Source organism: Gordionus sp. m RMFG-2023, chromosome 1, assembly GCF_954871325.1.
Source record: "Gordionus sp. m RMFG-2023 chromosome 1, tfGorSpeb1-WG-v2, whole genome shotgun sequence".
Lineage (NCBI taxonomy): Eukaryota > Metazoa > Nematomorpha > Gordioida > Chordodea > Parachordodidae > Gordionus > Gordionus sp. m RMFG-2023.
Window position 1 is genome coordinate 73,841,329 of NC_088775.1, and position 50,598 is coordinate 73,891,926.

At 26.8% G+C, this 50,598-nt stretch overlaps 3 protein-coding genes across 6 annotated transcripts; 1 reads left to right on the forward strand and 2 right to left on the reverse strand.

The window, feature by feature from the left end:
- Window positions 1–309: 309 nt before the first annotated feature.
- LOC135930978 (tumor necrosis factor alpha-induced protein 8-like protein) lies at window positions 310–2,715 on the forward strand. Of its 2 annotated transcripts, XM_065467802.1 has the most exons (3): window positions 310–567; window positions 1,200–1,229; window positions 1,655–2,715. In XM_065467802.1, exon 3 carries the CDS (start codon window positions 1,675–1,677, stop codon window positions 2,377–2,379), a length of 705 nt encoding a protein of 234 aa, XP_065323874.1. In that variant the 5' UTR covers window positions 310–567; window positions 1,200–1,229; window positions 1,655–1,674; the 3' UTR covers window positions 2,380–2,715. The 2 variants fall into 2 exon arrangements, with proteins under 2 accessions (XP_065323874.1, XP_065323873.1); XM_065467801.1 differs by lacking the exon at window positions 1,200–1,229.
- On the reverse strand, window positions 2,645–45,016 carry LOC135930977 (putative uncharacterized protein DDB_G0282133). 3 transcript variants are annotated; one of them, XM_065467799.1, is made up of 22 exons: window positions 44,890–45,016; window positions 44,108–44,643; window positions 43,873–44,008; window positions 36,907–37,011; window positions 36,147–36,398; window positions 35,497–35,820; window positions 31,274–31,499; window positions 30,270–30,531; window positions 27,021–27,225; window positions 26,488–26,569; window positions 26,258–26,343; window positions 23,979–24,028; window positions 23,346–23,643; window positions 22,513–22,564; window positions 9,469–9,552; window positions 6,411–6,488; window positions 5,649–5,753; window positions 4,605–5,036; window positions 4,159–4,509; window positions 3,640–3,756; window positions 3,136–3,281; window positions 2,645–2,961 (listed from the first exon to the last, which is right to left on the reverse strand). In XM_065467799.1, exons 1-22 carry the CDS (start codon window positions 44,995–44,997, stop codon window positions 2,791–2,793), a joined length of 4,206 nt encoding a protein of 1,401 aa, XP_065323871.1. In that variant the 5' UTR covers window positions 44,998–45,016; the 3' UTR covers window positions 2,645–2,790. The 3 variants fall into 3 exon arrangements, 2 of the variants coding, with proteins under 2 accessions (XP_065323871.1, XP_065323872.1); XM_065467800.1 differs by having other exon boundaries at window positions 2,646–2,961; window positions 44,108–44,679; window positions 44,890–45,002; XR_010572899.1 differs by having other exon boundaries at window positions 2,826–2,961; window positions 3,136–3,223.
- Window positions 45,017–46,257: 1,241 nt separating this feature from the next.
- Window positions 46,258–46,677, reverse strand: LOC135929894 (uncharacterized). The gene has a single exon (XM_065466634.1). It carries the CDS (start codon window positions 46,675–46,677, stop codon window positions 46,258–46,260), a length of 420 nt encoding a protein of 139 aa, XP_065322706.1.
- Window positions 46,678–50,598: the final 3,921 nt, after the last annotated feature.

Consider the following 50,598-nt stretch of genomic DNA (forward strand, 5'->3'; position numbering starts at 1 on the left):
AATGGTACTGACTTCTTACGAAGGCTGTTTCGCAAAATATTTATTGAGCGATCATATAATTGGTCAAATAATTTTTTCTTTATAATAATATTTTTTAAAAAAATTGATGTTTAATGTTAAAATATGAAATTAAAACAAATTTATTATAAATTTGCAATATAACCTTTTCTTCATGGTTAAATTTAATAAATTTATTCGTAAATATTTCATTTTTTTAACAAAAAAAAACACTTAAGGGTTTGTTTAGTTAGTTATTATTTGAATAAAAACGTATTTTGTAAAATAGCTCATCAAGGTATAAAATTGTAAATACTTTTTTAAATGAATGTACAACATAATATAATGATAATATTTTAAACAAACATAACTAAATAAATATAATAAATAAAATTATTTTCTTGATTATTGCGAATTTTTCACAATATAATTTCAACTTTTTTAGTTTATCTTTATCATGTCTATATTTACGAATAAATTGTTATTTAAAAAATATAATCTAATTTCTACATATCTAAAATTTTTGGAACTCTATTCTTTAATTACTATAATTATCAGGATTCAAAAAAGGTAAAATATTTAACATGTTGATTAGTAAGCTTCGGTGAGTACCAGTGACGTCAATAGGGGAGGGGTATTTGAGGGCTCGAGCTCCATTAGAATTTTGGAGCTCCCTCAAAGTTTTTTTTAAAAATACATACCTTAAAGCAAAAAATTTAAAAATTTGGTTTTAAATTTTTAGTATTTTGAGCACCCAAGCCATTAAGCCCTGGCAAACTGAAAAGTCTATGACTCCACTGGTTAGTAGTGACGTTAAATCGCCTAACTTTGGTTTTTCATCTAAGTCCTCAATTGCTTTATGGAATTAAATAACCTTTATTATTAAATTTAGTTTAAAGGAAAAATAATTAACATTTATTTGGTCGCAATGGCAATATATAAGCGTATCCAGGTCTTTCTTATGCGGGGGTGGGGTAGAGCTTTAGGTTACTTTTCTCCTAAATTTTATTTTTATCCAGACCTTTGCTATTACATGTTCTAAAAAAAATTGGTTTTTACCTTTAAAAAAATATATCAGACTAAAAAATTTTTTAAATGGCCGGGTTGGGCCGTATATTTTAAAACCGATTATTTTAAATCGCCATTATTAGCTATAAAAATTTTAAAAAAATGTAGTATATTAATTTTTAAAAAAAAATCAGGGCTGGACTGTGCAAATGGTACATCTGCAGGTCTATGATTTTTATTAACCTAATGATATTTATGAAAACTTAACATTTATAAAAGATAGACTTAGATAATTTATTAATTATTTAGATGAAAATGCAATTTTAAATATAAAATTTAACATGATTAATAAATCATCAGTTAGTTGGTAAATTAAGAATAAAATTTGCGTTTTTTATCATTTTACGGAACATAAATAGTTTATCAAAAGCTCCCTTCAAGTAATTTATTAAACGGCCTAGAAAAAAGACGTGAGAATTTTATTGTAAGTCGATTTTTAAAAACGACCCGATTAAGATTTTAGCCAAAACAATATTATGTAAGCCTAAAGATTTGGCAAATAGGCCCTTAATTTAAATATACAAAATTATTGCTATAAAATTATCTTAACACATAAACATCGTTATAAATTTTATTTTTCATGAAATAGTTCACACTAACCTTCATTAAATGACCTCGGCTGAGTTGATGGACGATAATATCAAATTTGATTCCAAAACATTGGCATTATCATTACAAAAAAGAATATTAACAAAAATGATGTCATCCAACAAACGCGTAATTAAAATGTTCATAGATGATAAAGGAGCCCACCTGTTAGACGCTTTTTATTCTATTTGTAAATCAGCCCTAAATAGCAAGAAAGAGGCTGAAACTTTGATCAAGCGAATAATCAAAACTTCAATTAAAGTGGGAATTCTGGCCAAAAATGACGTATTCGATGAAAAAGAGTTAGAAACGGGCTATAAATTTCAATCAATCTTCAAAACATTTGTATTAACTTTAGTTAGCTTCTCGGAAGTGGAGTACAGTTATGATAGAGATTATTTAATCACCTTGCTAATTGAAACAAAAAGTTTATTAAAATCCCTAGTTAAATGTCATTTAACGCCGAAATCGTTAGAAAGAATAGATTCCATTTATAAACTTTTTATGGACCCAGTGTTTTTGGACAACATTTTTGTCGATAAAAGTAAATGTGAAGTTGACAACACTTTAGTTATCACGGGTGATAGATATATTAATAATGATGACATTTTACACGATGATATCACGATTCGACAAAATATAGATTCGAGGTTGATCACTTTTAACAACTCGCCAAAGACTAAAAAATTTATACAGGCACTGAAATGTGTCGTGGATGACTTTTAAAAAGTCAAAATTTGTATTATTTCTTTTTTTTAAAACCAATTGATCTCAATTAAATTTAATTGATCGCATATTGTATAATGTCTAAACTGTTTCCGTTAAAACTCAATATTAGGACAATCAAATTTTTACTTAAAGATAAATATATTTTGCCCATTTAATTCTATCATATTATAAATACAAATACTTATTGTATATAGACATTGACATAATGGTAAAAAGTTTTTATTCATTTTTTTCTATGTTTTATATTGATAAATAAATAATTTTTCAATAAAATCACCCAATATCATGTACATTTATGAATTAATAAATTTAAAAAAAAATTCTAATATAATATAACGGCGTATTTTATTTTTTTTAATAAAACAATACATATAGTTATATATATAATTGATTTATAAAATATTATTTTTAATCAAATTCTGACATTTTAAGATTCATAAGATGTCTAAATTGTGCATCCTCGCGTTGTGAAAAAGCCGTTTGATTGTTTTGTAAATAAGTTAAAGGATCTAGATCTTTCTCTAAGGGTTTAGTAAATTTGTTTGAATAATAGTAGGAATGTAGAAGGGCGTACGGATGCTATAAAAAAAATCGTTTATTTGAATAAATAAAATTAGGTAATAATTTAAAAAAATAATATTACTTTAATCAAGTAACGCCGTTACTAATAATGACATCATTATCATTAAAAAATATAAATTCACAATTAAAACGTAAAAATATTTAAAAATTAAATTTTTTTAAAAAGATTACTTTAAAAAATGTTGGCTCAACATCACTGTTTTTGATTTCGTTACCGTTATTTGTGATCAATCTTTGAATTTTATTGTATGTTTCGGGCCTAGTCATATATTTGGACACGCCACATTGTTTTAATAAAGAAATAATTGGTGGAGTATCTTTGAATTCAATTTTAATTTTCAAATAAAAATCATAAGTTTAGGTGATTTCATTTTTAGATATCATTGGTGTGCCATAAATTAAAGTCCATGCTTTTGCATAATTCACTTCATTTTAATTTCGCTCAGAGTCGGGCCTTAGATTGCTAAAAATTAAATGCACATAATGCCGAAATGCCTTTGCATATTCCTAGAGAGGCCATTGGTTATTCGTTTTATTTCAATTTCCTAATGTATCTCTTTCTTTCAAATGAGCAGAGCTTAACTACAAAACTTGAAACTATTTGCAAAATCCATCAAAGTTGTGAACGCACTTCTCACTCCTCCCAATCAATTTAAAAAAAGATTATCTCGATACTTGGTTCATCGTCATCCATGTCACTATCGTTGCTAGAACCAGAGCTTATGTTCTCAAAATCGTTTGTCCTAGATTCACTATTAATCGTTGTATCCTTTTTCATTATATCGTCAACACCTTTAAAATGATTTTAAAAGATTTCAAGAGCAATTAAAAATAGATTATTTGGCCACGAAGATTATTTTCAATTGATTGGGAAGGAAAAATAAAAATTTCAATTAAAAAAAATCTTTTTTAACAATTCAAGTGATGTACCGACATAAATCTGTATAGGCCGATTACGATAATGTAACTACCTGTGCATCTTTAATATTCCCTTTTTTCAATAGTTACTAGAATATCAAACCAAATAGTAAATAAATTTCAAAACAGCATTTTTGAATAATTTAAACCAAAAATTAACAATCTCGAAAGTAAAAAATCGATTGCAATTTTTGCTATACCTAGTCTTACTTACTATTAAAAAAATATTAAGTCAAAGACTATGATTTTCCAAATCTTAAAAAATAAATTATTTACCCATCATTTCTCGATTTTCGAGCAAAGGTAAAGTATTAAAAATATTTTTTTCAATGGTTCCATTTGTTGTGTCAATTTTATCGAAGATAATTTTAATATCTGATTCGCTGGGGCCCGCATTTTCAGTTTCGTTAGGACTAGCATTTTTTAGCTCAGTATCGTTATTCGAATTTTTCCCGATTCGAATATTTTTCGTCTCGGGACTCGACTTCTTATTTTTTTCAGCAGTGTTTTCGGATTTACTTTTTAAGCGCGAGTCATCCGAATATTTTTGTGTTTTTATTTTGATAGGCGACTCCAAATTATCGGAAGTTTTGAGGAGGGATATCGAGGTGCTCTTGGTGGCAGAACCTTAAAATTTGTAATTGAAAAAAAGAAGAAAGTTAGGTTATTGGTTGGATTTGAGTTATCTCATCATTTCACATATTATGTAATAAGGATCTAACTTTTAGAATCAGAATCGGAGCCTTCGTTCGAGTGGGCCTTACTTTTATTTGATATATCAATGCCCATAGGCGACAAGCCTTCGCTTATGTTAACCGAGCGGGTAGGTGAACTTGATTTCGAACTTCCTTTTTTAGCGCCATTTTTATTCATTTTTGAGACATTTTTGGCGATTTTTAATGTATCTTTTTTTAAAGATTCAGGATTTTTGGTTGATTTAATCGTTAAAGATTTTGTGGATTTGGTTGAGTCGTCACTGGTATGATCGTGGTCCGAACCATCATCAGAAGATTTCGATGTTGAGCTAGAGTCATCTGAGCTACTAGACTCGTCGCTTGTGGTCGAACCAGATTTGGAATCATTGGAAGCCGATTCGTGAGTTGGTAAAGGGGAGTGTGGGGACGTGCTACTTAGACATTCGCCTTCTTCCATTTCTTCTCCATACGTAAAAAGGTAATTTATTATATAGTATAAGAGATACATAGTGAATTCAGTGATTTTTATTCCGTGTATTAATTTTTTTTTATAAAAGATTAAATTAATCCGTTTTTATTTACATTTACCATGGGAAAAGCGTATATTTATATCTCTCAAAATTTAATTTTAAAATATTTAGCAGAAATTTTGCTAACAGAAACTTAATCGGAACCGATTTTTTGAGAGAAATCCAAGCGTACCCCTTGTACAGGTTAGGCTGGAAAAGGGAAATTGTATGTATTAAAAGCGATTCTCGAATTTATTAAATGGAGAGAATTTTAAAAAAATTAAAATAGTTAAACGATGAATAACAAAGGATAAAACATTTTTAACTAGGTACCTTGAGGTGAAATTGTGATAGAAGTGTATATTTTGTAAATCTTAATGTTCCTATGAAAAAAAATGATTAATTCAGTAGTTCAACTTATTGATACTCTAAACAACTTCCACTTATAGAAGTTCTCATTCAAACATATATACAAATGTAGGGCAATTAATCATTATTGAAGATTTTAATGTAGTATACCAATTAGATAAGGTAATTAGAAGTTATTAAATATTAAAAAAACCAGAATCTGGATGAGAGCGAGAGTGAGAACTCTCAATTTTTTCTTCCACTAAATTTTGTATAATCTCCGTTTTGATTTTACGTATGTGACGTTTCCTGGTTTTGGCTTTAAAAAAAATAAACGTTGTAAAAATATATTTAAAAAAAAATTTTCCAGAAATATATTTATTTTTCAAATTCAAATATATAGAATATTTCCTGTATAATTAATGAGATTATGGGAGAAAGTATAACTGATTAAAGAGTCAACTAAATGAATCGTGCACTTCTAGTTCTAGTTACGCATTTTCGAGTAAATTTATGGGTTTGATTTTCATAAAATGAGAAGAAAAAAATAAATGGGTAAAAGGTAGATCAATTTTATGAGCTTCTACCTTCAGGGTATAATACAGTAGTTAGAATTTTTTTATTTAATTTGACAACTTATAGATGATCGACGATGATATGTTGTTAGATTATAAGTTCAGCAAGACTTATCGAAATAAGATATAATTTAAAAAAAACATAAAATGAAGAACACTTGAGAGCTATTTTAATAGGTAGGCTTTCCTTAAAAAGATACTGATAGTTAATCATTCTCAATGAGAAAGCGTAAACTTTACCTAGTATCATTGTCATAATTACATGAATCGCAGAAGACCTCTATATAACCCCTCCAAAAAAGATGCCCATATTTTCCAAAATCATTTCAAATGTAGAAAATATGCGATTAATTTCCCAATAATTTTAAAGGAGTATAATAGTAATTTAATTTAAAATAAACTAGTTTGAGCGTCTTCGCGTGGTATTTCCTTGACACTGCTCTCCTCCTCGCTAGTTTGATCGTTGTTAAAAAATGTTTCTTTCATTTAAAAAAAAATGATACGTATACTTAAATATTTTTTAAAATTTCTCTAAATAAGATTATAATCATTTTAAACAATTTTAAAGATTTATCCACATAAGATTATAATCATTTTAAAATTAATATTATAATAATTTTTTCAAACAATTTAAAAAAAAAATAGTTCAAAGTTATTGAAATAAATTTTTTTGTAACAGGGACCCCTAATGATTATAATAAATCCAAATTCAAGCCTTTTTAAAATATTCAGGGATTTTATTTTTCTTGAATAATTTAATATAAAAAACGGATTCCATATTAATTATATCAAAATAAAATTGTAAAATGTTTCCATTTTTTTCTATGGTTTTGACAAAATTGAGAGCCTCCTTTCCAAACATCGTTAAGGTGAGTGACTATTGGTATAAAGACTGTGTTTGTGAGGCCAGCGTATATATTTATTAAGGGCTTCTGCCTTTCGGTGACAGAAAATCAGTCTTACCTAAGAAAATGTAATCCTAAGTGGAAGACCTTTCGTCCAGGGGATGAGGAATATACTATCCGGGCGTAGGCCTTTTAATTTGAAAGACTCACTGATTCAAGAGTGGATGACTTTTTTAAGGGCAGCTAGGAGAATGTCAATAGATTTATTGCTGGGCTGATGTCCGCGGGAGAACTTGCAGTGCAAGAAATGTTATGCATTTGATTCGATGGACTAGACTTAATCTACACAAGTGGAGGGTAAAACTGTATTACAGCTAAACGAAGAGCTATGGATTTGCTTAGGTGTTCACTAGTTATGAGTAGTGTTGTTAAATGGCTAGATTTGAGCCGATTTTTAAAAACGGCTAACTCAATATTGTAGTCAGAAAATATTGACTATACACCTTGAAATTTCGCTAATGGATGTCCAAAACTTTGGGCAATCTATGACTAAAATCTTTTGGATAAAATATTTAGTTAGCCGTTTTTAAAAATCGGCTCAATCGAGCCGTTTAACAACAATAATCATGAGGAGGCCGAGATTGGAATTAAGGATGGCTTCCAACCATTCACAGTCAGAGTTTGCATTTAATATTATGTTATTTGGATTTTCCACAAAGGGTCAGTTCGAAATGAAATATTCAACGGAAAAGGCGATCAAAGGAGCATCCCAATCTTTTTGTATGCTAGAGATTGGTCGTCAGGAGAGATTCAATTTCTGTCCCAAAAGACAAGGGCCGGAGATAGGACATATAGGAGTGGATACAATACTAAGGATAACTTGAGCTGCTAGATGGGTAAAAGCTGAAGAGAAAGCGGAGATCGGATACCGATGCCACCTGACTTTCTATAGAATATGGCGTATAGTCAAGATGAATGAAAATTTTATGTTCAATAAATTTTCGAGGAGACCGTTGATTTGAGTTCCAAGAGAAACTAACAAATCGCTGCATTTGTAGATCGGTGTAGATCTCAGGGGGTAAAGCATTTTGGGAATATTAAAATAGTCTAATAATTTCGCAAAATGCATATGTAATGAATTTTGCGAAAAAAAGGATTGCTTTTACTATATTTTTGCTAATAAAAATTTTTAGAATTCACGGAATTAATTGCTAGCAAAGACATAGGTTAATAATTTTTTTTATCTCCATTGTTAAAAATTTTATATCACTTAAAATATGTATGTATGTAATATAATATAATATAATATATTTCTAAGACTATTTGTTTTCATTTTTCAAACATATTATTTAGATGATTAAACCAATATGACCGAAGGAATAAATAAGTAAAGATAGGCATCTAATCAACAAGGTGAAATATGTGGGATATGCAATGTCACACCAGTTGTTAGATTGCATATCTAAAATCCAGACACACCAATAACACTCTACATAGCGTCAATATTTAATTTTTTTATTTATAAATTATTAGGACATGGTTCCTGGCCAAAAGATCTTAAATATAAAAATAAACCAGCCTAACATAAAATATTTTCAATTTGTTATATAATCATTTATTTAAATGATTTTGTCAAGTAAAAATAATAAAAATTCTAAAGTAAACTTATATGAAGGAATAATCTAATTATCAAGAAAACTTATTGAACTATCAAGGTTCCCGGTTTCACTGAATTATTCTTCTAATATCATTGTGGTAGCTAAGGTAACCTTGATTAATATACCAATAGAGTTGGGAATCCAATTCTATAAACTCGCTATAAAATCATAGGGCGAAATGAAGAGACAATTTATGCGCCAACATAAAACAATAAAAGAAGTTTTTATGCGTATCTCATCGTAGAAAAGGGGAGACGCAAAATAAATCACTAAAAAAACGCGATATTGACTACTTGGAATAGGTATATCCCTTGTAAAACTTAAATTATTAAAGGAAGTTTAACAAAATTAGTTAGCATATTCCTTTATTCTTCGCTTCGAACCCAAAAAATTGACTTAAACATAAGGAGATAAGCCTAGACTAAATATGGTGAATTTTTAGACTATTGTCAACATAGTGAGTAATCACGCTATCTATGACTTAATATATCACCACTATAGTTAGGTAATGGCTAAATGTCGCTAATTCAGCTCAATCTTCAGGCTCTTGCTGGAATAAATCCGTTAACATTAAAGCATTTTAATTTATATTAGTTTCTTCCAAATTTAAGCGGCTATCTTTTTATGTAAAACCTAGTAATAGTTTTCTGCCAAAAACTTAGCTTAAACGGCTATAGATATAGTAATTACCCAACTACAATCACCTCAAGCCATTTCCATATAAGAAGGTTTGTATTTTTTAAAGAATCGAACTTGAATAGTATAATTTGAAATATGGATATCCATAATTATTTTTTAAATATTCATATTTCAAAAACTTGTTTCATAGTGAACATCATAACTTTTAACAATTTTAAAAGTATTGTTATAGATGATATATTATAAATCCCGTAATTTCATATTCCCACAACACAAAAAACAGCCTAATTAAAAAAAAGATATTTTAAAATAAAAACCTGCGATAGATCTTGTATTTGTTTGCACGTTATTATTGCTCCTTTTTTTGATTCGATCTTTAGTCTGTTTAATCGTATTCTCTTCTAAAATGTGTGATTAAAAAAATATTATGAAGACTATCTGTAAATATACATAGTTAATGAAATAAAGATTATGGATATATCATCTAGAGGTCTGCAAAGTGATTTTTTCGCGGTCCGAACCTGACCCGAGAATATATTTTTAAAACCAACCTGACTGAGCCCGACTTAAAATTTTTTTATAATTTGAGTTTAAATATTATAACATTTAAAAAACAATTAAAAAATATGTGTATTTATTCACATATTGTCACCATAAATAAAAGTATATTTAACCCCCATAATCTAATTAATATTCATATAAAGTTGCATTTTATTTAATTTGTATACATATAAAAAGTAAAGCTAAAATACAATCGAATAAAAATTATTGTGATAATATGAAAATAATTTGGATGATTAATGTTGAAAAAAGATGATATAATTGTATATATAGATAAAAATTTTTTAAAAAATATAATAATTAAGATATTAAAGAGACATATCAATATCATTTATTTTGATTGACATTTTTATGAAACTGTTAATGTGGTCGATATTCTGTTTATCATATTCTTAAGACATTTTGATTTAACGCGATTTTTTATTATTTAAAATTAACTTTTACCTTAAAGAATCTTTCTTTATCGATTAATGTATATAAATATATTTTAGTTTTATGCCTCACAATGCTTTAAATTATTTTAGTTTTGTTTATATTTTATCGCGTTACAATATAAAACACGTTTTTGCGTAACTTAAAATGACTAATCATTTACTTATTCATTAATTAAAACATATTTAAATTGTTGATGGAAAAAAGATATAAAGAGACAATGATATATGACTTTAAGTAGTGTTAAATATTTCATAGGTTCTGCCTCAACCCATTTTGTGAAATAATCAGAGGTAACTGCAATACAAGTGTGCAAAGATCGATGTCTATTTGAGCCCATGGAAGAGGTGGTACATATATTGGATTTAAAGTAGAAAATATTTTAGAAAATCTTGTATTGGCCTTCTGACATCTATCACATGATTTTATAAAATCAATAGTGTCTATATATATATTGTAGTTTTATATTTTTGCTATATGACATGTCTTAATATTTTTTTTTTGTGGTTCATATTATTTTCTTAATGGATATAACGAAAATCTATGTATGTAATTTTAATAGTGATAATTATAAATTATTTTTTTTATCCCTATTCGTATTCTTTTATTTTGTTTGTGGTCAATTATTTTTTTTATAATTGAACATTAAGAAAAAGAAAATAATTGTAAAGGATTGTTGAATCCAAATTTATATGTATTATAAAACAAATAAAATATATTAATTATTATAATCCGCATGTCGAAAGAAGACAATTCAAGAGTTAAAAGTCGATAATGTTCAAAGATAAGATTCGATAAATGACGAGGAAATAATCAATGTCCTTAAAGAACGATAATTATATGGTATCTAGGCTTTTGAAGGGTGGGCGTGTTGCAAATGTTGAATTAAAGAGAAAAATAAAAATGTTTATTTATTTTCAAGATATGTCAATCAGATTATTATTCTTTTAAAATAATATGTTTATGTTTTTATTGTAAAAGTAATATTTTATTCAGTGTGTGATTTTTTATATGAAATGAGTCGGAGATTTTATTAAATGAAATATTTATGAATTGGAATTTGAATTATTAGATATCGATTTTTATGATTATACTATTGGAATTTATTAGATGAAAAATAAAGTGTATGTAATATATTGATATATGTAGAAGAAATTTTGAAATAAAGAAATTGAAATTTAATAAATTCAATAATATGAGAAATATTTTAATGGTGACGACCGACCAAGATTCGTGAACACTTATTAGGGAAAAAATAAGTAGAGAAAAATATAAAAATTGAGATATTTAGAGAAAAAATAAAACAAGAGTGTTTTATAAAAATAAATTTCAGACGTTAATCAAGAAAAAAATTTTCTAGGACCGGGTTCCTCAAAATAATAGTAATTCCGGATATATATATAAAGGTAAGAAATTTTTTTTTTGTATTATAAATTACACAACGCAATAGTAAGATTTTTGGATTAAAATTAGAAATATATGAGATAAAATTTTGGTAATTAATGAAAAAATGGCTTTTTATTTTAATGATAATTATAATAAAATTTTTAATTCAAACTTTAATAAAGTGGATGTGACCAATAATGTAATTACTGCAGTAATTTTTTTTGTGTTTTATGTAATCTTAATTATAATGAAACAAGTAATAAGGAAAATAAAAAGAAGATCTCTTAAAAATAGAGAAAATGATATAAAAAATACAAATACTGAAAATTTAATTCCTAAAATTTTGGTGAAATCTCCAGATATTTCTGAAGATATCAAAAATAGTTTACATATAATTTTGTTAGAATTAAAAAATTTAAATGGTAAAAAAAATGTTATAATGGAAGAAAAATCCGAGAAAATATTAGATACGGGTGAAGTATTTAATTTTCCTCAAAATATTGACATATCGGAGGATATAAATAAAAAATTAAATTCAATTGTGATAGAATTTAAAAAGCAAATTTCTGAGGTTTTAATCGAGAAACCAGTAGAAATTTTGAAAAATAATAACAATAATACTTTGAGACAAAGTACAGAGGAATCTCTAATTTTACGTGAAATTAGAGAAATGAGAAAAAATATGAAAAATTTGTCCAGAGATGTTTCCAACTTAAAAATTAAAAATAATAATAATGTGATTGAAAGTTGTGAACTTTGTGGAAGAAAAGGACATATCGGTAAATATTGTTATTCAAGAGACCGAAATTCTAATGAGAATGTGACTGCAAAACCAAGTGAAAAAAATGACATAGTGTGTCATAGATGTGATTTTGTAGGACATATAAAAAGAAATTGCATGGTGAAAGAAGCCAATTTCAAAAGTGGATTTCCGCAACGAACATCGGTAGTGATAAATCCAGTGGTTCGAAGTATACAAAATCCTCAGATTATAAATGTGGATGAAATTAAAACTTATAATAGAGACCATGATAGAATGTGTTTCAAATGTGAAGAAATGGGACACATTGGCATACATTGTATCCAAAGTGTGAGTGGGTCACAGTGACTATATGATTTGAAAGAGAATCATATAAAAATAGAAAAATCATATTTAGAGAATAATAAATATTTTGATATATATAGTTTTATTAAAAATTTTGTGGATATATATAATATAATAGATAATCATCATGGGAATGATGATTATACATTGAAATTTAACTCGAATAAAAAGAGTTGTAATGTAGGAAATTTTTATTGTCATTTTGATGAAATAAAAAAATTTAAATTAACCAATAATCTGAATAAAAAGGATTATTGTAATCAAACAAGTGGGAAATATCATTGGGAGATTTTTAATAAAAATATAAATGAGATTCAGAGACATTTAAATTCTGAGATGAATTTAGGTATGAATATTAATTGTATTGAAAAAGAGATTAAAATAAATACCATTCAACCGATTAAATTGCCTAAAAATTTAATAACTGAGGGATCAAAGGAACAAAGTTCATGTCCTCATATTAATTTAAAATTTGGTGGACAATAGTTGAAATGTTATTTCATACCGGGGCAAGTATTTCAATCATGTCTTGTGAAAATTTTTATAAATATTGGCCTAATGATATTATTTAAAAAAATAAATATGTGTATAAAACAATTTGATGGATCTGAAATCAAATTTTGGGTAGAACTCAGTGGGATGTTCTTTTCCATGATATTCGTATAATTTTGGATTTATGGATAGTGGAAAAAAATGTTGAAACAATTATGGGTTGGGATTGGATTAGCAAACTTGGACCTAGAAATAATTATTGGGATTTATTTATCATTGATAAAGAATTGGCTAGAGATAATGCCGAAAGAAAAATAATGGCTAATGAAGTCAGGGAAAAGCTTAAAGAAAGGGAAATGAATAAATTAACGAGTGAAGCGAAAGAATCTATCGTTAATAAGAATATTTGTGAATATCCTGCAAAATCCATGATATATTCAAATCAATATAAGATCAATAATGAAATTGATAATGATAAAAAAATTAATAATGAAATTAATGAATTAAATAGAGTTAAAAATGCTATACCTATTTTAGTGGAAAAATATGGTATAATTTTTGAAGACACTTTGGGATGGTTAAATGATTATCAAGTGGATTTGAAATTAAAAGAAGGATTTTCACCTATTTTCTTAGCGTGTCGTAGAGTTCCTTTTAAATGGAAAAAGGAAATCAACGAAGAATTAGATAAATGGGTTAATGATGGTATTATTATTCCTGTGGAATATAGTGAATGGGCTACACCATTAGTACCTGTTAAAAAATCTAATGGAAAACTTAGATTATGTGCAGATTTTCGAGTAACACTTAACAAATGGGTTGTGGAAGTGAAATATCCATTACCTCGAATTGAAGAAATTTTGGCAAATTTAAAGGGAGCTAAATAATTTTCAAAAGTTGATTTTTCATCAGCATATTTACAATTGCATTTGAAAGAAGAAATTCGTAAATTGTTGACAATAACAACGCCTAAAGGATTATTTTCATTTTGTAGATTACCTTTTGGATTAAGTGTATCTGCACCGATTTTTCAGAAAACAATGGCATCAGTTTTCCAGGGTTTGGAAGGCGTATTTTATTATATGGATGATGTGTTGATAACTGGAGTGACGGCAGAACAACATAATCAACGTCTTGAAGAGGTTTTCAAGAGAATTCAAGATAAAGGTTTAAAAGCCAGTAAAGAGAAAAGTATTCTTGGTGTCATCGAAATAGTGTATTTAGGTCATCAAATTAATGGAATTGAAGTGAAGCCGCTTGATAAAAATTTAAAAAATATTTTAAACATAATCAGTCTAGTAATAAAGCTGAAGTGCATCATAGATTTGTGGATAATTTTGCAAAAATAGCAGCTCCATTATATGACTTATTAAAAAAAGGCGTTAATTTTGAATGGAAAATTGAACAAAGAAATGCTTTTAAAAATTTAAAGAGAAAAATTGGTGAGGAACCAATTTTAGTGTGTTTTAACAATGATTTGGAGATAATTCTTGCGGTTGATGCATCCAATAAAGGTGTAGGAGGCGCGTTATTACATGTCATTGATGGTTTAGAGAGACCAATTATTTTTTTTTCAAGAATATTTCATGAAGTTGAAACGATGTACTCTGTTATAGAACAGGAGGCCTTAGCGATTATTTTTGGATTGACCAAATGTCGCGAATATTTAATCGGGAAAAGATTTGTGATTTATACAGATCACAAGCCATTAATTCATTTGTTCAAGAAAGATAACAAAGAATTAATGATGTCCCCGAGGTTACAACGGTGGTTGTTACTTGTGGGAAGTTTTAACGTAGATATAAAGTATCGGCGAGGTAGAGAAAATCATTTGCCAGATATATTATCGAGATTAGGGGCAGGTTGTGCTACTCCTGAAATTATTGATAACATGATTATTGATAGAGAAGATGAATTATTGCGTACTCTATCATATATGTTAAAGGGAGGTCCTACAACTTGGGAAGATCTCAAATCATATACTTTAAAATATAAAGTATTGAGACAAATAAAATTATTTTTAACGGAAAAAAAACCATGGAAAAATAATTATAAAATTTATCAAAAATTCGAAAAAGAATTATCCGTGGTGGATGATTGTTTAATGAGAGGAAATAAAGCAGTAATTCCTTTGAAATTACGTGCTAAAATAATTAATTTGTTACATGCAGGACACCAGGGTCAAGTTAAAATGAAATCTTGGGCTCGTGAATATGTGTGATGGCCTGGGATGGGTAATGATATAGAAAAAATTACAAAAGAATGTGTTCCATGTAATACTTGTGCCGTTATGCCCCGTAAAGAGATGGGACAAGTGTGGCCCAAATCAAAGAAACCATGGGAACGTCTCCACATTGATTTTTTTGAATTGGATAAAAAATCATATTTTTTGGTTGTGGATTCATATCCCAAATGGATTGAATTTGAAGAAATTCATGGTTTAACAACTAAAGTTGTTATTAAATTATTACAAAAATTGTGGGCTAAATTCGGGATTCCTAAAATAATTGTATTGGATGGAGGTCCGGCATTTATAAGTGAAAATTTTAAGCAATTTTATAATTCAATTAAAATTAAACATATTTTGACTCCACCTTATCATCCTAGCTCTAATGGCCAGGCTGAAAGAATGGTAGCTATTGTAAAAAATTGGATAAAAAAGGCTAAACAAGAAAAAAATGACGTCTGCTTAGCCCAATTATATTATAATAATTCAAGGAATAAGGAGGGAGTTACTCCTGTTGAATTATTTTTGGGTAGAAGAACCAGATTACCCTTAGATTTTCTTAAATCAAAAGAAATTGACAATATATTATTTTATGAAAAACCCAATGTAAAATTTCCTGTAGGGAAAATTATTTGGGGTAGACTTTTTGACCATAAAAAAAATGGGAGAAAGGTTGCGTTATAGATAATATTGGGAATAAATTGTGTACAATACGATTTGATGATGGTACTGTGGGAGTACGTCATAACGATTTTATTAGGGTAACTGATAAAGAGGGAATTAGTCTATAAAAAACGGAATTGTGGTTCCTATAATTTTTTAGGACATAATTCTTAGGACAGAAATCTTATATGATATTTGTATCAGTTTTTAAATATTAATATAAGGCTATGGGAGCCAAAAGTAAGTTATTTAAAATCAATCTGATATCAGTAGTATTTCAAAAGAAATTGTATTTAATATCATGTTATTGTGATATAGAGAAGATTATCACTAATTCGATTTAATTTTATTTAATATCATGTTATTGTGATACAGAGAAGATTATCATTAATTCGATAAAACAGCATTTCAAAATCTTGGAATGTACACTTGTGGGGACATTATAAATAATTTTTTTTATGAAAAGAAGATAAAATTAAATAACATGTTTTATGAGTTTCTTTTAGGAAAGAAAATTGAAGAGTAAAATATTTTTTTTGTTAAAAGAAAATAAACGAATGGTGTTTTTGTGAAAATGTTATGTGTTAATATAGAGAGAGATTATTAAAAATGATAATTAATAATTAGAGATTTTCTTCATTTAAGAAAAGTGAAAAGTAACATATTTTTGTAAAAGAAAATAACATGAGTGTTGTTTTTAGTGAAAATTGTTTTTATTTTAATTTGAATTACATAGGGGTAATTTACAAATTATTATATATTTAAAAAGAGAAAAATTATTAAAAAAATAATTAATAAGTAGTAATTTTATTTTAAAAGAGAAAATTCATAAATTATTTTTGATAATTTCAAAATTAAAATTTTTTTAAAAAAAATAAATTAGAATATTTATTTAAAAGTAAAAAAAAATATATATAGAAATATATATATCATGATGAATTATAAAATAGACACACCAGAACAGATCATTTATGTGAAAATAATTAAAAAAAAAATTAGGAGTAAAAAGACCTAAATCCGATATCTTCAAACGCTGTTTCAGATGTCAGAGTTTTGGACATCAGATCAAGGATTGTCAAATTCCGACTCATGTGTTGATGAATCAAGAATGCAAAGATTATCCAAGTGATATAGAGGAAGTTCCAACCTCAAGCTATTTTTGTGAAAAAAATAATAAGGTACCTATTACGTTGTGCCGTATAAGTCCGAATAGAAAGCAAAACTCCGAGTATAATAATTTTATTGAATTTCCCACACAAAAATGAATAATTTTATTTCAAAATTTACTATTACAACCAAGAAAAAAAAATATATTAAAAACAAAAATGAAATAGTTAATAATCATTTTATAATATTTCGCTTCCCTTTTATAGGGAAGCGCATAAAATACAATCTCATTATGATTTAACAAAACTTAATTTCGATATCTAAAAATAAAATAAAACAAAATATTAAAATACGGTCTAATAATGAAGCTGCACAATTTATTTATTAATGTTCACGCAATAAATATCATCAAATATGTCACTCATTTATGACAGTACCGTCGGCCAAAACTATAACAAAATAAATGAGATGGAATCTAGAGAGAAGTTCCGTAATCAAAGAGTTTGGCCGCCCGTACATTATACAAGTGCAGTACAAACTAAAACCGTTGACAAAATTAAATCCTAACGCATTGAATAGTGTAAAAAATTCGTATTATGGAGGACTACAAGCTTACAACTCTAAAGCTATGAGGGTGAAATCGCAAGTGGTCAAGACTACGAAATTTAATGAAAAGATAGAAATGAATAATGGTATGCAGATTACCAAAGGAGTAAAAGATATGGAGTTAGAAGAAAATATACACCTTCCAAACCCTGAAAAACTGATGCCATCGTTCTCTGAAAAATCGGTACAGATACACTTAACCCAAAAGGTAATCTACAAAACGCAAATAATCCTTTAGGCGTTGTTATTGTCAACAATTTACGAATTTCTTCTTTCAAAGGCAATTGTAAATATGCTGATGAAAAGTCAACTTTTGAAAAATATTTGGCTCCCTTTAAATTTGCCAAAATTTCTTCAATTCGAGGTAATGGATATTTCACTTCTACAACCCATTTGTTAAGTGTTACTCGAAAATCTGCACATAATCTAAGTTTTCCATTAGATTTTTTAACAGGTACTAATGGTGTAGCCCATTCACTATATTCCACAGGAATAATAATACCATCATTAACCCATTTATCTAATTCTTCGTTGATTTCCTTTTTCCACTCAAAAGGAACTCTACGACACGCTAAGAAAATCCCTCTTTTAATTTCAAATCCACTTGATAATCATTTAACCATCCCAAAGTGTCTTCAAAAATTATACCATATTTTTCCACTAAAATAGGTATAGCATTTTTAACTCTATTTAATTCATTAATTTCATTATTAATTTTTTTATCATTATCAATTTCATTATTGATCTTATATTGATTTGAATATATCATGGATTTTGCAGGATATTCACAAATATTCTTATTAACGATAGATTCTTTCGCTTCACTCGTTAATTTATTCATTTCCCTTTCTTTAAGCTTTTCCCTGACTTCATTAGCCATTATTTTTCTTTCGGCATTATCTCTAGCCAATTCTTTATCAATGATAAATAAATCCCAATAATTATTTCTAGGCCCAAGTTTGCTAATCCAATCCCAACCCATAATTGTTTCAACATTTTTTTCCACTATCCATAAATCCAAAATTATACGAATATCATGGAAAAGAACATCCCACTGAGTTCTACCCAAAATTTGATTTCAGATCCATCAAATTGTTTTATACACATATTTATTTTTTTTAATAATATCATTAGGCCAATATTTATAAAAATTTTCACAAGACATGATTGAAATACTTGCCCCGGTATGAAATAACATTTCAACCATTTGTCCACCAAATTTTAAATTAATATGAGGACATGAACTTTGTTCCTTTGATCCCTCAGTTATTAATTTTTAGGCAATTTAATCGGTTGAATGGTATTTATTTTAATCTCTTTTTCAATACAATTAATATTCATACCTAAATTCATCTCAGAATTTAAATGTCTCTGAATCTCATTTATATTTTTATTAAAAATCTCCCAATGATATTTCCCACTTGTTTGATTACAATAATCCTTTTTATTCAGATTATTGGTTAATTTAAATTTTTTTATTTCATCAAAATGACAATAAAAATTTCCTACATTACAACTCTTTTTATTCGAGTTAAATTTCAATGTATAATCATCATTCCCATGATGATTATCTATTTTATTATATATATCCACAAAATTTTTAATAAAACTATATATATCAAAATATTTATTATTCTCTAAATATGATTTTTCTATTTTTATATGATTCTCTTTCATATCATATAGTCACTGTGACCCACTCACACTTTGGATACAATGTATGCCAATGTGTCCCATTTCTTCACATTTGAAACACATTCTATCATGGTCTCTATTATAAGTTTTAATTTTATCCACATTTATAATCTGAGGATTTTGTATACTTCGAACCACTGGATTTATCACTACCGATGTTCGTTGCGGAAATCCACTTTTGAAATTGGCTTCTTTCACCATGCAATTTCTTTTTATATGTCCTACAAAATCACATCTATGACACACTATGTCATTTTTTTCACTTGGTTTTGCAGTCACATTCTCATTAGAATTTCGGTCTCTTGAATAACAATATTTACCGATATGTCCTTTTCTTCCACAAAGTTCACAACTTTCAATCACATTATTATTATTTTTAATTTTTAAGTTGGAAACATCTCTGGACAAATTTTTCATATTTTTTCTCATTTCTCTAATTTCACGTAAAATTAGAGATTCCTCTGTACTTTGTCTCAAAGTATTATTGTTATTATTTTTCAAAATTTCTACTGGTTTCTCGATTAAAACCTCAGAAATTTGCTTTTTAAATTCTATCACAATTGAATTTAATTTTTTATTTATATCCTCCGATATGTCAATATTTTGAGGAAAATTAAATACTTCACCCGTATCTAATATTTTCTCGGATTTTTCTTCCATTATAACATTTTTTTTACCATTTAAATTTTTTAATTCTAACAAAATTATATGTAAACTATTTTTGATATCTTCAGAAATATCTGGAGATTTCACCAAAATTTTAGGAATTAAATTTTCAGTATTTGTATTTTTTATATCATTTTCTCTATTTTTAAGAGATCTTCTTTTTATTTTCCTTATTACTTGTTTCATTATAATTAAGATTACATAAAACACAAAAAAAATTACTGCTGTAATGACATTATTGGTCACATCCACTTTATTAAAGTTTGAATTAAAAATTTTATTATAATTATCATTAAAATAAAAAGCCATTTTTTCATTAATTACCCAAAATTTAAAATTTTATCTCATATATTTCTAATTTTAATCCAAAAATCTTACTATTGCGTTGTGTAATTTATAATACAAAAAAAATTTCTTACCTTTATATATATCCGGAATTACTATTATTTTGAGAAACCCGGTCGTAGAAAATCTTTTTCTTGATAATAACGTATGAAATCTATTTTTATAAAACACTCTTTTGTTTTATTTTTTTTTCTTCTAAATATCTTAGTTTTTATATTTTTCTCTAACTTATTTTTTCCCTAATAAGTATGTTCAAAGATAAGATTCGATAGATGATGAGGAAATAATCAATGTCCTTAAAGAACGATAATTATATGGTATCTGGGCTTTTGAAGGGTGAGCGTGTTGCAAATGTTGAATTAAAGAGAAAAATAAAAATGTTTATTTATTTTCAAGAGATGTCTCAGATTATTATTCTTTTAATAATATGTTTTTATTGTAAAAGTATGAATTGGAATTTGAATTATTTGATATCGATTTTTATGATTATACTATTGGAATTTATTAGATGAAAAATATAGTGAAAAATTGAAATTTAATAAATTCAATAAAATGAGAAATATTTTAGTTATCAATACTTATTTTAGCCCATTTACGTCAAAAAAATTCAAAAAACTTTAAAAACTACGATTATGACAATTGTCACTTTTCTTCGGTACATCTTCACTAAATTTAATTCAAACATATTATCATTACTTATTTAAACATATTTTCGTAAAAAAATTCAAAAAACTTTAAAAATAAAGATTATGACAATTGTCACTTTTTTATGGTACATCTTCACTAAATTTTATTTAAACATGTTATCAATATATATTTTAATCTATTTTCATCAAAAAACTTTAAAAATAACGATTATGACAATTCTCACATTAAAAAATATTATCCTTAAAAAGATCATATAAAATAACATCAAAAAGTTTAATATAAATATTTTTAGAAAATTATTTTTAAAAAAACACCTCATTTAATAAAAAAATTGATAATTTTACAAAATTGATAAAAAGATTTCACCTAAAAGATTGTTTTTTTATCTTTTAAAATTTACAATATAATTCCTCAATAAAAGATGTATTTACAAAGAAGATTGTGAAAATCACTAATAAATTATATTAAAAAGAATATTACATTTTTACAATAGCATCATATTATTTTTTTATTAAAATTTTTTTATTAAAAAAACATCAAATAAATAAATTTATTTTCATTTCAAAATAAAACAATATAAAAAAAAAATATTAAAATCATATCATGTTTATTTGTTGATAATAGTAAAATATTTACATTAAATATAAATAAAATAAATTGTTTTACTAAAATAAATAAATAATAATTAATGCTAGGCATCGATGCAGATTTTTTGATTGACTAATTTATTATAGCCAATTTTTAGGCTTAGCCTAATTAGGTTTAACCGATTTTTAGGCTTAGCTTTATTAGACTTAGGCGTAGTTTTTAGCCGATTACGCAACACTACTTATGGGTCAACGTTGCATAAATGTTATGATTATAAATCCGAGAATAGAAAGAATAATGGGCCAAAATTAATTAGAAAATTAGAATAGGTTAAGGCATCTGTAGGAAATAAATTTATGTCAATTACATTTAAAAAATAAATATTCTTTCATCAAGAGAGCCTAAAACATTTGGCATTTTAATAGTCCAAAATTATCGAACTTTATAGGTCACTCGAAAATAAATATTTTATAAAAAATGTTTCTTTTATGTTATAGTATAATCTTCGAGCTATAAGAATCATATGTGAAATTATTTCAATTCAAAAAATTTATATGTGAAAAATCAATAAATAACAACTGTTGAAGATATGGCACGTTGACCATTAATGGGTTAAGTAAGAGAATTGCATAAACCGAATTTATAAAATTTTAACAAATTGTAAGGGGGAAGGGTTAACGTGTTAACAAATGTCATCCCATAATTGTGGTAGCAGCTCTTTTATATAAGTATTTCAAAGGTAGTTATTTTTATTTAATTTATTAGGGAACATATAAAAATGGTTTGATTTTGTTAATTTCTAGCATTTATCAGCAAAATAATTTTATTATATATATAAACCTTTAACATCGGCTTCTTGCGTAGGGGTGACATTTTTCTTGTTATCTTCATTCTGAAAAAAATATCATAATTTTAAATAGAGCCGCATAAGAAAAAATTAATAAAATGATCCATTAAAGCTATTACACCGTGTATATATACAAATTAAAAATAATTAAATAAAAAGAGTGTTAAGAAAAACATAACTATAATAAGAGAAATTAAGATATAGAAAGTGTAGGAAGATGGCATCCATGGGCCCCTTGGGGAAGAGAGCATAGTGAAAATGCCATATTGCACCTAATTATTAATATGTTTTTATAACAAGCCATTATCATATTAATCGTGATTTGAAATTGACTATTTGGTTTTAAATAAAAAAAAGTAACTCGAAATAATTTAGATTCTAAATTAAGTGTTTTGCCATTAGCTGCGATACACTTATATATATTTTTTTAATTAAATTTTGTAACAAGATATCATAAAATCAAAAATTATATATTTTCTTAATTAAATTTGAAAATCATTCATGTTTTTAAATCATATAAACATTTTCGGAAAAAAACATTATAAAAACGTAATAGTGCTCACAAATTAAACACAAATTTTATATTTCAATATCGTGCACGATAAAAACCAATTTGAAAAACGCAGGTTTGTCTTTTTTTTTATAATTTAAGACTAGTATTTTTTTTTGGTCTAAACTAACACTACATTTTTTTTCTGTAAAACTAAAAATTACCCCTCAATTTAAACATATTTTTTTTAAAAAGTAAGGCAACATGAAAACGATCAATTTGTGCTCATTATAGGAACGATTCAATTTTTTCACCTAAATTATACTGACTGTGAACCTTTTTATCTGCCTTTTCTGTGTCGATTTCGAATGAGGAGTCCTCGGAGAGGGAAGAAAAATCTTCGAAAAAGCGTATACCTTTGCCACTGTCAGTCTCTAAAATGACTGGGATTTTTAAATTAGTTGTATCATTGTTTTTTGGATTGTCATCTTTCGTAAATGATGATTTATCTGCGTTTTTGGTATTTAGGTCATTAGGGTTAGTGATGACCTTAACGGGAACCGGAGTAGGAAGGGTTTGGAAAGTCGATATGAAATTGGGAGCCTTGGGCATTGTCACTGTTGTAGAAGATTCGCTATACAAAAAAATAAAATCAAATACATGTGATTATAATAATATTTATTTTAATTAATGTTTAGGTAAATGTTAGAAAAAGCTCTAAGATTATTATTATAAATCGTTATAAAAAATTATTTTATTATTAAACGGAGGTAGGAATTATCAATTGGTGATGAAAATATTAACGATTAAATACAGATAAAAAAAAACCATAAAATTATATAAAGATAAAAACCCAAATTTTATTGAATTATTGTATCTGCAGAGAACCCATTTTTCGTCTTAGACAATAGGTGATAAAAAAAATATACAATTCAAATATTAAACTTTTTAAAAAAAACTTTAGCATACTTTGCGGTAATAATCGAATTCGTTATGATATCACCTTTATTCGTATTGCGCTAAAAAAAATATTCGTAAATAAGAAATTTTAAAGAAATTTTTAAATTTATGATTTTAGTCGTCAATGTTACTAAATCGTCCATTTTTAGCCGATTACAGGAAAGGGCCAACCCTAATTTCCTTAAATATATTAAATACACCTCAAAGTTTTAGACGAAGGAAGGCTCAATCGAGAAGAGGAGAAAAATCCATCGTGGCTCAATAGTTAGCAAATTTTTGCCCAAATAAAAAATATTTAAGTCGTGCATGCTCGTATTAAATTCAAGGCATGATAAGCACGATTTTGGCATACCCTCACAAAACTGCTGTTTAAAAAAAAAGTGCATCCATTTATAGATATAGTGTATATAAAGAGATTAATTAAATGTTACTTGTTCTTTTCTAAATTTATATATCAGTAAAAGAGAAAAAAATTTATTTAAAATTATTTAAAACTCAGTTTTATGAAGCCAAAGAAATGTTTTATTGATATTAATAAAGTGGTGTATCAAAGGGAGGGAGTGTATAGATATAATGAAACTTAATTTATTTATATACTATATATATAATATAATCTCGCACGGGCTTGTCAAGTGGTATTTAAAACCGAAATCAATAAGATCAAAAATTCGGTCCAGTAACAGTAAAGTCCAAAACCAGGGCCGATATTTTAAAATTTTATTTCCAAAAAATGATTACCTCCATAAGTTCATCTCTAAATCAAAAAGGCCCATCTTCAAATCAAAAAATATATATTATTTTTATAGCATTTTTTTAAGAAACTGGAAAAAAAACTTTTTTAGATAATAGGCTTAAATTGGTCTAGCATTATTAATTATAATTTTATTATAATTATATCATAAATCATATTATTTGTATAAAATTCTTCAATGTTAATAAAAAGAAAACAATTACAGTGTGGTCAACTTATTAAGGTTGTATGAACTGCACTCTCTTAACCTAATTAATATATGGTAAGTCTCTGCAAAACTGTCCAACTCGAGACAAAAAAAACCTATTTTAATATTAATGATAAATTCGAATTTAATATGATAATAAGCTTTCAAATAAAAAACTTTTAACATCAATAAACATTTTTAAAAAAATATAAGTGCTTGTGGAGTAGGATTAAAATGAATTATTCGTTATTATTATTTTATGGATATGAATATTTTCGAATCGAATATCAACAATGAAAAAAATATTCGCCGAATAAAAGGCTTCCATTATTCAGTTAAAATATTTATAAACTATCGTTTATATTCGGAATTTTTCGTTAATATTTTAATTTTCGGTTCATATTCAAGTAGTGATGTAAACAAGGAAAATTTAGGAAATTTCCTCAATTTATATAATGTCTTTTTTTTATTAAATAATCATGATAATTTTTCTTGTTTTACTAAAATATCTTATATTGACATAGGTTGAAAAAAACTCCCTTAATCGCACAATTTTAAATTGCTATTATATCTCAGAAAATATTAAAATATGAGACCTAAAATTCACAACTATTGTAAAATTAATAGAGGTTTAAAATGGAATCAAATGTATTCAATTACAAATACGAACATCAATTCAATATGAATGATAGAATTATTAGATTCTTTTTTTTATAGGCCTATTTGTAGAATATAAGCATCATTTTGCCCAATTTTTAAAATAAGGACTGATAATAGATGATCAAACGTCTTTCCGAAACTAAATGGATGCAAGTTCAGCCCTGGACGAAAACTCGACGAAGATAGCACTCTTGGGATGGGCCCTCCCCCAAAGGTTATAGTTATTAGGACGCGCCCGTTTTTTAAAAAAAAATTATTATTTTTTTAAAGTTAATTCTTTTTAAATTTATAATTATATTTTATATTTTTTTAAAAAAATTTAGTATGAATATATAAAAATAAAGTACAATTACGAATTTAAAAAAGTATATTTTATAATTTTATATTTTAAAAAAATTTTGGGACGGATATGACGCGTTCCGCCCCTAAGACGTATTTGAGACGAGTTCCACCCCTGTCTATGAGACATTTCCCACCCTAAATTAAAGATGACAGACGTTTGATCATCGAAAAATGGAAGTTTTATAATATCATGAAATAAAGCATTTCTATTTTAAATGATAAAAAAATATATTTAAACCCCTAAATGCAAAAAAACGTATTTAAAATTTTACTAGTTATACGATTTTGCAATGAGATCGACGATATAAATAAAATAAAATATTCGGGGGTGTATTTATTATAAAGTACCTCGTTTGGATCTAAATGCTCTCTTTGCAACTCTAGCAAAAGAATCTGCCTTTTTATTTCCAAAGCTTCCAAGGAACATGTGTTATCTTTTTTCATTTACAAGAAAAAATAGTAAAATATTTAAACAAAAGGTTGACTTTTTAAAATCTCTCTCCCGCAAAACTGATTGAAGTAAAGTTAGATAACTTTAATAGATCCTAGCGAAATTTTTAACAAAATCTGCATATTACTTTCTTCTTCTTCGATCGTTTTCTTGATGATGGCTACTTTGTTTGAACTTATCAATTTGTCTGAAGCAGCCATACAATTATCCTTTATTATTTATTTAAAACGATATCAATAGAGGACAATGTCAATATATATCAGAAGGTCCGGCCCTAAGCCCGTCACGGGTATACGGGCCAGGCCATATTTCAATTATTTTAAATGTACCCGGGTCAGGCCGTATATTTTAAAACTAAATATTTTAAATTGCCATTATTGGCTATAAAAATTATAAAGAAAGGAAACATAATATATTTTTAAAAAAATCTGGCCACGTTTGAAAATATAAAACTCGGGCTGGGTGGAAAAAAAATTATGAAAAAAAATTCGGGCTAGGCCGTGCAAATGATACTATATTTTGGATGGCGAAAGTCAACGATCCGGTCCTAGCGGTTCAAGATGCCGAACCGGTATTTATATTTCGGTCCAATCCTATATGTTATACATTACTTTTTTGAAATATATATGGCTTAAACAGTATGTTATAAAAAAATCAAACCATGACCGTAGTTTTTTGTTGAATACCAAACATTTGCACGTTAAGCGCTGCTTTTCTAATTATAGCCTCTTTTGCCAAATATATATTCGGCGTTTTAGACATGCACACGATATTTCCTTTAAGTGTTGGACTAATTATAGTAGGAGTCAAAATTTTGCCAATATCGTAATTTGATAAGAGATCGGCATTCGAGTTACATGTTCCGCTATAAAAAAAATTTTTTTTAAATAGATGATTTTGTGCATATCGATAGACGTTTATAAAGAAACGTAAATAGCTTCTTGTTAATTTGAGCGTGATTGAGAATAGCTCTCTCTTTTTAGGCAACTAACTAAACATGAATGCTTGATAATAGTGAAAAATCGAACTTTTTAAATCTATTTAATCTTATTCCTTTTTTTAAAAAATAGATATATTATGTTTTTTGAGAAATAAAAAATTGAGATTAAGGTCATGCATAACTACTACTCCCGTTTTTACAGAGAAACCTTTATAAAGAATGTAATTTATAGAAAAATATTCATAGAGAATGATTTTAGAGAAACTTATAGAGAAAACAATTAGAGAATATAATTTACAAATAATTATTTTACAAAGAAATGCCTAAATATTTGATTATCATTACTTATTATATTTGTAATTTTGATACTTTCATTATTTATTCATTTATCAAATTTTACCTATAAATCGGTCAACGTTATATTTAGAGAGGATAGTAAAAGTTAAATTACGGTTACCCGGAGAAAAATATGATAACCTTTACAATTTCCGTTACTTAAAAAATATGTGCTACATTATTAAAAATGCAAGAAAATAGTAATCGTGAAAATCGAAAAGACATAACCACAGTAGGGAGGAGAGGATTTTGCACCTGCAGTTATAATTTTCTGAGCCTATGTGCAAAAAAAATAAAATGCCTTTATTTCCTTTTGAATTGCCTTCACATTATAGATATTTGTTACATATTTTCAAACAAATTTATCGCCATGTATTTCCTGTTTATATTTATATGATTACCAAATAAAATTTGATTTCTTTAAATTTTTCCTAAAACTATACAATTAAATATGTATAGCTTTATTTCAATGCTAAAAATTTATAAATGAGCAACTTATCTTCAATTAAGTTGCATTATTTGTCTCCTTTATATTTAATACTTCAACTATTATTTACTTGAAAGAATTATTTATTGACATTTTTTAAATTTAGAAATACTTTTAATTTTTTTGAGAAAATCCTTGTCTTCTTCTAAATGAGCTCTCATTAGAATTTATTAGCATTAAAGCCATATGTAAAATTTTATTTTTCCGTTTAACCTTGAAAGATTTTAGAAAAAATATTATTATTTATTAAGTAATGAAAACAAATGTTATGTTAAGATATCCTTATAATTAAAACAGTTACGGAGCACTGTTATATATAAATGAAAAAATTAAAAAATATGTCGTTTGTAGAAAAAGTTTTCACAGAGAAGGGAATAATTGTGCCAATTCAAATTTATTTAAAATATTTACTCAGAATTTTGCCATAATCTAATTTAGGTTATTGAAAAGACACAATATATTTCGGCAGAAATAATTGGGTTTGAAAGTAATTTTCTTTTTATAATATGGTTCACTTATATGATAATAACTTTTACGGTGCTTTAATAAAATTTAAATTATCCAAATGTAATAAGGAAAAAATTGAAAATCTTAGTAGAGAGTGTTGAAGATAATTGTCAACTAATGAATTATTTTGTAAAAATAATTTTAACAATTATAGAAAATACTTTTAATTTTATCAATTAAATATATCTCAAATTTGATTTTTATTTATTAAATATTTATATTTCAACAAAATTTCTAACCAACCAGAATAATATAAAAGATAAATCAAATCGCAATTTTAAACATATTTTTCGAATCCCGCATAAATTTTTACAACTTTATAAATGTCAGACCTGCAGGTCCGGCAGAGCTAATTTTTCATACCCGGATCGAACTAGGCCTAAAAAAATTTTTTTTTAAATATCAGCCGGATCCGATATTTTTTTGAAAATGCTAAAATCGCAATCCTAGTCAAAAATTAAATAAACTATAAGAAAGAAATAGACAATGTAATATAATAACCAAATCCAACTAATATTAGAGGTAATTTTTTATATTGATTATTAAATTTTATAAATTATTAGAAAATAATTATAATATAACCAAACGACATCATTTTAATTTGTCCTTATATATTTTACTTTATTGTACAATAAATAAAATAGTTACTAATTAGAGAGTAATTATTATAATTTTTATTATTAGTCAATCAAAAAACTTACATTACAAAATAAAATACATTTCGCCAAAAAATGGACACAAAGTGTACTCTTTAATTTTAGTATTAAATGAAAAATTATCTTTATTTGAAAATAAAAAAAATAATTTTAAAAGCTACTAGATATTAAATTATTAGCTGAAAAACAAACCGTAAAATGCCGAATTGGTATATTTTTACACAAAATGGCGCTACAGCTTATATGTATTGACGCTTTTAATTAATAAATGGCCAATCTAATAGTATATATACATCATAGGTCTCTGCTTAATATTAAAAGTGTAAGGAATGTTGGACCCGAAACAAGACCGTAAACCGCTAATAAGGATTGATGTCTAGCAAATTCATTAAAATGTCTGGTTCTTATGGCCTATTCTTAAGATTTATATCCATACTTCAGATATATTTATAAAATTATAACGTTATTATATACTCTTTTTTTAATATTAAGCAATTGTTTAAATTAACTTCGAAATGATTTGTTCTTTTCAAAATACAATATTTAAATGATCAATACTCTCAATATAAATCGATAGTAGTCGATATCCAAAATAATAATTAACTTTGATTTAAAAATTTGAACCAAAAATCTATATTACTAAGAATGGAAGTTATATGTTAATTTTCTTATACTTCCTTATCAATCCGCCTACATTCCTATTTGTATAGGCCAAAAGAAGGGGTATCGGTGCATTGACAATATCTAATATGGGATTAGCCCAGTAGGTGTAAGATAGGCCCTGCATGATCAAAAATCTGTATTCATTACATCTTTTAAACTACCTCGTAGATTTTACCTCAGATTTTCCAGGTAAAGTGTCAATATAAAATTGGCTGCCCTACCTCCTTAGAAATTACCATAATTATGTTAATATTTAATTAAATAATATCATAAAGGGGACATTTCATTTGATTTTTTGAATGTTCTATATAAACTGGAACCTTAAAACATTGTTAGGATCCAATGATGCCGGATTCGTGATATTATTCGTCACATTAACGCCATTTGTGTTATTATTTATTGCCAGGGCAGATGCTAGCATTTTCTTTTTGGAAGGTAAAACACAGCGGCTTATAATGGTTCTGGGTTCTTTCATGATTTTAATAATAGGAGTTGCATTTTTTGACGTAGATTTACCTGATGATGATTCCCTTTTGATAGCGATGGGTGGTGGTTTAAGGTTTCTCTTTGAAGAGGAAGAAGCTTTGTTATTTTAATTTTTAAAAAGTAGGTAGATTAAAATAGGGACGTACCGATATTTTTTATCGGATAGGGCGTATATTTCCTCTTTTTAAAATCAATTATCGGCCAATATTATAAAATTTTACAATCCGATATAATAGTGTGTTAATTATTAAAAAATTTATTTCAAATGATAATATAATTGTATTATGTAAATAAATAAGTATTATTATATAATTAAGTGATTTATCAATAAGAATATATTACTTTTATATTCATGAATATAACAAAAATTGATCATGATATATTTAAATGCCTTATAGATGTTATACTATTAAAAAGCATATGAGATTAGTAGATATATGTATAATAAATTAATGCAAAATTACCTCTTGATCCGATTTTCAAAAACGGCTAACTCAAAATTTAGGCAAAAAAAATATTGCCTAAACCTCTAATTTCGCTGATAGATGTATCTTTGGACCATCTATGAGCAAAATCTTCACGCTTGCGTAATATTTTTCTGGATAAAATAGTTTTAGCCATTTATGTTTACAGAATACAAAATCATATATAATATGGGATCGGTAATCGGCCGATATCAATTTAATATCGGCAATATAGGATCAGATCGGCCGCCAAAAAAATAATTTTTGTTAAAAAGATAGGCAAGAAATAAGTCCGCTATTTCCCTATATTCATATTCTTTCAGGGTTCTTTTTAAAGAAATCGATATAAATAATCAATTTTAAGATTTTCTGACCTCTATTTTCGAATGATTTGGTAATAGGAGCGTCTTTGACCTCGTTATTAGTCTTTTGGAGGTTGACAAATTTTTTAAAAGGGTTGGGTCTGTTATTACCCTTATTATACCGAGTATTGTGTTGGTTGCCGTTGTTAATAGACGAATTCATCATGGCACCTCTTCGGTACTTAGATATCAGATATCTAGCCGTGTGGTTAGGTGTACTTTTGTAGGCATAGTTACGCTAAAATAATAGACAAATTTTTAATTAGCCATAAATAGTTTGATTTACAAAAATATATATTTGACTATTTAAAATGCTACTTTAATTTTTATATTTTTCGGAGTTAGAATATGATTTTTAGTAGTGTTAATCAATCAGCTAATTTACATAAATTATTCAATATGGTTTAGCTAAGCTTTTACCACAAGTGGGTATTTCCATATCAATTCGATAATTTTTCGGCCCGATTTTTTCCATTTTGATAAAATTTTACATAATTAAAATATCATTAGAAAGCATCGAATCCAAATTTAACCTCCTAGTACTAATAGTTCCTGAAATATCAATAAACAATAGTGCAAAATGATATCTTTTCGAAAAATGGATTTTTTTAAATTGAGAAGTTAAAAAATAATGATGCTAAAAATAAAAATTATATATCATTTTGTAACTCTATTATAGGCCTTTTAGTAATGTTGGGGTTTTTATTTATGGTATAAATTTCGAACTTGAAAGCTTCAAGTGTTTCGCTTTCTAATTTTATATTTATTATATCTATTTGCAAAAAAATTTGAACTTGAGACAGCTTGGGTTTTTTAGTTATTGCGATTAAAAAAATATATATATTATTTCACAAATAGATGGTGCTCCTATATAAATTAACACATATTTGTTAAAATTATTTATTTTTTTAATTTTTCCAATTTTTAACATAAATAATAAGATTTTCCAGCATTAATATCACAAAAATATATTATTTAAGTAGTCGCTGATAGGCTTACTTATTGTTATTACTATTGATAACTTGTAAAAATTAATTATTTTTATAATAAATGATTAAAGTTCCTAAAACGATTTTATGATTCCGATATCTCCTGCAATAAAATATAGTAATTAATTGTCGAAAGATAAAAGCCAATTTTCATGCACCTCCCCTGCTATTAATTAATTTTTATTTAATAAATATTACGATATTAATATATTTTTTTCGTCAAATGTTTTTAATGAATATAAGCACTTTAATTATAAAAAAAATCTGCAAAATGTTATGACATGGAAGAATCAATTTCCAACCATTGAGTCGGAACATTAATTTATGATAAATGTCGTAAGCATTTATCACAAAAAAATCTAGAAAATATAAATTGAAAAGGAAATAAATATTATCCCCATAGCATTGGCATCAATGGATACAAACAATATTACTTTAATTGTGGAATATCTCTTAAGAAAAAAACATTATAAAAAAAGGAGAGCGAAAATATTAAAAGATATTTCAGATATAATAATTAACAATCTAGAATAGATTAGTTGCCAAGGCAAGCTTACAAAGACCTTCTTCAGATCAAATAATAATACCTGTACAATTTACTTTATAAATATGTTGATGAGCATATAAAAGTATAAATTTTTATTATGCCACCATATCAGAGTCTGAGGTAGAAGAGATAGGGCTAATTTAATTAATCTATCTCAATAACTGGGAAACAAAAAATTCACGCATACTAACATATATTCCAATTAGCAGATATTTATTGTGGAGAATATAGTAAATTCATGTGAGGATCTTTTAATCGATGAAATTAGAGAATACATGACCTGTATGTAAGAAAACGATTGGTGGTTGAGATGGAAATTTAAATTTTTTACAAGAAAAAGAAGATTATAACTGCAGCTAAATAATTTTATTTCATGATATTAATGCTGAAAAATCTTATTATGTATGTTTAAAAATGGAAATTATTTTAAAAAAATAAAATAATTTTAATAATAATACGTTGAAAAAAATGTTCATTAATTTTTTTGTCCCAAGTTTTAATTTTTTTTACAGATAGATATAAGATACAGTGTTTCCATTCAAAAAAGGAATAGTGAAAAAGGTTCAATCAAAAAAGGTAAAGTGTCAAACAAAAAAGGAAAAGGTCTAATCAAAGCGATCAAAAAAGGAACTAATTCAAAAAAGGAACTAATTCAAAAAAGGAAAATAGTTATTTTTTCTTGCCAATATTTTTTAAATTTTATTTATTTTTATTATTCCTTCTTATTTTATTTCTAACTTTTTGCGATTTCTTTACTTTATTTTTCTTACTATTTTCCTCAATTCATGTTTCTTCGCATTTTTCATAATTCATTTGTCTTTTGAAAAATAATTAATAAATTTCCCCTATTATTTTTCTTCACTTCTCTACTAGATTTTTTTAACAATTCTTTACTTTTTTTCATCATACATAACAATATTTTGACTTTTTATCATTTACTCCTTATATTGTTATCTTTTACATACATTTCTTTTTTTAAATCTATTTAAGTCATTTTTAATCTTTATTTTTCTGATATTTTCTCAATATTTTTTTTACTCAATTTTGATAAATAATTATTTTTAATTTTCACTTAATTTTTATTTCTCAATGGCAGACAATAGAATTTTAATAAAAGAATTAAAAATGATTATATTTTATTAATTTACATATCGTTTGTTATTACAGTTCGAAAATGATACATTGTAACCAAACAATTAATTTAATTTAGTAATTGTAACTAAATAACTTGATAAGTAAATTCTAATAAAAAAAATTGTCTGCCATTGAGTAATAAAAATTAAAAATAATCACAAAATAGGATTATCAAAAATGAGAAGGAAAAAAAATTGAGAAAAGATCAGAAAAATAAAGATAAAAATGACTTAAGGAGATTGAAAAAGTTAGAAATGTATGTAAAAGATAATAATATAAGGGGAAAAAATGATAAAAAGTCAAAATATTGTTATGTTTGATGAAAAAAAAGGAAAGAATTGTTATAAAAAAATGGAGTAGAGAAGTGAAAAAAAATAACGGGGAAAATTTATAAATTATTTTTAAAAAGACAAAAAGAAATATCAAAAATGAGAAGAAAAATAAATTGAGAAAAGATAGTAAGAATAATAAAGTAAAAAAATCGCAAGAAGTTAGAAATAAACTAAGAAGGAATAATACAAATAAATAAAAATTTGAGAAAAATTGATAGGAAAAAATTTATAATTTTTTTTAAATAATATTTTAAAAAAATACGATTTTCCTTTTTTGAATGGGAATTTTCCTTTTCTAATTGACACTTTTCCTTTCTTGATTGGATCTTTTCCTTTTTTATTTGACATTTTCCTTTTTTGTTTGAAATTTTTAATTTTTTGATCAAACTTTTTATTAAACCTTTGCGACTTTACCTTTTTAGATTGACACTTTTCCTTTTTTGATTGGACCTTTTCCTTTTTTGATTGGACCTTTTCCTTTTATGATTGAACTTTTCCTTTTTTGAATGGGAAACGCTGTATTTTAAAAAAAAATCAATTAAAAATTCCTAATAACTTATGAAATTTTCTCTTACATAGTATAATAGTATTTGAATGTAATCTTTTTTATAAATCGATTTCGATATAATATCATAAACAAATTTACAAAATTTAAGTCTGGGCTGGATTTTCAAAACCATCCCCTAACTTAAATAATTTGAAATTTTTATTTTTCAAAAACACTAGGATTTTTAAAAAAAATTGAAAATCAGTGGCTATTAATATCGAGTCAATACTTCGCCTCAGCCCTCGGATATCAGCTAAAAAGGTGATAATCGCTAAAACTAATGTTGTTAAACGGATCGATTTTTTAAACGGCCAACTCAATATTTTAACCAAAAAGTATCAAGTTCATATATAGCAGTAACGTCTGGACACTATTAACATTTCAAGGCGTGTAATATTATTTTGGCTAAACTCTTAATTTAAAATCGACTAAATGGCGCTGTTTAACAACACTAGATGCAACTTTACAAACAATTAATTTGGAAGAAAAAAATTTGTTTAAATCAATCGATAATCAGATGCTTAAAATAAGGCTTTTTGAAAAAAGTCTGTTTGAATAGTGAACATTACGATGATTATAAAAAAAATTAAGTGCGCGTGATAATATTATAAAAATGATAAATTACAATAACCAACTAATTATAACCGAAAATAGTCTCAAATAATACGCATTATATTATAACTTACGCGATTAAATTCGAAATGCCCCATCCGCCTTTGCCCCCTTCCCCATTCAGGCAAATTTTGGTTATTGTGCCTAATTTCCGAGTCATCGTTGCTAGCCCCCTGAGAGTATTCCCTGTCAATAATATGTTCGGTGTCGCGATTGTTCAAATTATGGTTGAAATCGGAATAAATCCTTCGCTTGGTATGCTGTCTCTCGTAGTTCAACCCTCCTCTTCTGTCGCCATCATACGGGTCAGTATTGTATCGAGGCGCGGTTTTGTAGGGAGTGCCAAATTCACGTGGAGAATCTATATTCAGCGAGCACAATGAGGGTATGTGAGAAATCTAATAGTAAAAGTAATTCGTTGAAGATTAAAATTGATAGTTATATATGTAAATTGATGACTCCTAATAAAACTTGGATTTTAAATTTGACAATAAAATTTATGTAAACTGAGTCAACCTTAAAATCGGACCAACTGTCTTCTGTGAATCAAATAAGATTAAATAAATATACTGTGTTCTAGAGGGTAATATAATATAAATACTAAAATGAATTCCAGCGGTGAATCTAAAAAATAAGACTAGTTGAAATGTAACTTAGTCTTCTATTTTAAAAATTAAATTGTTTTAGAGTTAAAAATATGTATGGAAACTAAGTATGAACACACATTTTCGCTGTTATTTGGTATATTCGGAATAGGTAAGGAACGTTGATTGATATTTCGATCGGTTCGTCGATATCGATTTGCGAATTTATTTTTGTTAAAATTGTTATTGGTATTATTTTTGATTTTATTAACGTTGGACTTAGGCATGGGTGAATTAAGAGTTTTGTTGACGACAACGACTATGGAAGAGGGTTGAAGAATAGTGAGTAGTTTCTGGGGCGGCTTGATATCATCTTGAACTATTTTTGAAGCCTAAAATATTGTGAAATTTTAATTGGTATGTTAAATAACCTCATTCTAAATTGTTCAGGCTTAATAATACAACCGCCTTGTACTGACATTATCCTCCGTGCTTCCATTTTGAACTAATACTAATTTTTTGATAAACCGAAACTGATATTTACATAGAAATATAATTCAAGTTTTTACAATATTCGCTTAGTAAAAACCAACAAAGTAGATTTTTAATTCATTACAAAGTAGTCAAGCATCATTTTCAATTAGATTTATTATTTCATATATGTTAGTAGGTATATTCTAGGGATCACAAGTTGCACTTGGTATCGATATAATTATAGGACTGAAATCATATAACATACTGCACTCTTGAGCAAATAATCTTAGCAGCGCCAATCAAAACAATTGTATTCCTACACGCCTTAACAATTCAGATATGAACCTATTAACACAATCTTAAAACTATAAGATAAATATTTTAAAATTGCATAAGTAATTTTAATTTACTAGGTTTTTTATTTACTTTTTTTTGCACAGATGATTTGGCGGATGAAACTGCTGATGAAATCTTGCTAGCAGCATTCGATTTTGATTTTTTTTCACGAGCGTCAATTTGATGCTTTGATTCCTTACATAATTTTAATACGATATGTAAAAAAAATATTTATTAGTAAATAAAACTTCTTTTTTTAAAAATTTTAGAATAAATAGAAATCGGTTGAGTATGTATGACTCAACAATTTGAAATTCTCTGAATTTTACCCATCATGTTAGTTTTACTTTAATAAAATCATTAACTTTAATTATAGGGAGAAAAGAAACAATACATTAATAATAAAGGCTGTAACTACAAATAAAAAATGAGCGAATATTACATAAATTAGTTATTTAGAACAATTAATTATATTTATTTATGCTATTTTATAATGTAATACTGAACATTCCCTAATTCTACAATGTTAAAAAAATAGACTTGCTTTTCCTTAACGAAAAAAAAAACAAAAAAGTGTGAATATTCGGTCCTTCCGTAAAGTTTGTCAGTTATGCTTATGGGAAATATGCAGAATTCTGACCACGAATTAAGGCTCGGCGGTTTAAGTTAAGATAGAAATTAATTTAGGTTCGGTTGATATATAAAGAGAAAAGAATTTTCTTATTAATATTATAATATAAATAAAATAATGATTGAAATTATTTAAAAATAATATTTAAACATACAATTGAAACATTTGATTCTCCTTTGTCAAATTATATCCATAAGGAGAAAGGAATAAATTTCATGGTTGAAAGAACTTCCATTAAGAAGTTGTAAGGATGTTATATTCATTATAATATTAAAAAAGAGAAGGTGGGAGGGGGGGGGGGGAGGGGATAAATAAATATCAAGAGTAGTATGCTAGTTTGGATTTCCTTATTTTTCATCTTCACTCTCTTTAAACCTCCCTCAATATAAAATATTATTATATTATTTTAATTATCATAACTATGATTAAATTATAGCCAATAATTTTATTTTGATTTTACCACCCCTATAGTTCCAAATAGACTTAGTTGGATGTTTTCAAAATAATAATCGATATGGGAAGAAATTATTGAAATTCCCAATTGGAAAACCAAATGAAAGGCGTTATTTTATTGAAACCATTTTAATAGTAATTTCTATTAATTCCTGCATTTAGGAAATATAGAATAATTTAAATGTATATTTTTGTGTCCGATATTTAATTTTTCCAAATGGGTTGAAATGGAAAAGATTATGAGTTAACCTGGCAAATATTTAAACGAGTATATAAAATGCACTTATTAACATCAGAATGGAATAGCAATTCATCTTATTATAATTGATAATTAAGCATTAAACGGGATAGTTGAACCAGATACATACAATCCAATATATTACTTAGTGTGGTTAAATGGCTGGTTTTACACGATCATGACCCTGGTTTTTGGTCGAAAAAATGAACCAGAACCAACCCAAACTAATGGGTTGATCTGGTCAGCCAAATTGATAGTAGCATCAACCCAAAACTAACTTATAATATATTATTGTGAATATTTTGCTCAATCATATTTTTATGCATAGAAAACGAATATTTCAATACTAACATAGAAATAATTATCCTTAATAATATTAGATTCCTTTTTTTAATTGTTCTCTTCTAATAATCTGAAAATATTGTATAATTTTTAATTTACACTAGAATCTATTTTTATGTATATTTTTTTAATAATAACTATAAATAAAATCGAAATCCATTTTTATGTATATTTTTTTAATAATAATAATTAATTAATAAACATTCTGCCATATTGTTATTTTTTTTGCGCATTCTGTTTATAAAAGTGTGCGATAATCTCTTCATAATCTGTTTTTAGCAAGGATGTAAACCCGGCAAAATTTTTGCCCGGGTTCGGTTTGTTTAAGGTTAAAAAAATAGGTGGATTCGGTTCAGGGAAATATTTTAGAACCCGGGATTGGTTCCGGGTTTAGCTCGGGTTTAAGAATTTTCGAATTGATAAAAAAAAATATTTTATATTTTAATCATAATTAAAAAACTAGACATAAATTTAAAAATAAATTTTTTATTTTATTTATAAGCAAAATATAATTAAAAATACAAAGCAAAGTCATGTATATATTTAAAAAATTTTATTTAGACGTATTTCTTTAAATTAACAATATCCAATATAATAATTTTTACTTTGCTTGTTCACTTTCACTTTCCTCTAATTAATAATCTGAATAAGTTAAAAATTAAAAATAAATGGCGTAAATGAATTTAATTGTTTAAAATTTATTAACAATCCAATAGGAATTTTTGAGAATAAATTTTAAAAAATTTAAAAATGAAGTAAATATTATAAAATGTCAGGTAAATAATTAACAGGGATGTGAACCCGGACCCGGACCCTGAACTCGTATTTTGGCTGAACCCGAACCCTTTTAAAAAGTGGAGGGTTCAAGGGTTCAGGGTAAAAATTTTAACATATAAATTTTTTTTTTAAATAATGTAAAAATATTATTTTTAAAAAATAATATAAAATTTTTATAATTTTATTAATTTTTTTCGTGGAATCATTTATTTTATATTCGCGCTTTTCTTTTGATTTTCTTCCTAAACTTCATTTCATTTTATTTAGAGATTGATACCATAAATTATTTTCTAATGTAAGTAATAATATTTTATTATGTAAATTTATTAATATGCTTTTTGCCTAAAAAAAAGCATTCATATTCAAACGTCTGAGGAGAATTTGATGAATGCTTTAGTTGAGCTTGTTACAATAAATGGAAGACCTTTCAATATTATTGAGGATTCCGGTTTAAAAAAATTATTGATCCTATTAGTAAGGCAATTGGAACATCAATTAACCGTTTATTAAGGACTTAGTGGTTGATGAATCGAAAAAAATGCAAGCAAAAATTATAAAAGAAACAAAAAACAAATTAATTTCATTAAAAATGGATTCCGCTCAAAGATTAGGGAAAAATATTTTAGGAATAAATATACAATATATTAAAGGAAATAATATAATCTTAAGAAATTTAGCAATGAAGGAGATTAAAGAAAGTTCAACTTCTGAAAATATAAAAAGAATGATAATAGAAACTTTAAATAAATTCCATATTCCTTTAAGAAACGTTTATACCATTACTACGGATAATGGTGCTAATCTAGTCAAATCTATTAAATTATTAAATGAATGTTCATTGGACGAAATGGATGATATAGATATAAATAATGATGATAATAATTTTGAGGACATAAGTGAATTTGACATACCGGAGATAATAAAAGATTTTTCCACGAAGATATACTGTATCAGATGTGCAGCCCACACACTACAATTAGCTATTAATGATTCCCTCAAAAATAATATCTTTAAAACTATAATTGACAAAGCAAGGGATGTTGCAAAATATTTAAGAACTCCTACAATTGTACGAATATAAAATCCATGAAAGACAAATGGCAATATTAGATTGCACAACCCGTTGGTCCTCTATCTGTATGATGCTAGAGCGATTAATAAGTTTAAAAGATTTCTGTGATGATTTTATTATAGGATCATGTGAAATCATTTTGTCAGAGGATGATTGAAATCAAATCAAAGACCTTACTAGGGTGTTGGTTCCTTTGAAAATTACTACATTATGATTGCAGTCAGAACAGTTGTGTTTATCCGATTTTTATGGCATATGGGTGAGATGTCGATTAGAATTAGAAAAATTTACAAGTTCCTTTTCATACGAAATATTAGAAAACATGAAAATACGAGAGCAACAATATTTGAAAAATAGTGTTGTGTATGCCTCAATATATTTAGATCCTCGATATCAAGTTCTATTAAGTATTGAGCAAAAGCAAATGGCAATAGACCATCTCGACGATTTATGGCATAACCATAACTCTATTATTAACAATATATTGGAGGCTTCAACATCTAATGGTTGTAGCGATAGTAATGATGATAGTAATATTGACGATCTCGAAATTTTATTATTAGATAGAGAAAAAAAAATAAAATTATCATCAGGATCAGATAGAAAGGTGAAAAAAATATCGATTGTATCTTTAATTGAAAAATTCTCAGAAGTTAAGAGAATTAATAGGGATAAAAATATAACATTCTGGGAGGAAAATTCTCTAATATATCCTGAATTGTATACCTTGTCTAGATTCGTCATGGCTGTACCGGCGACACAGGTACAATAATTTATATATTATAAAGATAACTATCTATTTTAGGTCAGCGTAGAACGTGGATTTTCTTCTTTGAAATACATATTGTCTAATTTATGTGGAAATCTCAAGGATGATATTTTAGAAGATATTATGATCGTTCGATTGAATAAAATATTTAAAATTTAAATTATTTCATTTTGAATTATGAATGTGTATATATATTGAAGTATAATAAAAATGAATGAAAAAAAAGTCTTATTTTGAGTCATTATTTTTATGTTCCCTGGACCCGGAACCTGGGTCCTTTAAAAATTTATTACAGGACCCGAACCCGGACCCTTTTTTTTTGTTGAAGGGTTCACATCCCTGATAATTAATATTTGTATTTACAATTATATAGATATCTTATATAAATTTAAATAATACACGGAACCCGGTTGAACCCGGATTCAAATAAAATTCCAGAGTTTGGTCCGGGGTTTTGAAAATTTTATAAACGGGGTTCAGGTTCGATTTAAGTTCAAATTTTTTCCCCAAAAACCTGGGTTTTCTTCTACGGCTTCGGGTTCGGTTCGAACCCCTAGTTTTTAGTGAAGCTGGTGATATTGACAGTTATCATAGCCGTAGGCTGACCTCTGATAAATTGGAAATTTTGGTATTTCTAAAAAGATTTTCGATATATTAATGTTAAATATTATTTTAAATATTTATTTCAAATTTCATAATATATTTGTTTATTACTTATTATATGTATAGATTAATGTTATATAAAAGTGATTTAACAATAAAAATATTTAATATACTTTTAAAATTACAATTGAATTGAATATAAACTATAACTGATCATTGTAATATATTTAAATGACATAAGTTAAGGTATAGTTAAATTATATATGTTATAATAATAAAAATTATATTCAAAATTAAAATTATTGGTATCTTTACAGAATACAAAATTAGATATGACATCAGATCGGGAATCGGCCGATATCAATTTAATATCGGGAATATCGGATCGGCTCCCTAGGGCTAGGTGTGGAATAACTGTAAGCAGGGTCGAATACAATCTAGATTGTCTCATATAAATATCTACTAAGGGAGACCGGGCCTATATTTATCCATAAAAAATTTAAGAGCTATAAAAAATAGACTACGCAAATTTTTCAAAATATTTAAAATTCATTTTTATCTTTTTATGTTAATTAATATTTAAGAAAAATTCTGCTGGGTAACAATATCCCCGGTATCTCTTAAACCTTGGCATATTTAAATAAAAATACCGAGTTATGTTATATAAGATATCGTCTTTTTTATGACAAAATATATTATACTAGTCATGGTGAACAATTGGATATATATATTTTAATAAGTGTTTATTGCAAAACAATTATAAGTTGAGAAGAATCAAATAAAATTTCAGAAAATAAAACTAGTATTTTGCACATAGATCTGTCCAATTTTTTTTTTAATATTTCCAATTAATTATCTTTATAAGAATCCCAAAATAATTTAAAAAATATCAGGCCCGACCGAGCCCAAAATTAATATGGTGTAATTTATATATTATTTTGAAGATATTTTAGTAAAAATCTATTTCATAAAATTGTGAGGCTTTTTAGTAGCTTTTATGATGGTGTATATTTCAGGTTATTTAAATTTTGGATAGCCAACATTACTAAATATTTTGTCTGGAAGGGAATTTTTGTATTTATTTAACAATTAATGATTATCGTAATATCCATTAGCAAATTAAGGTTAAATAACAATAAATGGCTCAATATTAAATAGAGTCAACATGGGGTGACTTAAATTAACTCCTAAGTTGATTAATGCCAACTCATCTAGTTGGCTGGAGCCTTAGCCATTTTTATAACTTTAGGACAGATCCTGATAATTGTTAATTAAACCCGTATTTTTTTTGATGATATATGAATTATAAATAGCTAAAAATCGATAAATCCCTATAAGAGAAATATTTCAACTTCAATGTTATTTAATTAATATTGAATAATTTTTAAATTGGGTTATCAATGACAACTCGAGCTTGCGACTCAATTTGCTAGTATAAAGTAAAGATTATACAATATTTTTATCTCAAGATAAGAACATCATAAAAAAAGTAATCTAATATTTTCTTTTTCTAATATGATAATTATTTCTATATGAATATTGATCTACTAGTCCTCTAGTCTGTAATTTGGGTTTCCAATCACAACTCGAGTTGAGTTGTTAGTGTAAAGTAAAAATCATACAATATTTTTAGATTATAAGAAGAGAACAATTTTTAAAAAATAGAATCTAATATTATTAAAGATAATTATTTCTATGCTAATATTGTATGTTCATCCTATATGCATAAAAATATGATAGAGTAAAATATCCACATTAAAATATTATAAGTTGGTATGGGGTTGGTTCTTGGAGTGCTCAGGTATGAGTTTGGTCCACCAGATCAACCCATTTGATTGAGTTGGTTCTAGTTCATTTTTTATACCAAAAATTTGGCCAAAATCATGATAATTAGGTCCAACCAAACATTAACCACTTATTACTATTAGGGGTTATTTTCTTTAATATATCTTACAACATTATTTCTAATCCTTAAAGTCCAATTTTATTTCTGATCCTGAGCATTGCTTTAAGCATATGTCATAAAATGTAAAATAAAGTTCCATCTCAAAGAAAATTTATGAAAAAATAATAATTTACAAAATAATAAGATTAAAAAAAGTGTGCTTTCCCCTATCAAATTTTTAAGCATTTGATCTATGCCTGCCAGATATATTTTTTTTAGAATTTACTCTTTTATCATGAGAAGGGAATAAATTTGTGTTAGAATCTTTGCATTTAGAAGATTCCTTTGCAATCTTTTTAGTTTGAGTGATTGATGTTGATTGATGTCCTTTATTCTTATCAACTTTAGGAGCCTGTAAATGACTATATAAGTTCATTTTAAAATATTATAAATAAACAAATGAAAAGTATTATTTTAATTTAATTAAAAAACATGTTTAAAAAATATGTATAATTATTTACTCTGAGAAACTGCCTTTATGTGATTTGGTACTCTCTCCAGATTGCCCAGAATGTTGAATTTGTAAATTAATACTCCCAAATTTTTGAACTCTATCAATATTATCTTTTATTTTATCATGCCTAAAAACACAGCTATCCCCATACATACATTCACCAAATTTAACCCATTTTTTACACACTTCTTTATTACTAATTTGATCATCACTTTTAATCTTCGTGCTTATGACATTTTGATATTGAGTGATAGATACTGATTTTAATTTATTGTGTGGTTTAATAATTTTTGAAGTGTACCATTTCTCACTTTTCTTATGTTTGCCCAATTCAATCATCCTTTCTTCTTCAGAAGCATCATTTAAATGTAGAATTTTTTGATGTTTGATTCTTTTGTTAGAATTAGCATTACTCCCTCTTTGTAATTCTATTATTGGGGAAAGAGATTTAATTTTAATCCTTTTACTTCTCTCCCTAGTACTGCCGTCATTATTTTCATACTTAAGGTCTGGTGATAATTCCCGTGTCCTTATATTAGACGACTATTGTTATTTATTTTTTAATCATTTTAATGTTATCTATTAAATTATAATTTAGATAAACATTTAAAATAATTGTAGTAAAAATATTCAATTTGAAAACATTCTATAATTTATATTATACTTTCTTTTCGAATTTATTAATAACAAAAATCTTATAAATATTTTAGTTCATAAAAATTAATTACAATAATCAAATTTAACCATATTATAATTTTTTAGTTTTCATAAAAATATTATAAAGTATACTTTGTGAGAAGACTCTGAATATTTCGACTTCAAATTAAGCTTAGGTGTTGATTGAAATTTTTTTGCATATATCCCTCTTTTATTATATACATTAAACTTAGAAGACATTAAATTGACATTAAATCTAAAAAAGTAAAGGCATGAATGAATATTATCGTAAAATAGCGATACATTTAAAAAATATGATCATAAATATAATATAATAGATCTATTCAATACTATAATAAAAAATTGTTATAACGATTGAAATAATAAACATACAGCTAATATTCTATTTTAAAAGTGTTTATTAAAAAATATTGCAAATTCATAATCAGTAATGTTAATATAAATTAATATTTTATTTATTATAATTTCGATATTTTTTTGTCAAAATTTATAGTTATTCTGTATTTTAACAAATTTAAAAATTTTCATTAAGTAAAATAAAAAAACATTAATATTCTCTATTTTATTAAATTAAATAATCCTAGCTTTTTTTACAAACAATCCCATTTCTTATTTTCTCTATAATTTTTTTTACAAGATCAAATGTAATAAACAGGGTTGCCAGGTCTCCATATGAGCTTGAGGCTGCGGAATTATTTGTGCTCACATCTGCTTATCACCAGCAATCCAATGGCCAGGTAGAACGCAGGGTGAGAACGTTCAAAAAGGAATATCAAAATTGACTTAGACATCGCACTTGACAAATTTTTATTTAATTACAGAAATACGCGTAATGATACTACAGGAGTTACACCTTCTAAGTGAATGTTCAATCGTGATATTAGAGTTAAATGGGACTTATTAAAACAGTTGGAGGAGAAGAACAAAATAAAAGTTACTTTACCACGAAATAGAACCTTTAACGTAGGAGATTTTGTTTGGTATAGAGTACAAGAGAATGACACATGGGACAAAGGGACAATTAATTTGAAGAAAAGTGATATTATGTTCCAAGTTTATACAGGAAAAGATATTACAAGGAAACACCTGGACCAATTAAGAAAGAGAGAATGCTATAACACATTTGCATACCACGACTCTCCTAAGAAGGACAGAAGCGTGGACAAAAATATTAAAACTAATGATAAAAATATTGTAAGACTGACTCCTGAATCGATACGAATTAGACAAAAACCTGTTTATCTAAAAGATTATATAACTTAAAATATTAAAATATGTAAAAATAAATTAAATACTTATACTAATTAGTCTTAAATAAGCATACACAAATATGGATGGCTTTATTAACTGAAAATCACCTGATATTTACAACTGATATATATATTAATATGATTGATTTGTATGTATGATATTTATAACATTGATAATATATAATATAAATCTCAATTATAACATATCCCCACACATATGATCTTACAATTACTCAATCAGCCGATTTGTAGGTTTCCTGGCTCTTTGTGATTTCCGTGTTTCAAGTTTTCCGTTATCTTCCACATTTTCTAAAATCTCAACTATATCCGACTCTTTATTTTTTATATTTTCCTCTTCTCTCTCTGACTCCATATTTTCTCCATTTTCTTTCCCTGGCCCAGACTTCTCCATTTCTTTAGCTACATCCCTTTTTCGAAGTTGATCCGCATGCTTTCGTACCATTCTATCCTCGCTTCCTACCAAATAAGAATATCTACCAGTTCTGGATTTTATAACTCCTTCTCTCCAACCTGAATTTATTTCATTATGCACCCATACAGGTTGTGCAATCTCAAATTCTCTCATATGACTATGTTCATCAAGCGCTACTTTTTGTCGTATATTCGAGTTCCATTTCATAACTAACATAAGAACGTAACCAATTCAATCCCGTTTTTAAATTTCACCCCAATAATAACTTAGCCTGTGAACGTCCAGTTGATTGATGCTCACCCATTCTATATGCTAGCAAAACTTTTCCCATGGCTTCCTCAGGCTCCCTGATGTCTTTCCTAGTTGCAAAATATCGACTCTTGAGGGTTCGTATCGTTCTTTCCGCCAACCCGTTCGTTTTTGGATGGTACGGTGTTGTATGTATCAATTTAATATTTTTCTCGAAACAAAATTTTCGAAATTCTCCAGAAATAAATTGAGGTCCATTATCTGATACGATTTATCTAGGTGTTCCAAACCGTGCGAACCATTTCCTTAAAACCCTGATCATTGTCGTGGACGTGGTCTCTCTCATTAACTCAACCTCAACCCATTTAGTATGTGCATCAACTCCAACTAACCATGAATACGAATCAATAGGCCCCGCGAAATCCAAATAAATTCGTTCCCATGGTATATTTGATATGTTCCACGAATATAAAGGAACCTCCATAATATTCGACCGATTACTTTGACAAGGCATACATTGACGAACATATTGTTCAATATCTTTATCGCAATTCGGCCACCAGCAATACATTCTAAAAATTGATTTCATAGCATTTATTCATGGATGCCCTCTGTGTATAATCGTTAATATTGATTTCCTCAAAATGGTTGGAATTACCAACTTCCCATTCCATTCAATAACATTATGATCTACTGACAATTCCTCTCTACGATTATAAAAACAAACTAACTCTGTATATTTTTTCGCATCAAAATCCACCCATCCATGCTCAATGTTTTTAACTACATTTTTAAACAAGCTATCATTCTTTGTTTCATTTTGGAGTTCAACTTGACTAATATTTATATCGTGCAAATTTATAGCTCTAATTTTTAACGCGTTTTTTGATCATTATTTGATTTTATGCCATCTATTGGCAGTCTAGATAATGTATCAGCTACTTTATTTTCTTTTCCAGGAACATATTAAATATCAAAATCATATGCGGACATTTTCCAAGCCCAGCGCGTTAATCGACTATTGAATATTTTTGGTAGTTTCCGTTTATCACCAAATAATTTTTCCAAAGGTTTGTGATCTGTTCGTAATAAAAATTTTCGACCAAAAATGAATGTTTGAAATTTTTCCATACCAAACAAAAGTGCTCGTGCCTCTTTTTCTATTGGTGCATAATTTTTCTCTGACTCTAGAAGTGTTCGCGAGGCAAATGCGATTGGTCTGCTAATATCTTTTTTCACTAAATAACATAACACAGCTCCAAAACCAGTGTTGAAAGCGTCACATTCCAATATAATTGGCAAGTTTGGCGAATATGGAATTAGCGTTTTATTTGTTGACAAAAGCTGTTTTATTTTATCAAATACCTCTTGTTCCTTGTCCGACCAACCCCAGCAAGATTTAATGCTTGTTAATTTATGCAGAGGAGCGGCAATTCCATGTAGATGTGGCAAAAATCTCTCGTGATAATTCACAAGTCCTAAAAAAGATCGTAATTGGTGTATATTATTAGGAGTTGGTATCCTTCGAATAGCATCTATTTTTTCTTTCGCTGGATGTATTCCTTATTTGTCTATTACGAAACCCAAAAAAGAAACTGATTCATTTAAAAAACGTATTATGGCCCATTTTGCTTTCATACCCACCTGTTTTAGTTTTATTAGTACTTTTTTTACGTTATTCAAATGTTCTACATCATTTTTTCCCGTTATGAAAATATCGTCAAAATATACTCCGGTCATTTGGCAGTCTTGTAATAAATTGTCCATATATCTTTGAAATATGGTCGGCGCACTAGAAAGACCGAAAGGAATACATTGATATTGAAAATAACCAATGTGGGTCGATATGGACTTTCTTTTATTGGTAATTGTAAATATGCATCTTTCAAATCTATTACCGTAAATTTCAATCCATCTTTTAATTTGGTTAAAAGATCATCCACCGTTGGTATAATATGATAATCGTACAAAATATATGAGTTTAATGTCACCTTAAAATTCGCACAAATCCTGATTTCTCCATTTGTTTTTCGTACGTTTACTGTTGGAGTGGCCCATGTCAAACGTTTTTGTGTTGGATCAATCGCCTTCAATATTCCTGATTTAACCAATCTATCGAGTTCCATTTCAATTGGTTTTCGTAATGGAAAAGGTACTCTACAAGCTGGCCATGATTTCGGCCTTGCTGCCTCACTCAAATGTATGCTAACTTCTATATCATTCACCTGTCCAAGCTTGTCATCATAAACACTGAAAAATTCTGTTGTCATGCCAGCAATTTGTTTATTGGTTGTCATAACCTCTTTATTTGTAATACTACGTATAGTCACTTGTCGTGGAATAAACATATTAAATGCCAGTATCCATGGTAGTCCAAATAATGTAATGTCATTTGAACGGGTCACCACAATCGGTAGTGATCTGCTTATCTTTCCAAGACGAACCCTCACCATAGTTTCACCAAGCACATCTAGCGGTTGGTTACCATATACTGATAAAGGTTTGGTTGGTCCAAGTTTGGGTCGGGCAATTTTATCCCAATATTGTTTCCCAATCACCGATACCTGTGCCCCCGTATCATAGTCAAATTCTATAGGTACTCCATTTATCCAAACAAATATCTTTGCACTATTTCTACCAATTTGGGAAATATTATTAATTGAATCTGATGAATCATTGTCATCTATATGCATAGCATGTAACTTCTGTCCCTTACAATATTTAGCATAATGCCCTACCTTTTGGCAATTATAACATTTCACGCTTGATGCAAAACATTGAAAAGGGGGATGAGTTCTTCCACATTTTGAGCATTTATTAAACTTATACATATCATTATTGTTAAATTTATTGTTATCTCTAAACTTAAAATTATTACTATTGTTATTATAATAACTAAAATTACCTTTTTCTTTGTTATTATTATATGAGTACTTTTGATTATAAAAATTTTCTTGATTATTCTCTATCTGCTCCTTAGGTTTATTGACTTTTTTTACCATCATATTTGTCACTTCATCTTCAGCCCTTTCCATTGCCAAAGCCATATTTAAAACCTGTTGAAAACTCACCCTTTCTCCCAAGTCATTTAATCCATCTAAATCTAGTGCGAATATCTTTCTCCAATGCACCCATTTTGATTCCAGCCACCATCTGATCCTTTAATCTCCCATCTAGGTCAGATTCAAATTTACATTCTTGAGCCAATTTTCTAAGTCGAGCTGCAAACTCCGCAAATGATTCACCAACCCCTCTTTCTATCCGAATAAATTTAATTCTCGAGCTAAATAATGTTGAAATAGGCTTAAAAACTTTCTTACCCACTTCAATAATCTCTTCATAATTAAGATCTTTCAATATTTTTGGATAAACAAAGGACCTCATCTCTGCTAAATTACTAATACCCATATATGCAAATAATATTTTTTTTTTGGTTTCATTATTTACTAATATACCTCTTATCTCCAACATATCATCAATATATTCAATGTGTTCAGCAAAATTGTTTTGCTTGTCAAAGTTATCAAATTTAATCATAATGTTATCATTTTTTTCTTCTTTATTCATAATTATTTTATTTTTGTCTTCTTTGTTCATAATAAGATCATCGACAACGTCACCAATATACTAATTAGTCTTAAATAAGCATACACAAATATGGATGGCTTTATTAACTGAAAATCACCTGATATTTACAACTGATATATATATTAATATGATTGATTTGTATGTATGACATTTATAACATTGATAATATATAATATAAATCTCATTTATAACAATACTAAAACACGAAAAATTAAATTAAATACTAAAACGCAAAAAAAAATAAATAAATTGGAAAACGTAAAATAAAAATAAAAAATAAAAGCGCTAAAAATATTATCT

Bases quoted from the DNA above. Each gene is read 5' to 3' on its own strand.
- LOC135930977 (XM_065467799.1), bottom strand. From the start codon at position 44,997: ATGTCTTCTAAGTTTAATGTATATAATAAAAGAGGGATATATGCAAAA. The intron at 44,644-44,889 runs GTATACTTTATA...AAATAACAATAG, and splicing joins ATTCAGAGTCTTCTCACAAA to TCGTCTAATATAAGGACACG. The intron at 5,037-5,648 runs GTTTTTTTAATA...CGTATGGAGAAG, and splicing joins TCGCTCTCATCCAGATTCTG to AAATGGAAGAAGGCGAATGT.
- LOC135929894 (XM_065466634.1), bottom strand. From the start codon at position 46,677: ATGTTAGTTATGAAATGGAACTCGAATATACGACAAAAAGTAGCGCTT.
- LOC135930978 (XM_065467802.1), top strand. From the start codon at position 1,675: ATGACCTCGGCTGAGTTGATGGACGATAATATCAAATTTGATTCCAAA.